The 72,089-nt window shown below is 44.2% G+C and overlaps 3 protein-coding genes across 3 annotated transcripts in view; all 3 read right to left on the bottom strand.

Moving 5' to 3' along the window:
• LOC139407935 (S-adenosylmethionine sensor upstream of mTORC1-like) overlaps positions 1-10,175 on the bottom strand; it is a 13,642-nt gene extending 3,467 nt beyond the window's left edge. The window contains exon 1 of the mRNA XM_071151818.1: positions 9,590-10,175. Within this exon, the coding sequence (XP_071007919.1) occupies positions 9,590-9,749 (160 nt within the window). The 5' untranslated portion in view covers positions 9,750-10,175. The remainder of the gene's footprint in view (positions 1-9,589) is intronic.
• A 1,728-nt stretch (positions 10,176-11,903) lies between these two features.
• On the bottom strand, positions 11,904-48,141 carry LOC139407926 (laminin subunit beta-1-like). Its single transcript, XM_071151813.1, has 33 exons — positions 47,968-48,141; positions 47,301-47,479; positions 44,061-44,202; positions 41,459-41,532; positions 40,568-40,756; positions 39,727-39,790; positions 39,322-39,530; positions 38,129-38,249; positions 37,751-37,939; positions 36,625-36,801; positions 36,391-36,503; positions 35,843-35,922; positions 34,987-35,122; positions 34,719-34,877; positions 34,491-34,618; positions 34,061-34,181; positions 33,688-33,889; positions 29,739-29,882; positions 29,400-29,631; positions 29,002-29,168; positions 27,660-27,884; positions 27,324-27,541; positions 27,143-27,239; positions 16,686-17,055; positions 16,384-16,568; positions 16,032-16,273; positions 15,576-15,779; positions 15,330-15,474; positions 14,900-15,107; positions 14,608-14,749; positions 14,245-14,421; positions 13,934-14,093; positions 11,904-13,339 (listed from the first exon to the last, which is right to left on the bottom strand). The coding sequence occupies exons 1-33, from the start codon at positions 47,996-47,998 to the stop codon at positions 13,200-13,202; spliced, it is 5,370 nt and encodes a 1,789-aa protein (XP_071007914.1). The 5' UTR covers positions 47,999-48,141; the 3' UTR covers positions 11,904-13,199.
• A 1,870-nt stretch (positions 48,142-50,011) lies between these two features.
• Positions 50,012-69,660, bottom strand: LOC139407948 (laminin, beta 4). The gene is made up of 35 exons (XM_071151823.1): positions 69,590-69,660; positions 67,434-67,485; positions 66,382-66,539; positions 64,705-64,840; positions 64,275-64,348; positions 63,963-64,151; positions 63,772-63,835; positions 63,424-63,638; positions 63,158-63,278; positions 62,822-63,010; positions 62,435-62,590; positions 62,220-62,332; positions 62,018-62,097; positions 61,299-61,455; positions 61,025-61,156; positions 60,756-60,941; positions 60,487-60,599; positions 60,241-60,361; positions 59,965-60,136; positions 59,628-59,771; positions 59,217-59,448; positions 58,883-59,040; positions 58,534-58,761; positions 58,200-58,417; positions 54,491-54,587; positions 53,975-54,344; positions 53,712-53,872; positions 53,366-53,568; positions 53,019-53,222; positions 52,779-52,923; positions 52,465-52,672; positions 52,232-52,367; positions 51,898-52,068; positions 51,626-51,779; positions 50,012-51,478 (listed from the first exon to the last, which is right to left on the bottom strand). The coding sequence occupies exons 2-35, from the start codon at positions 67,456-67,458 to the stop codon at positions 51,339-51,341; spliced, it is 5,370 nt and encodes a 1,789-aa protein (XP_071007924.1). The 5' UTR covers positions 67,459-67,485; positions 69,590-69,660; the 3' UTR covers positions 50,012-51,338.
• Positions 69,661-72,089: the final 2,429 nt, after the last annotated feature.

Below are 72,089 nucleotides of genomic sequence, written 5' to 3'. Positions count from 1 at the left end.
TCTCACAAAGACATGGCAGTTGGAACAAAAAATCTCACATTTGGACTCATCAGATGAAAGGACATATTTACACCAGTCTAATGTCCATTGCTCATGTTTCTTGGCTCAAGCAAGTCTCCTCTTCTCATTGGTGTCCTTTAGTAGTGGTTTCTTTGCAAAAATTCGACCATGAAGGCCTGATTAAACGCAGTTTCCTCTGAACAGTTGATGTGTTTGTTAGTTGAACTCTGAAGGATTTATTTGGGCTGTAATTGGAGGCTGGTAACTCTAATGAACTTATCCTCTGCAGCAGAGGTAACTCTGGGTCTTGTCTTTCCTGTGGCGGTCCTCATGAGAGCCAGTTTCATCATAGCGCTTGATGGTTTTTGCGATTGCACTTGAAAAAACTTTAAAAGTTATTTTCTGGATTGACTAACCTTAATGATGGATTGTCATTTCTCTTTGCTTATTTGTGCTGTTCTTGCCATAATATGGACTTGGTCTTTTACCAAATAGTCTGTATACCAACTGTAACTTCTCACAACACAACTGATTGGCTCAAACGCATTAAGAAGGAAAGAGATTCTCAAATTAACTTTTAACAAGGCGCACCTGTTAATTTAAACGCATTCCAGGTGACTACCTCATGAAGCTGGTTGAGAGAATGCCAAGTGTGCAAAGCTGTCATCAACGCAAAGGGTGGCTACTTTGAATAATCTTAAATATAAAATAGATTTTGATTTGTTAAACACATTTTTAGCTACTACATGTGTGTTATTTCATAGTTTTAATGTCTTCAATATTATTCTACAATGTAGAAAATTGAAAATAAAATAAAAACCCTGGAATGAGTAGGTGTCCAAACTTTTGACTGGTATTGCACATTGTGTAGACAATAAGCCAACATTAAGATGTACCTACTTGTAAAGTTTTTTTTATTTTTTACATTAATTCAAGAGGAATCACTATCATTCAGCCCCACACAGGCTAACACAACATTGCTTCAACATTTTCTAAAAACAGTTACTCATGTCATCCTTCCGGCATTATAGAGGTATAGCTGAAAACCAGACTTTCAACAGAAGTCTTCACATCTGTTCCTAATATATATTATATATATCTTCACCAATTCCCTTCACCAGGTCTTCACGGGCGTACAGCAGAATGTGTTTAGCTTGTGTGAGCAAACATCCTGATAAAAGGAAGAAATCCCATGACTACAAGAGGAAAGAAAGCGATATCAGATTGGCAGAAATAAAAACCACAAGACGACCGGTTGGAATAAACAGCAGTGCCCTAGTACAAAGCATGACTACTGTGGTACCCATGCCAAGCAGACCAGATCATGCTTTACTTATTAACTAATCATGGCGTCAGCTGACAGGACAACTGCCCAGTGTCTTGTCTTTCAAGAACAGTTGCTAGGCCAGTCAGTCCTTCTGCTGGTAGAGTGGAAAATACCGGTTGTATGCCGTTTTTAAACTTGTGTGATGAGTGCAACACAGTGGGAAATAGACCTAGGATATTCATAGATGTCGCTATTTTTCACCAGGCCGGTATCTAGCCAAACCGATGCTAAATAAACCAAATGAAAACATTGCGAGTGGCTATTAGACCTATATTCTGTCCAGGTTGACAACCACATTCCACTATTTGCAGCCGAGCTACACACAGAACGCAGAGCTCCATTACGGTTAGACTAAAACTGAAAATGTGGCCCTGGACATTCTTCCAGTAAGATTAGCCAATGTTACGATCCAAAATAGCTGAAGTTGACACGAGAGACTTGCCTCATAATAAACAATCTGTTAAGAATAGGATTACTGGCAGATTCCTCAATTGGTTGTCTCAACAACCCTACATCTGAATGCAAGACTAATTCCTGCAAAAGCCAATAAACTGAATTGAACCAGAAATGCATATCATGTTTTTACACAATCTTTAGGCCTATAAGCTACACTTATCTTTCCTCCCCAATTATATAGGCCTATGTGTAAAACAGCCGAAGTAATAGAACAACTACCCTGGTGTAGAATTTTTTTTTACAGAAAAGGGAAATCCAAGAAAATATATGTATATATTTAAAGATCTGCTGTCGGGATGCAATGGAAGAGGTATGCATGTACAGTACCAGTCAGAAGTTCGGACATACTTACTCATTATTTATTTTTTACTATTTTCTACATTGTAGGAAAGTGAAGATGTCAAAACTATGAAATAACACATATGGAATCATGAAGTAACCAAAAATGTGTGAAACAAATCAAAATATTTTATATTTGAAATTCTTCAAAGTAGCCACCCTGTGCCTTGATGACATCTTTGCACACTCTTGACGCTCTCTCAACCAGCTTCATGAGGTAGCCACCTGGAATGCATTTCAGTTCATTTGTAGAATTTCTTTCCTTCTTAATGCGTTTGTGCCAATCAGTTGGGTTGTGACATGGTTGGGGTAGTATACAGAAGATAGCCTTATTTGGTAAAATACCAAGTCCATATTATGGCAAGAGCAGCTAAAATAAGCAAAGAGAAACGACAGTCCATCATTACTTTAAGACATGAAGGTCAGTCAATCCGGAACCATCAAGCGCTATGATGAAACTGGCTCTCATGCGAACCGCCACAGGAAAGGAAGACCCAGAGATACCTCTGCTGCAGAGGATAAGTTCAGTTGAGTTACGGGCCTCAGAAATTAGAGCCCAAATAAGTTCAAGTAACAGATACATCAACAACTGTTCAGAGGACACCAAGTGAATCAGGCCTTCATGGTCAAATTGCAGCAAAGAAACCACTACTAAAAGGACACCAATAATAAGAAGAGACTTGCTTGGGCCAAGAAACACGAGGAATGGACATTAGACTGGGGGAAATCTGTCCTTTCATCTGATGAGTCCAAATGTGAGATTTTAGGTTCCAACCGCCGTGTCTTTGTGAGACGCCGAGTAGGTGTGTGGTTCTCACCGTGAAGCATGGAGGGGAAGGTGTAATGGTGCATTGCTGGTGACACTGTGATTGGTTTAGAATTCAAGGCACACTTAACCAGCATGACTACCACAGCATTCTGCAGCAATACGCCATCCCATCTTGTTTGCACTTAGTGGGACTATCATTTGTTTTTCAACAGGACAATGACCCAACACACCTCCAGGTTCTGTAAGGGCTATTTGACTAAGAAGGAGAGTGATGGAGTGCTGCATCGGATTACCTGGCCTCCACAATCACCCGACCTCAACCCAATTGAGATGGTTTGGGATTATTTAGTACGCAGAGTGAAGGAGAAGCAGCCAACAAGTGCTCAGCATGTGGGAACTTCTTCAAGACTTTGGAAAAACATTCCAGGTGAAGATGGTAGAGAGAATGCGAAGAGTGTGCAAAGCTGTCAAAAGCAAAGGGTGGCTAATTTGAAGAATCTAAAATATATTTTGATTTGTTTAACCCTTTTTTGGTTACTACATGATTGCATGTGTTATTTCATAGTTTTGATGTCGTCAATATTATTCTACAATGTAGAAAAGAAAAACCCTTGAATGAGAAGGTGTCCAAACTTTTGGACTGGTACTATATATATGCATGTATGTACGGCCTATAAATATATGTGTGTGTGGAGAGAAAACAGGTGCACATGTTTACTGGCTGAAAATTGTCAGAACTGCATGTGCTTTATTTCGGTCTTGCCCTAGCTGCGTCAGGGTCGATCATAAGTGAAATGTATGTATCCCTTCATGGGTAGTGTGATGTTTATGGCGGATATTCACTCGCAGTCATTTGCGGCTGTCAAAATATGTCTTCCATCTTCCTTTTTGCGAGAACATAACAAGGACTACATGAAATACAAAACATTAAAAATACATTCCTAATATTGAGTTGCACCCACCACACAGAGCATTAGAAAGTTTTTTTTTTTTTTTTTTAAGGTCACATTGGTCAAATTGTCAAGAAAGACTACTAAAGTGTGACTTTGTCCTTGTGTTTCTTTGCTAGTTATATTATTTTGTTCACATGCCAGGTTGTTTTTCAATGTTAGTTTAAAGCTACAATATGAAACTTTTTGGCCGATCGGACCAAATTCACAGAAATGTGTGTTAGAGATCTGTCACTCATGGAAAGTAAGTCTAAGAAGCAGTAGATTTCTAGGCTTCCCATTAAGTTCCGTTTTTGCTTCTTTTACCTTCAGTTTTGTACAACAGCTTCAAAAAGCTGAATAGACAAAATGTTTGATTATGGAAAAGATATTTCATGACAGTGTAGATGGTACAATGATGTTCTATACTATAATAGCTTGTTTTGACACAAACTGAAATTAGGCTATTAGAATTTTTGCAACCAGGAAATTAGAGTGATTTCTGCATAGTGCATCTTTAAGTTTTCTGCAACGGTCTGCTGCTCGGAAGACATTGCAGTGTGAGATTTCTTTCACCACAGACAAGCGAGTGCCCAAGTTACCATGGTAACGGCCAGTCCCTTAAAACGGCAGCTGAACATTTGTCTCACCTAATAATTGCAATTGAATCATGGTTCACTCCTAAAAAAAAATAAATATTAAATATAAATATAAATATAAATATAAAGTAAATATTTGTATGAACATAACAAGATTCAACAACTGAGACATGAACTGCCAAAGACATGTGACTAACAAATGGAATAATGTGTCCCTGAACAAGGGGGGGGGGGTCAAAATCATAAGTAACAGTCAGTATCTGGTGTGGCCCCTAGCTGCATTAAGTACTGCAGGGCATCTCCTCCTCGTTGACTGCACCAGATTTGCCAGTTCTTGCTGTGAGATGTTACCCCACCCTTCCAACAAGGCAAGTTCCTGGACATTTCTGGGGGGGGGGGGGGGGGGGGAAATTGGCCCTAGCCCTCACTCTCTGATCCAACAGGTCCCAGACGTGCTCAATGGGATTGAGATCCGGGCTCTTTGCTGGCCATGGCAGAACACTGACATTCCTGTCTTGCCGGAAATCACACACAGAACGAGCAGTATGGCTGGTGGCATTGTCATGCTGGAGGGTCATGTCAGGATGAGCCTGCAGGAAGGGTAACACGAGGGAAGAGGATGTTTTCCCTGTAACGCACACCGTTGAGATTGCGCTTGTTGTCATTGCAGGCAGTCCGATGATGCTGTGACACACCGCCCCAGACCATGACGGACCCTCCACCTCCAAAATCGATCCCGCTCCAGAGTACAGGCCTCGGTGTAACGCTCATCCCTTCGACGACAAACGTGAATCCGACAATCACCCCTGGGGTGAGACAAAACCACGACTCGTCAGTTCAGTGACGGTGGGTCTGGTCCAGTGACGGTGGGTTTGTGCCCATAGGCGATGTTGCCGGTGATGTCAGGTGAGGACCTGCCTTACAACAGGCCTACAAGCCCTCAGTCCAGCCTCTCTCAGCCTATTGTGGACAGTCTAAGCACTGATGGAAGGCGTTCCTGGTGTAACTCGGGCAGTTGTTGTTGCCATCCTGTACCTGTCCCGCAGGTGTGATGTTCGAATGTACCGATCCTGTGCAGGTGTTGTTACACGTGGTCTGCCACTGCAAGGTCGATCAGCTGTCCGTCCTGTCTTAGGCGTCCACAGGTGCATGTTGATTAATTGTTTATGGTTCATTGAACAAGCATGGGAAACAAGTGTTTAAACCCTTTTACAATGAAGATCTGTGAAGTTATTTGGACTTTTACGAATTATCTTTGAAAGACAGGGTCCTGAAAAGGGACGTTTCTTTTAATGCTGAGTTCACAATTATAAATAAGCAATATCACTCAGCCTTTTGTGGCAGGGTAGCCACTTTGTTGATTCTTGATGTTCAGTAGTAACACTGTTCTTATTATTCTATCTATTTTAACATAAATTGGTTAAAGATGCAGGTTACAGAAATGAAATTAAGCAATACACCCCATTACTTCTTACTAGTAATACATTTATTTTTTTATTTTACCCCTTTTTCTCCCCAATTTCGTGGTATCCAATTGTTGTAGTAGCTACTATCTTGTCTCATCGCTACAACTCCCGTACGGGCTTGGCAGAGACGAAGCCGCACTGCTTCTTAACACAGCGCACATCCAACCCGGAAGCCAGCCGCACCAATGCGCCGGAGGAAACACCGTGCACCTGGCCACCTTGGTTAGCGCACACTGCGCCCAGCCCGCCACAGGAGTCGCTGGTGCGCGATGAGACAAGGACACCCCTACCGATCAAGCCCAAGATAAAGCAAAGCAGTTCGACACATACAACAACACAGTGTTACACATGGAGTAAAACAAACATACAGTCAATAATACAGTAGAAAACTAAGTCTATATACAATGTGAGCAAGTGAGGTGAGATAAGGGAGGTAAAGGCAAAAGAATGTGCAAAGTAGAGATAGAAATAATGGGGTGCAAAGGAGCAAAATAAATAAATAAATACAGTAGGGAACGAGGTAGTTTGTTTGGGCTAAATTATAGATGGGCTATGTACAGGTGCAGTAATCTGTGAGCTGCTCTGACAGCTGGTGCTTAAAGCTAGTGAGGGAGATGTGTTTCCAGTTTCAGAGATTTTTGTAGTTCATTCCAGTCATAGGCAGCAGAGAACTGGAAGGAGAGGCGTATATAGTCTAGTAGCAGAGTGAACAGTCTATGACTTGTATGGCTGGAGTCTTTGGCAATTTTTCGGGTCTCCCTCTGATACCGCCTGACACAGAGGTCCTGAATGGCAGGGAGCTCAGCCCCAGTGACGTACTGGGCTGTCTGCACCACCTTCTGTAGCGCGTTGTGGTCAAGGACGGTGTATTTGTATACCAAGTGGTGATGCAGCCAGTCAAGATGCTTTAAATGGTGCAGCTGTACAGCTTTTTGAGGATCCGAGAGCCCATGCCAAATCCTTTCGGCCTCCTGAGGGGGAAGAAGTGCTGCCATGCCCTCTTCACGACTGGGTGTGTGTGGACCATGTTACGTTCTTAGGGATGTGGATGGCCAAGGAACTTGAAGCTCTCGACCCGCTCCACAATAGCCCCGGTGATGTGGATGGGGGCATGCGCTCCCCTCTTTCTCCCTATAGTCAGATCAGCTCCTTGATCTTTCTGACGTTGAGGGAGAGGTTGTTGTACAGGGACCACACTGCCAAATCTCTGACCTCCTCCCTGTTGGCTGACTCATTGCAGCAGTCGGTGATCAGGCCTACCACCGTCATGTCGTCAGCAAATTTAGTGATTGTGTTGGAGTTGTGCGTGGCCACGCAGTCGTGGGTCAACAGGGAGTACAGGAGGGGACTACTCACACACTCTTTAGGGGGCCCAGTGTTAAGGGTCAGTGTGGCAGAGGTGTTGTTGCCTACCCTTAGATTCAAGCACAAAGACCAGGGAGGTTTTCAATGACTCACAAAGGTCACCTATTGGTAGATGGGTTAAAAATTACATAGATATTGAATATCATGGAGCATGGTGAAGATATCTCCTGCATCGAAGTTAAGAAGAATGCCTGTATCCTTGTTGTGACTAGATGTACTGATACACCTTCTTTGCGAGACATTGGAAAACCTCCCTAGTCTTTGTGGTTGAATCTGTTTGGAACTCATTGCTCGACTGAGGGACCTTACAATTATCTGTATGTGTTGGGTACAGAGATTAGGTAGTCATACCATGAGGCCAATTGTGACGTTAACACAGTTAAAGTTACAAAGTTGAATGGCTGTGATAGGAGAAAACTGAGGATGGATCAACAACATTGTAGTTACTCCACAATACTAACCAAATTGACAGAGTGAAAAGAAGGAAGCCTGTTTATGCATCCTGTTTGCAACAAAGAACTAAAGTAATACTGAAAAAAAGCGGCAAAACAATCCACTTTTTGTCCTGAATTCAACACAATAAATATCACTATCCATATTTTCAAGCAAGCTGCATCTTGTTGTGGGTATGCTTAATTGTTAAATACTGGAAAGGAGTTGTTCAGGATTAAAAAAATAAACAAACAGAATGGAGCTAAGCATAGGCAGAGGAAAACCTGTTTCAATATGCCTTCCACCAGACACTGGGAGATAAATTCACCTTTCAGCAGGACAATAACAAAACACAAGGACAAATCTACACTGGAGTTGATTACGAAGACGACAGTGAATGTACCTGATCGACCAAGTTTCAGTTGACTTAAATCTACTTGAAAATCTATAGTAAGACCTGAAAATGGTTGTCTAGCAATGATCAACAACCAATTTGACAGAGCTTGAAGAATTTAGAAAATAATAATGTACAAATGTTGCACAATCCAGGTGTGGAAAGCTCTTAGAGCCTTACCCAGAGAAACTCACAGCTGTAATCGCTGCCAAAGGTGTTTCTACGCCTCCCGGGTGGCGCAGTGGTTAAGGGGGCTGTACTGCAGCGCCAGCTGTGCCATCAGAGTTCCTGGGTTCGCGCCCAGGTTCTGTCGTAACCGGCCGCGACCGGGAGGTCCGTGGGGCGACGCACAATTGGCCTAGCGTCGCCCGGGTTAGGGAGGGCTTGGTCGGTAGGGGTGTCCTTGTCTCATCGCGCACCAGCGACTCCTGTGGCGGGCTGGGCGCAGTGTGCGCTAACCAAGGTGGCCAGGTGCACGGTGTTTCCTCCGGCGCATTGGTGCGGCTGGCTGGCTGGCTTCCGGGTTGGATGTGCGGCTTGGTTGGGTTGTGTATCGGAGGACGCATGACTTTCAACCTTCGTCTCTCCCGAGCCCGTACGGGAGTTGTAGCGATGAGACAAGATAGTAGCTACTACAACAATTGGATACCACGAAATTTGGGAGAAAAAGGGGTAAAATTCAAAAAAAAAAGAACAAAAAAAAGGTGTTTCTACAAAGTATTGACTCAGGGGTGTGAATACTTACGTCAAATAGATATTTCAGTATTTCATATATGTGCTAAAATTTCTAAAAACATGTTTTCATTTTGTCATTATGGGGTAATGGAACAAAATATATTAATACATTTAAATTCAGGCTGTAACACAAACAAGTAACAAAATGTGGTATGAATACTTTCTGATGGCACAGTTTCCGGTGTGTGACAATAAAACATATTTTCATATTTTTCTCGTTCTTTTCAGTTTCAGAACAGGTGACACAAAAGCCATACAATCCCAGGTGAGTGCCCATGAGCCAGTATGTTACGATCGAACAACCTTCCCAAATGACTATGACTGTAGGTAAGAGGAGGCTATTATGAATTTTGTTGCCAAATTATACAATAATATCCAAACAAGCCTAGTTGACGTTAGTAAATGCACACTGTAGCTTGAAATATTCCCAGGCGGCCCTGATCTAACGTTACATTAGTCTAGTTTGGTCATAAATAAAGTGAAATGTAGCCACACCAAGCTAGCCACCTAGCTACTATTGTATGACAATGTTTTTCTATACAGTACAGTCGAGCCTGACATGTTGCCCGTCACTTGCAGTATGTGCGAGGCACCCCAAATAATAAATAATGCTAGCAAGCTAGCTAATGTTACTTAGCTACTTTAGCATTCTACTTGGGGCCTTATTTTCGCCAAATTTAATGGCCCGTTTGCTGAGACGGACCGGACCCGATTTTTTTTCTAGCGGGTTAAATTAACTGACGTTAGTTAGATAGAGCTAGCGACGCGTAACAACTACCTTCTCTGTATTTTCTTCGCAGTTTTCTATGGACATTCTTGACAACTCCGGACAGCTTTTCCTGCTCCTTCTTGCACCTCGTTTCTGTCGGAATAAGAACACAGACCGGCTCCAGTTCGGTTTCTGTATCTCCTGTCTCAGCATTGTTCACCGGGTCCATAGTCCTGCGCCGCTTCTCCTTCCTCACTAGAGCAAGGTTTTTATTTTTACAGACTAGCTACAATTCTTCACATTCTAGGTTAACTACCGGTGCCAGCCAGCACACCAGGACCACAAGCGAACAACGTGCGTGCTGATTGGTTCCCCTGGACACACATGCTGCAGTGCTGACAGCTATATGACCAATCACAGAGCTGAAAACAGAAACACCTTCTGCGTTCAGTTGCATGCGTTATTTTCTGTTTAAATCGAAATAATAGCTCAACTTAGAGGTGGCAGCTTTATAATGTAGCCTATTGCTATCTAAAATGTGTGTGCAAATGAGGATGTATGGGTACAGGTTGCTCTGGTTTTAAAATATGTCCACATTAGGTACTGTATGGAGGCCTTTCTCCTGTATGATGTTCCTGGCACAAGAATTAGTCAAATAAATTCCATCCTTTCTGCTTTAGGTTTGACGTTCCTAAATGAAGTCCCTTGGAGCCTCTCTGGCAGCCCCTGTAGAGGCCATGCCTTTAGATACAGGCATTGTAACACACGGGGTTAGTAGCGTAGTTTGTGGCTACATACTGCCACCTTATGGTAGGTAATATTAAGACAGATTCCTCAGACCTTTCAGAGTCTAACATCGGACGACATGTTAGAAAACATTTTAGAAAAATAAATAAAACATCTTTAAAAAAAAAAAGTAAAACGTTTGCTCAAACAGGGATCTCAATTCAGCAGCTCTGGATGTACCATGTGCGCATAGTATTAGCATAGGCCTGTGGCTCATAAGATCCCATTATCGATTAGAGTGAACTTGACATTCGATTTACAAGATCTTGCTCTAGTCAGTTTCAGAACAGATAGTAATGACCTCACACAAAAGGCATACAACCCAGACTCACCTGTCTGCCAGTGCCCATAATATAGGCTTGGGGAAAGTGGGGTAAATTGAGCAATTTCTTACATTCAGCATCACTCCGTCAAGGGAAATAAAGTATTCTTTCTAACAAAGATATCTACATACTGTATATTTCAGGATGTTGTGTATCCCCGGAATTTATCAGAATTCATGTAAACATTACAGTTTTGAAAACCTAGCTTGTCCTAAAAAACTGTTCTCTTGGTACAATTTACTCCGGGTATGGGGTAAGTTGAGCTGCCGGACAGGGTAAGGGACGCTGATCTACAAAATTCTATACTGAATCAAATATTGCCACTATTCACTGGACGTTGATTCAACCAGTTTTTGCCCAGTGGGTAACTTTTTAAAACAGTCTATCTTTATTTCCCAAACATATTTTAACACAATCATAATTGCTTTTTTGTCTTTTAACATTTTTAAGCATATTTTAACACAGGCTTAACACCTAACAAACACGTTGTACTGTTTGAAACACTTTTAATTCATTTGACTTGGTGAAAATCAGTTATTCTGCCCTAACTTGCTTACCACTTTTTCCATGTGGCTTCTTCCTTCACACACTCCATGAAATGATGACCTCTTTCTAAATTTTTGGTCAAATTATAAATGTTGTGTATGGTTTCCTAGAAACAAGGGTGGCGCTCAACTCACCCCTTGTGCTCAACTTACCCCACTCTCCACCCCACTCATGTGTGATTGAATAATCCATTTATGATTTAAGTAAAATGCTATCACCAATTCATGTATTCACCAATTCAAACCTCATAGACCTGATTTCTCCCAGGAATGACGGGATGGATGCATTTCCTTGAAAATATAGGCCTTCCATAGATTTAGGGCAGTCTAATAATAATAATGCATTGTATTTAAAGTGCCTTTCAAAAAGAAGCAAGACCAATATACAACAAAAGAAAAGAGATAAAAACAAAACTGTGAGTACTGTGAAAGCTAAATGTCTCTTGTGTTCCAGATCTAGGCATTGGATCTAATGCTTAGTGTACACAGGATGTCCACTCTGCATGTGGCTGCCTCCCAGGGTCACTCTGAGGTCCTCAGACTTCTAGTGGAGAACACAGGCGCCAGCTGCTCCCTCTCACACACACACAGCTCCGTCTTAGCCGAACAGGTACTCTACAGTTAAGTAGAGAGGCACATAAATAGCACATATGTCAAAAATAACTCAGTACTTGTCGAGACACCCAAAAATATAAAGCTTTTCAGTAGATTGAAGAGATATAACAAATATTTGATGGGATTTCAATGGGTCGTTTTTTAATTAAAAATCTATTTAGTTGTGGTCTAGATTTTGGTCTAGATAAAACTTTGAAAGTAACCAATTGGCTCATACAATGTTGCAATCAAATGTACGAGATAATCTAATACAAAAGTTTGGAGGAATAAAATCATTGCAGTCTCATGGTAAAAAGTTAGGTCAAACCTTTACAGTCACGCTTTCAGCCCTCTAAACTTTGGTTTACATGCTTAAGAACAATTATTAAGTTCAATTATGTTTAAACTGGAGGGGCATTTCTTTGGAAACATTTGGAACAATGCACATGTTCCTTTTTATTTGAAATTGTTAGGATGTTTTTCATATTCCAAACATCAGTAAGCACTGAGAAATGTGCCTAAAAGCTGTGATTCTAAACCATAACAATCTCACATATGCTAGTAGTACTACCACACAAGGCAGTTGTAACGTCTGTGGGTGGTTCATGTCTCTTTGTATAGGTAATGATGGCTGCTGTAACTTGGCTGGCAAACTCATTGGCAGGATTCAAATTTTAACTTATACTTTCTCCTTGCTTCCTACAAATAGAAACATGTTTCTACTTTTTCATCCCCTGCTTTTTCCGCACAAATGCCAGTTATTTTACTTTCACACAGTACAAAAGTAAACCAACATTTTCCATTTTAAATTATGAAACCAGGGAGTGTGACTGAGTGTCCAGTCTAAAGGGGCAAGTGTCAGTAATATATAGATTCTCCAGTACTTTTGTATACTTTATCCTGTAGTTCTGAAAGTAGTGCCCATGAGCCAAAGTTGGACACTGAAGATTGTGTACTACCTCACATATGTGCAGATATGTGCACCACGTCATTGCTTGCTCTCTCTGCTCTGTTGTGGGTGCAACACGTGCATCTTGCTAGCTGTCAATCTATGATTTAAATAAAATGTAAAAAACAAATAAAACAAAAGAGCTGTCAATCATATGGCGAGGGACTGAAGCTCATTGGTTGAACTCAAATGACTAGGGGGCTGGCCCAAGTGGGAGAACATTTTGGGAAAATGGTGCCGCACAGCTTTCAAACTAGGGATTTCGTGGCTAGTTTAGGTAAGACAGTAATTCTGCTCATAGATTATGCACTTATGAACTACACATTGACACATCCAGCCCAAAGCGGGAGGTTTAAAAAATACTAAGTAGTCGCTAAAGTTAAGGAGCATGTCTTTAAATGGCTTCTGGTTTCAAATTCCCATATCCTTGATTGCCATTAATTTTGGCTTGTGGGACCAAAACCCCGGACTGGAGGTTGTGTTTAAAACAGACAGGTGCTGTAGACAGTGACTTTGTGACTGATCTCCTGCAGAAGCTCTTTGATGGACTTCTCCAGATCCACCAACTGGTTGGCCTTGTCTTCCAAAGTCTTCTGGTTGTCCTCATACGACTTCTCTAAATCTAAGTGGGAACCAAAAAAGGAGAGTCATGCTACCGTCAATCAAGGAACAAGATGTGTAGTATCCCTCCACACACCGGTTTTATAATCAGAACATGTGGAATTTCACACAGTGAATAGGCACACCTGAGAAGAGAATGTTAGAGGGACTGCGTCATTTTATGTTCAATTCTGCATTGGAAAAAGTGAGTCAACAGGATATGGAGAGCTCATAGGTATTATAAAGCGATCATGTTTATATTGTATATCCACTAAGCAGGCACCATTGGCTCCCGAGTGGCGCAGTGGTCTAAAGCACTGCATCTCAGTGCTGGTTCGTTTCCAGGCTGTATCACAACCGGCCGCGATTGGGAGTCCCATAGGGAGAATTAAGAATAAATAAGAATGTAAATAAGAATTTGTTCTTAACCGACTAGCCTTGTTAAATAAAGGTTTAAAAGTGTAGTGTATGTGATAATGCCTCAACGTGTTGTGAGGACATGTCATGATTGGACCCCAAGGGTGTGTGTTTTAGGTTGTGATTGTACATACATTACATGCAAGGCCCTCTCCAAGCTGTTCTTGATGTGTGTGTGTATAGGAGTATGCATATGTACCTTTCAGCAGCTGCAGCTTGTCGCTGGCCTGTAGCAGCAGGTCTTTGGCTTCCTGCTGTAGAAGCTCCGCCCTCTTCTTGGCGTTGGCCACGCCCCCGGCCTTCTGTGTGATCAGGTCCTCCACGGTGCTGTACTTATCCTTCAGCTCCGAGTCCAGGTTCTGTACACACACACACACACACACACACACACACACACACACACACAGTCATATACAAGGTCGGCAATTTATTTTAAGACAGACGAGGCCTGAAAATGAACCACAAACTCTCACATTTGTCCCAATATAACACGGAGTGGATCACACACACCTTTTTGACCTGCTCAGCCACTTTGTTGATGCTCTCTGTGTCTTTTTCAGTTTGTTCAGAGCTGAGTGAGGTGTTCAGCGTCTTCTCTCTGAGCAGCGTGACGTCGCGCTCTAACCGCAGCAGCCTCTGGGTGGCGTTGTTCAGCTTGTACTCAGAGTCCACTGTCTCCGACTCCACCTGTTCCAAGATGTAAAGACGGGAACAGGGTTAATTTCTGCGTCTTTACCGTATTAGCTGTCAAGCAAGATACTTTCAAATATTTGAACTGCGCTTTATTTAGTTTCCCCAGTAGAATGGAACCAATGGATTAGTCCCAAAAGTTCAAACTCACTGTGTGCAGTAAAGTGGAGGATGTTGACTCACTGAGGTCAGGAGGTCATTGGTGCCTTTGATGTCAGTGGTGGCCTGTTTGATGGCCTTGGCCGCTGCGCTCTGGGCACGCTCAGCCTCCTCCAGAACCTGCTTCACCATCTCTGCTGTGTCCCTCACGTTTGTCGCCTCTTTACTGTGGGACACACACACACACACACAGAGGGGGGAAATAAGAAGCACACCAAGCATAACAGTGTGTATGTGTGGAGTACCTGGCTTTGCACACTTGCCTCATCTTCTGCGCTCTGTTCAAGGATGATCTAGAGGTGTATGTGTGTGTTACCTGACTCTGCGTGCCTGCTCCAGTAGGCTCTCGGCTCTCTGGATGTCGTCGGAGCTCTGGTTAAGGATGGTCTCCACGTGGGCTAGGTCTCCTACTCTTTCCCTGATCTCGTCTGTCAGGGTTTGGAGCTGGGCTGGTGTGGTGGGCATCTGCATGGCCAGCACCTCGTTGGCCACTGCCTCAATGCTCTCCAGGTCCGCTGCATCCTCTAGGGGGCGCCACAGGAGAATCAAGGGTTACGATGGAGGGACTAAGCTCATGAGACATTTATAAGTTACATTCTTCTAGAATCAAATGGGTGAAATTAAAGTAAAACATTTAATTGAAATGGCCATTGAACAGCTGCAGATTGTACCGTTAAATAACGGGGTAGTAAACAAATGTAGGAGTACAAGGGTTAAGTGGAAGTTGATTGGAGGAGTACACATACGTGTGAGGAAGTCTCTGATCTGTCGGATGAGGCTGCGCAGCTCCTCGTTGCTCTGGTCCACACGCTGCTTGGTACCGTTGGTCTTCAGCAGCACGTTCTGGGCACTCAGCTTAGCCTCATCCGCCTTCACCTTGGCCTCCGACACCTGATCACACACATGCAGGTTAGGAACCAGAGGAGACGTAGTGGGGGGTATTTCTCGTCTAAAGAGAGTTGGTTCATTTGAATTTAAAGACAGAGTCTCACCATTTTGGCGAGCTTGTCCACTTCCTCCATGGCCGTGAGGATCTCCTGGTCAAAGTCCTTGGCCTTCTGCCAGGCGTTATTGGCCAGGGTGACCAGACCGCCGCACCCTTCGCCACCGCACCTCCTGTTCCCCTCGAAGTCCACACAGCTCAACCCCCCGCACGGAGAGTCCACACACAACGCATCAGCTGGGCTGCCACACGTCTGCAGAGAGAGGACCAGTAGAGTGAGAATAGTTCAACTTGGATGCAAGATCGTGGTTATCTTTTAAGTAAACCTAACATTCTTCCTGACCCACATAAAGAAAGCTTTGATTTAATGTCTTCTTTTTGGTGGTTTTATCTCGCAAACTGGGATTAGATTGAGTCCCATCTGTGTCAAACTCAGTCACACCTCTGTTATGTCAACATCCGCAAGCCAGTGTCAGGCCTTAGATATGGCCTTGCTTGGACTTACCTTCACGTTGAGTTCTGATAGGTCCAGTGTCTCCAGTTGTCCTGCCAGGTCATCCAGTCTCTTGGCGTGTTCTTCCTGCCTCCTGTGGAACTCCTCCCTGGTGTCGTTCATCTTGTCCTCTGTGGCTTGCCGTAAAATGGCAGAGCTCTCCACAGGGTTGCCTGGGCCGCTAGTTGAGGCGTTGGCGCGAGCATCTGCAGCCAGAGACTGCTGGTAGTACTTGGTGACACTGTCTGTCGCTCCTGTCATTACAAAAACAATGTTGAATGTCACAAAGTTGACAAATGGAAGTATAATGGAGATTGACATTGTATATCTCTTCTATATCACAATCCTCAACATGTAGCCTTACCCCGAATGTCAGTGTTCTTGATGAGCTCCACTTGGTCCAGCAGATCCTTGACAGTGCGATCCAGCTTCTGGGTGTCCTCTTTGAGTGAGTCCAGTTTGGTGTTGGTGCTGTTGTCATCAGATGATACCTGGGCCAGTGCCTCCTCAGTGAGGTTCAGCTTGTTGCTCATCTTTTCCATTAGATCTCTTAAGAACATAAATATATCACAAAGAAAGAATACAGTACATAATTGGTTTTGATGAGGCTACAATTTTTTTTGCCATTCATGAATATTGTCATTGACCCATTTTGACCCCACTTACGTGGCCTGCTCCAGTAGCTGCTGTATCTCTGACAGTGGCTGTGTAGCCGGGTTCTGGGCCAGGATAGTTCTTATGGCCCCGGCGCTCTGCTCCATGTTATCTATGGTGTGTTTATAGGGTCCGGTGATGCCGCTGGCCTTGATGGTGTTCACCTTGTTGACCAGCCTGTGGGTCTGATTGGTCAGCTGACCCACGACCAGGTCCCAGTCGGCGAAGCACTGGTGGCAGCGTTCGCAGTAGGGGAAGGTGCCAGAGTAGCCACGGGTGCAGACGTCACAGCGGGGACCAGACACGCCCTCCACGCACACGCAGCGACCGTTGGCCTTGTGGCACTGCTGCTCGGCGATGCCTCGCGGGTCACAGTCACATGCTGCAAGGCAACAGGAAACCAGTTACTACAATTTTTAATGCATAACTCAACTCACAAAACATCACTTTTTCCACATTAGCATTTTGTTCCATCCTGATCCTGATCAGTCAGTCACCTGCCAAAGATCCTGAATGGGAGGGAGACATTTCAAACAGCTTGGTGACATCCCATAACAAGGGGACAACAGCCTACACAGCGGTCTTACAAAGCCAGGGAAGTGCTTCTTAGCAGCCCTCCTCTCTCTCGCTACCTCTTCGAAGGACGCATCTGCCTCGTCAGGTCAACTCATGAACACATTTAGACTACTGGGATCCTCTTAATCTAATTTTAAAGTGTGCCACTCGGGAAAGGAAGGGAGCTCCTGTCGCTTTATGGGATTTAACCTTTATGGGTTTATATTCACATGTTACTGCTATGTTGCTATGTATGTGTTAAGCATGGTTAACACCCTGTTGTAAGCACCTCTGAAATGTGGACTAGCTATTCTAACTCGTCTAATTATATTTGAGACTTTTTCCATTAGAATTCAAATTGTAATATCCCTGTTATTTAATGGTAGAAACTAATACGCCTTGCCATAGCATCCATTTTTAAATCTACTGGTAAGCCTATGTCTTTCTGGGTGAGTTAAGAGTAGCCAGGTGATGTTTTGATTTTTCCATTTTTGGAATTTCACCTAGTTTAGATGTAGTCTACTTAAGTTCTGGGGAGCCAAAGATCAATGAACTACAGCCAACTACATTACCCTGGTGACTTTAAGCTTACTACAAGCTTTACGCAGATGCAAGATTTGGAGTGTTGCAATGTCGTTTTTCGTCACAAAAAGGGGCGGCTCCTTGAAATTCGCTCCAGCTGTCGACGTGATTTTTTACTACCTGAAAATTGAGACACGCAGTTTCATTCCTTCCGCAGCCGTCGAGGCATTGTTGTCGCTTGGTTCCTTGATCTGGGCCAAGTTTCCCGATAGCGATGGAACTTACATGCTTACATGTCCTGTCCCCAAGTTAATATAGTTGGTTCAGAGTTCATTTTGATATTTCAGCCTGCATTTCCTGATCGCGTATGGTGTGGGTGAACAAAATCAACATGCAGACATGTGTGCGAGCGGTCTGGTTAGGCTTACAAGTGTTTTAACGATGCATCTTTCCTATAACGGCAGAAGATGAAACATTCGTTTCCCAAAACACCACGCAGAGAGAACGTTCGCTAAGTGCGTCGTTGAGGCATGTGTTGATACTGATAGGACTGCTCTCAAATCAGCGTTCTCCTTTCCAACCTTACCTTAACATTAGGAATTGCTGGCCTTCGAGGCAGAGTTGCAAAGAAAAAGCCATATCTCAGACTGGCCAATAAAAATAAAAGATTAAGATGGGCAAAAGAACACAGACACTGCACATAGGAAGATTGGAAAAATGTGTTATGGACAGACAAATGTAAGTTTGTGTTCGGATCACAAAGAAGAACATTTGTGAGATGCAGAAAAAAATGAAGATGCTGGAAGAGATATGGCTTTATCTTTGCAACTCTGCCTAGAAGGCCAGCATCCTGGAGTCACCTCTTCACTGTTGACGTTGAGACTGGTGCGGGTACTATTTAATGAACCTGCCAGTTGAGGACTTGTGAGGTGTCTGTTTCTCAAACTAGACACCCTCATGTACTTGTCCTCTTCCTCAGTTGTGCACCGGGGCCTCCCACTCCTCTTTCTATTCTGGTTAGAGACAGTTTGAGCTGTTCTGTGAAGGGAGTAGTACAAAGGGTTGTATGAGATCTTCAGTTACTTGGCAATTTCTTGCATGGAATAGCCTTCATTTCTCAGTACAATAATAGACCGATGAGTTTCAGAAGAAAATCATTTGTTTCTGGCCATTTTGAGCCTGTAATCGAACCCACAAATGCTGATGCTCCAGATACTCAACTAGTCTAAAGAAGGCCAGTTTTATTGCTTCTTTATTGCATCAATTAGCCTTTTAAAATGATACATTTCGATTAGCTAGCAACATGCCATTGGAACACAGGAGTGATGGTTGCTGATAATGGGCCTCTGTATTCCTATCTAGATATTCCATAAAAAATCAGCCGTTTCCAGCTGCAATAGTCATTTACAATATTAACAATGTCTACACTGTATTTCTGATCAATTTGATGTGATTTTAATGAACAAACAAAGAGATTTCTAAGTAACCCCAAACTTTTGAAATGTAGTGTATATTCACTGTCTTTGTCATTGGGTCAGTGCCACTTTTGTTAGTTTCTGGACAATAATTTCCTCCTCCAGGATGACACCTTTCCAACAAGTCAGTTCGTCAAATTTCTGCCCTGCTAAAGCTGCCCCGGTCAACTGTAAGTGCTATTATTAAGAAGTGGAAACGTCTAGAAGCAACAGCGGCTCAGCCGCGAAGTGATGGGCCACAGAACGGAACCGCCGAGTACTGAAGCGTGTAGCGCGTAGAAACCATCAGTCCTCGTTTGCAAAACTGCCTCTGGAAGCAACGTCAGCACAATAACTTTTTGTTGGGAGCTTCATAAAATGGGTTTCCATGGCAGCCACACACAAGCCTAAGATCACCATGCGCAATGCCAAGCGTTGGCTGTAGTGGTGTAAAGCTTGCCGCCATTGGACTCTGGAGCAGTGGAAACGCATTCTCTGGAGTGATAAATCACGCTTCACCATCAGGCAGTCGGACGGACAAATCTGGGTTTGGCAGATGCCAGTAGAACGCTACCTGCCCAAATGCATCGTGCCAACTCTAAAGGAGGGAAAATAATGGTCTAGGCCTGTTTTTCATGGTTCGGACTAGGCCCCTTAGTTCCAGTGAAGGGAAATCTTAACGCTATAGCATCCAATGACATTCTAGACGATTCTGTGCTTCCAACTTTGTGGCAACAGTTTGGGGAAGGCCCTTTCCTGTTTCAGCATGACAATGCCCCCGTGCACAAAGCGAGGTCCATACAAAAATGGTTGTGTCGAAATCGGTGTGGAAGAACTTGATTGCCCCGCACAGAGCCCTGACCTCAACCCCATCAAACACCTTTGGGATGAATTGGAACGCCCAACATCAGTGCTCAACCTCACTAATGCTCTTGTGGCTGAATGGAAGCAATGTTTCAAAATCTAGTGGAAAGCCTTCCCAGAAAAGCGGAGGCTGTTAAAACAGCAAAGGGGTGACCAACTCCATATGAATGCCAATAATTTTGGAATGAGATGTTCGACGAGCAGGTGTCCTCATACTTTGTCATGAAGTGTATGTATTTAGCTAGGCTAAAGCCTGCTGCCAGCTAGCTTCTACTAGCAAGGGAAGGCTACTCTTCCTTATTTTCACAAAATGAAAACACAACATTTTTTAAATAATCCCATCACCCTCTTGTGAATGGGATCATGCTACCAAAAGGTGTCCGCTACTCCAAAAATCCCATTCCACCCATGTGCACACACGTAGATCAACAGAGTGAAGCTTGTCGTAACCTTTAGGCGGGGCTGGCTGAGTGAATAGGGTGGGATAGAGAAAGGGTGGAAGAGGAATGGAGAAAGAGGGAGATGTTTGCCCACTTCAAAGCCTCAGTGTGGAGCATGTGGAGAACAAAAGGGCCACCCTACAGACTCTGCAAACAACCCTACATGGACAACCTGACATTCGGGGGTCTCTATTTACATTTTTTTATGGGTCTAATAACAAAGACGTAATTTAACGGTAAAAATGAATGACCTTTGAATGTGGCATGAACATGAACACAACCAGTCACGATGCTTTCCCCTGATGCTCAAACAAATCACATAAAGTAGGCTACCTGTGCATGTTTGTCCACTCCAACATAATCCAAACACTGCAATCCATGAACACTCATTTGATGAATGGAAATAAACATCTGTTTACAAAACACCCCAAAAAAGTGCCTAATGACATTCGGCGATTGCCATTGATTAGGCCTACGTTAATTGATGCGTCTTGCTGACAAAAATTTTACCTTTTTTGTAGCCTGAAAAGTCAGGACACCTGAAATGGGTCTGAAACTGTCCGGGGGGAAATGGGATTGTTATCCTAACACATACAGTCAATTTACTAGACTAGGCTACAATGTGTAGGCCTATTAGTATGAACTTCAAACAGGCCTCCCGGTAACCAGTGACGGTGGTAGAAAAATAGGTGGGTAAACTCTGATTGCCGTTCGTTGAATGCTTTGAGTCTTCACAGATTGTGACATAAAACACAACATTTATTTTGTGACATTAATTACATATATGACCGTTATTTGTAATTATTAAGCATTTGACAATTGAATTATGCGGCAGGTAGCCTAGTGGTTAGAGCATTGGGCTAGTAACCAAAGGTTGCTGGATCAAATCCCCGAGCTGACAAGGTAAAAATCAGTCGTTCTGCTCCTGAACAAGGCAGTTAACCTACTGTTTCCTGGTAGGCCGTCATTGTAAATAAGAATTTGTTCTTAACTGACTTGCCTAGTTAAATAAAGGGTAAATGTAAAAAAAATACAATAAAAATGTTTTACTTCTTCGCGATCTTGAAAAATGCACTGTAAGTATAACTATATGTAAAATGTCATTATGTTTTGCCGTGAAAACAGTTCTCATGGGTACATAAATCCAAAGTCATGTAGGCCTATGCCATTGCAAAATCAAATGCTTATAAGTGAGACTCAACTATAGGCCTACTGTCATTCATGTTGGATAGATTGGATGCACACTGGTGTCTAGCTATAGGCTACTTGTCTAGTGACACTGGCAACCGTCATCAGCTGATCCATGAAAGAAAACAAATATTGCTAGAAAAAAATACAGCTGAATAAATGGTCTACTTCTTTTTAGCCACGGACGGCACAGAGAGCACCAACACCCGAGCGAGCGCACATGAAAAACAAAGCAATGAGCGCTCGAAACAGCTGACTGACAACAGCAAGCAATGGAAAATCAGCAGATAAATCGAATGCATTGGAATAAAGGCATTAGTTATTTTTTTTATCAAAGACGTGTCTCAAATAAATGACGAAAATGAGCACGTGCAAAATTAAAATCTAAGCATTTAAAGGAGCTCAGCTGAGGCTGAACTTTAGCACTACTGAGTGGACAGCAACATGAGCAGGGAGACGGTTTGTGCAGACACATAGAACTAAATGGTTTAAACCGCGAGAGAGCAGTCAGGATGTTAGTTTGATTTGGAAGCTTTTATTTTCATATTTACCACTGTAAAACATATTTACCACTGTAAAACATATTTACCACTGTAAAACATATTTACCACTGCATTTAAAAAAAAAGTTTTGTTGCATTTAGCGTAACTAATGACTCATTCAGGGGAGACAAATGCTACTAATGTTACTAATGCCAAGTAGCTAATCGGCTGTACCTGCTCCAAAACTCCTGTAACGCCTATAGCTTGTTCTCCATCTTTTTAAACAGTGAGCCGACATGTTTTCAGCACTTTTGTTTCCATGACGGATCAAAACTTGTTTACTCGTGCTCTCTCGTCTCTGCAGCAGACACATAGTGAGCCATACGCAGTATCGAATCGCAATACATAGAATCGTGAGAATCGCAATATATATCGTATCGGCACCTAAGTATCGTGATAATATGGCGAGGTCCATGGCAATTCCCAACTTAGTTTTCTGAGAAAATCCTTCACCTCACTTTTCAATGAACAATTTCCAGAATATAGCCGGGTCTATGTTGAAATACCTAAACGTGCCTCTTTTCTTTCGTTTCTGCACCGCATGTTGTACGTTACAGCACAGATATGATGATTGTGAGCAGGCAAGGGAGGGCATTTCCAGCGTTTTTTTTGTGACATGGATCCCCCATATGGTTTCTATTCCTCTGCCTAGGCCTAGGGGTGGAGGGGGGCAGAGATGGTTGTAAACTACACCTTCAATGGTCTACAGTTGGTGCAGTCTTTCATCATGGGCCAACACACACACACACACACACACACACACACACACACACACACACACACACACACACACACACACACACACACACACACACACACACACACACACACACACACACACACACACACACACACACACACACACTGTTTGGGACAAGGCTTTGATGTACAAGGCGCAGTGGACATGGCTCCTACGGAAGTGTATGTAGGTTTTGCAGGAAGCAAACTGCCTTCAAATCACTGCAAAAGCCACACAAATGGCGGGATGGACAACTGTACAACGTCACACTCCACATTTATAACATACTAACGAACTGCACCATTTGAAGCTAGTTTTATGTCATGTTTAGCTGTTGGGCTGCTCCAGATTGGGGGGGAAATCAATATGAGGTGGTCTGACATTGATGTTGTTTACCAGGATCACTCATTTGCGCTCTGCCCAGCTGCTGGGGTTTCTGCGGAGAAAGTGTAGGTCAAAGGGGGGTGAGTGTAACTGGTGTGAAATGATTAGCTAGTTAGCGGTGTGCGCTAGTAGCGTTTCAATCGTTGACGTCACACGCTCTGAGACCTTGAAGTATTTGTTTCCCTTTCTCTGTAAGGGCCGCGGCTTTTGTGGAGAGATGGGTAACGGTGCTTCGTGGGGGGCAGTTGTTGATGTGTTAATAGGGTCCCTGTTCTATCCCAGGTTGGGGCAAGGAGAGGGACTGAACCAACACTGTTACACAGCCTGCCCGAGAAGTTCATTGTTTAAGTCCTATGTTAAAGCTATCAAAGTCATCTCTATACCTTTTGGTTCGATCACTTTTGGTTTGATAATCACTTTCTAATTTCATTTTTTTATTTATTTTTTTTTTATTTCACCTTTATTTAACCAGGTAGGCTAGTTGAGAACAAGTTCTCATTTGCAACTGCGACCTGGCCAAGATAAAGCATAGCAGTGTGAACAGACAACAGAGTTACACATGGAGTAAACAATTAACAAGTCAATAACACAGTAGAAAAAAAGAGAGTCTATATACATTGTGTGCAAAAGGCATGAGGAGGTAGGCGAATAATTACAATTTTGCAGATTAACACTGGAGTGATAAATGATCAGATGGTCATGTACAGGTAGAGATATTGGTGTGCAAAAGAGCAGAAAGTAAATAAATAAAAACAGTATGGGGATGAGGTAGGTAAAAATGGGTGGGCTATTTACCGATAGACTATGTACAGCTGCAGCGATCGGTTAGCTGCTCAGATAGCAGATGTTTGAAGTTGGTGAGGGAGATAAAAGTCTCCAACTTCAGCAATTTTTGCAATTCGTTCCAGTCACAGGCAGCAGAGAACTGGAACGAAAGGCGGCCAAATGAGGTGTTGGCTTTAGGGAGGATCAGTGAGATACACCTGCTGGAGCGCGTGCTACGGGTGGGTGTTGCCATCGTGACCAGTGAACTGAGATAAGGCGTAGCTTTACCTAGCATGGACTTGTAGATGACCTGGAGCCAGTGGGTCTGGCGACGAATATGTAGCGAGGGCCAGCCGACTAGAGCATACAGGTCGCAGTGGTGGGTGGTATAAGGTGCTTTAGTGACAAAACGGATGGCACTGTGATAAACTGCATCCAGTTTGCTGAGTAGAGTGTTGGAAGCAATTTTCTAGATGACATCGCCGAAGTCGAGGATCGGTAGGATAGTCAGTTTTACTAGGGTAAGTTTGGCGGCGTGAGTGAAGGAGGCTTTGTTGCGGAATAGAAAGCCGACTCTAGATTTGATTTTCGATTGGAGATGTTTGATATGAGTCTGGAAGGAGAGTTTACAGTCTAGCCAGACACCTAGGTACTTATAGATGTCCACATATTCAAGGTCGGAACCATCCAGGGTGGTGATGCTAGTCAGGCGTGCGGGTGCAGGCAGCGAACGGTTGAAAAGCATGCATTTGGTTTTACTAGCGTTTAGGAGCAGTTGGAGGCCACGGAAGGAGTGTTGTATGGCATTGAAGCTTGTTTGGAGGTTAAATAGAACAGTGTCCAAGGACGGGCCGGAAGTATATAGAATGGTGTCGTCTGCGTAGAGGTGGATCAGGGAATCGCCCGCAGCAAGAGCAACATCATTGATATATACAGAGAAAAGAGTCGGCCCGAGAATTGAACCCTGTGGCACCCCCATAGAGACTGCCAGAGGACCGGACAGCATGCCCTCCGATTTGACACACTGAACTCTGTCTGCAAAGTAGTTGGTGAACCAGGCAAGGCAGTCATCAGAAAAACCGAGGCTACTGAGTCTGCCGATAAGAATATGGTGATTGACAGAGTCAAAAGCCTTGGCAAGGTCGATGAAGACGGCTGCACAGTACTGTCTTTTATCGATGGCGGTTATGATATCGTTTAGTACCTTGAGCGTGGCTGAGGTGCACCCGTGACCGGCTCGGAAACCAGATTGCACAGCGGAGAAGGTACGGTGGGATTTCGAGATGGTCAGTGACCTGTTTGTTGACTTGGCTTTCGAAGACCTTAGATAGGCAGGGCAGGATGGATATAGGTCTGTAACAGTTTGGCTCCAGGGTGTCTCCCCCTTTGAAGAGGGGGATGACTGCGGCAGCTTTCCAAACCTTGGGGATCTCAGACGATATGAAAGAAAGGTTGAACAGGCTGGTAATAGGGGTTGCGACAATGGCGGCGGATAGTTTCAGAAATAGAGGGTCCAGATTGTCAAGCCCAGCTGATTTGTACGGGTCCAGGTTTTGCAGCTCTTTCAGAACATCTGCTATCTGGATTTGGGTAAAGGAGAACCTGGAGAGGCTTGGGCGAGTAGCTGCGGGGGGGGCGGAGCTGTTGGCCGAGGTTGGAGTAGCCAGGCGGAAGGCATGGCCAGCCGTTGAGAAATGCTTGTTGAAGTTTTCGATAATCATGGATTTATCGGTGGTGACCGTGTTACCTCAGTGCAGTGGGCAGCTGGGAGGAGGTGCTCTTGTTCTCCATGGACTTCACAGTGTCCCAGAACTTTTTGGAGTTGGAGCTACAGGATGCAAATTTCTGCCTGAAGAAGCTGGCCTTAGCTTTCCTGACTGACTGCGTGTATTGGTTCCTGACTTCCCTGAACAGTTGCATATCGCGGCGACTATTCGATGCTATTGCAGTCCGCCACAGGATGTTTTTGTGCTGGTCGAGGGCAGTCAGGTCTGGAGTGAACCAAGGGCTATATCTGTTCTTAGTTGAACGGAGCATGCGTATCTAAAATGGTGAGGAAGTTACTTTTAAAGAATGACCAGGCATCCTCAACTGACGGGATGAGGTCAATGTCCTTCCAGGATACCCGGGCCAGGTTGATTAGAAAGGCCTGCTTACAGAAGTGTTTTAGGGAGCGTTTGACAGTGATGAGGGGTGGTCGTTTGACTGCGGCTCCGTAGCGGATACAGGCAATGAGGCAGTGATCGCTGAGATCCTGGTTGAAGACAGCGGAGGTGTATTTGGAGGGCCAGTTGGTCAGGATGACGTCTATGAGGGTGCCCTTGTTTACAGATTTAGGGTTGTACCTGGTTGTCAACAATGTATACAAAAGTTTGAAGTAGATTCAACTACCACAGTGGACACTTCATACAGTGACTGCACATTTCGACTCAAGGGACTAGCCTACATCAGAAGCCAATTCATGTGTCCTTCAGTGGATAATTCAGCAGGCTGCTCTGCTCCATTGATTTCTACTCTGTGACAAAGATTCCTTTGTTTTCAGCAGCAGTCACTGTGTTGGACAGCCGTCCCTCCAACAGGACACGCCATCAGAACAAAGGTGCATTGTGGAGCACCGGCGGGATATTGGGAGGCTTAGACAGACCCCCCCCCCTGCCTGTTTGTCATAGAAACACAGCCGCCGGGTGAGAGAGCACATCTGGCCTTAATATTGGCTCCCACAGTAAGGAGAGGATGCAGTGAGTTTCTCCACCATAGCTGAAACTCCTACACATTCCCATGATACGAAGCTAGGGGAATGTGGCTGCTTGTGATACCGTAGTCATTAACACTAAAGGCCTCCTTTGCGTGTGTTGCAATTAAAAATTGTCGGGTTGGAGCTTTCTCACACACAAATGCACATAGACATGCACACGTGCGCACACATACACCTCAGTGTGTGTCAAGATGTAAATTTAGTCAGTGTGGTGTCAGCACGAATAACTGCAATGCTTCTGATTGAGATGTGCCAACTCACCGTTGCATTTCTCTTCAGGTTCTCCCCAGAACAGTTCTCTGCACTCCCGACACGTTTTACCCCCAAAGCCAGGCTTACAGGAGCATTGGCCACTCAGCTGTGGACAAAATACATGCATAAATACTAGAAATGTGACCTTTAGGACCCAACAGAAGATGGGCGTGGTCGTGTGAGAACCCACCTCATTGCAGGAAGTCCCAAATGAGTGGTTGGGGTCACAGTCGCAGGCGTCACAGCCCGTCTCGCTGGCCATGTTCCAGGTGTCGGGGGCACACTGGTCACAGTGCTGACCCAGCACATTCGGTAGACACTGGCACTGCCCGCTGCCCAGATCACAGTGGCAGTCACCCACCACCGGGCACGTGGCTGGATTGGTGCCCAGGTGGTTACAAACACACTCTGAGGGAGAGAAGAGATGTTGCTAGCAGGTTAGCAATTGGACAATGACAATGACTTCACCTCACATTGATACAACAAACACATAACAAAGAAATGCAAGTTAACTTTTTTTACTCACTTCTGCAGTTTTGCGTGAGGGCATCTCCATAGTAACCCAGCTTGCAGCCGTGGCAGCCCTGACCCTCGGTGTGATAGAGACATTTGAGACATTCACCCGTTCTGACATTACAGGACTCCTGATCCAGCATGTCAATGTTGTTGTTGCACTGGCAGGGTTGGCACTGCCCGCCGTTCTCATGGGGGTTTCCATAGTAACCTGGGGCACACTCCTCACATCTGGCACCTGTAGGGGAGAGGGAACAAGAGGTAAAGGGCGAAGGGGGGGAAAAGTGCTTAATAACCCCTTCACCGAAATGATTGTGTCATCACTCACCTCTACAACAACAATCTATTCACCTATCCACACTATCAGAAATAATGACTGCCTATATATTTACTTCCACAATAACATACTGTATGCCAGGGTTGTGTTCAATTCAGAATTTTGGAATTGACTCCCATTCAACTCATGAGCTGAAATTCTAATTGAATTGGCCCCACCCCACAGGATGTAGAATTTGAGTTAGCGTGACAGGAAGTATAATTGAATTCGGTGCAATTCAAAGAAATTACAGTCAGTCGTAGAACGTGTTTCATTTAATTTGACATGTCACACTTCCAGATACCAAAAAATATATAACTTTTCTCGGGAAATAATGTTCAAATACTCTTTTAACCTTTGTTTCATTTTGAAAGAAATGTATTTGTTAAAAATTGTTCAACTATTGTCTTTCTCTCACAACTACTTACCACATTGTATACACTGCAGTCCTAGCTAACTGTAGCTTGTGCTTTCAGTACTAGATTCACTCTCTGATCCTTTGATTGGGTGGGACAACAAGTCACAGTTCATGTTGCAAGAGCTCTGATAGGCTGGAGGACGTTACTGTGTAAGTCTATGGAAGGGGAGAGAACCATGAGCCTCCTAGGTTTGTACTGAATTCAATGTACCCAGAGGAGGACGGAAACTAGCTATCCTCCAGCTACACCATGGTGCTACCCTAAAGGGTGCTGTTGAGGCTACTGTAGACCTTCTTTGCATAATAGTGTGTTTTAAGTTATTTGGATATTATTTATCTATCTAAAAAGGATAACTTTTTACATGTTTTACAATTTAAATTGTTATGAAATTCATTGAGGAGGATGGTCCTCCCCTTCCTCCTCTGAGGAGCCTCCACTGACATCATGGAACGTTACCCCAAGCTTCAACATGAATGCATACAAATCATCTGCTTCCTAGGGAACAAGTCTGAACATAGGAAGCAGGGAACAAGTATAATAAGTAATCCTGCCATGCTTCGCTAGTTTACTACTGTAGGTGCGCTATAAATCTTGGCAGGTGGTTGTTATTGGCTGCCTACCTCTGTACCCGGGGCTGCAGACACAGAACACCTGGTAAGGGGCGTCCAGACCGCGGTAACATTCACCGGCAAACTGTCGCCCGCTTCCGGGCCCATCCGGACACATACAGAGCCGACAATGGTCCCCTGAACCCAGGACGGGGTCGCCGTAGTAACCCTCCAGACACCTGTAGGGAAAAGGCAAAAGGTGGTATCTATCACTCTATCATTCACATACATGTCTTTATTATAGACAACAACAAAACAAAGTTGTCAAGTGGCTTTATGCTACGGGGAGATTTAGGCAAATGGCTGACTTCTAAGGACCAAGTATAATGCCTACCCATCCAGCCATACACCAATGAGCCACCTTAACCATTGACGCCTGACTCCTCAACCCACATTGACCCCTGGCTGACCTCTCGCAGTTGTGTCCAGTGGTCTGTTCTCGGCAGCCCAGGCATTTTCCGGAGTAGGGGTCGCACTGCTCTGTGTGACCGTTGCAGGTGCAGAGGCGACAGTTGGGGAAGCCCCAGTGACCCGGCAGACAGCGGTCACACTGACGGCTGTATGCCCCGGGGATACACACACACTGGCCTGTGGCCTCGTGGCAGAACGCATCCTCCGATCCCTGTGGATTGCAATCACAGGCTGGGGGGGGAGAGAGGAGGAGGGCAAAGGGAGTGATAAGTACCAGATTCAGTGCCTGTAATGATGCGTCACTGACAGGGAAGCCTTGTCACTTCAGTCAAACGTACGTCTGCAGCCACTGGGTCCAAACAGGAAGGTGGCAGGGGCACACTTGTCACAGTTCCTGCCTACCACGTTGGGGCGACACTGGCACTGCCCACCGCTGGCGGCACACACCGTGCTGAGGGCGCCCTGCGGGTCACACTGGCATGCTGGAGAAACAGAGACCGGAGGAAACGTTAAAGACAAAGTGAGGGAATGGGCTTAAAAGTGAGTTGAACACACGATCTGGAATTATCTGTTCAAATGGGGGCAATAGTTGCTGCTGGATACACAAGTAAGGTATTTCACCCAAACAGTTTTGAATATGGTATAGGTACTGACTGTACATAAAACCCTGGTTAACCATTTGTCTCAATATATATTTGCCTCAGTATATATTGCCTTTGACATACTGACAAAGGTTTGTTTCATTAAGGGCGACTGAGGAATTTCCTCAACAACACCTCTTTATCTATCAGACTGACAGGCTCACAAAGGGACCATATCCTTCTCAACAGACGTGTGGAAAGAGAGAGAGGGGTACCAGACATTCCATAGAGGACAGTGAGTCCATGAGTGGATTAGGGAGACGAATGAACTGGTATTCACTAGGTCGTGTCAGGGGAGGGGGATTTTAGGCAGGCATGGGAATGTGTGTGTGTGTGTGCGCGCGCAAGCTTAAGTACGTGCAACCGTAGAGTGTGAGTTTTGTGTCCCTATATGAACTAAACATCCCCGAAGGTTCGTCCTGGATAGATGGTAATGATATGCTCTGAGCCAGACTCTGCCAAAGCCTGGACTCCTTCAACACTATCCTCTGAAGTCTCTATGCTGTCCTCATAAATCAAAACACGCCTGGGACTTCTGAAACACATCTAAACCACTGTGGCTTAAAGCTCGAATTTAAACAATAACAAAGCAGTCACCCTGTCTGTGTTTGGTAAAAAGCAGAGAGATGGGCCTGGTGAAATGTAACCACTTTAAAAAATATATTAACAGTGCTATGGATGCAAAGACTGACCGTCCATGATATAAAACGTATAGTCGTAACCATGTTTTGAGGCTATAACCCACTGGGCACAGATGTCATTTCAATGTCTAGCTTTGATTTACCTTTGGTTGAGTTTGTCAACTAATGTGAATTCAGTGTGAAATCAACAAACATCATTGGATTAAAGTTAAAAGTTTGTTGAGAAAAAGACAAAATGTCCTTGCATTGATGACGTTTCGCAAATCCAATCAGTTTTCCGTATTGATTCAACATCATCACATTGGATTTTTTTGTTGAAATGATGTGGAAACAATGTTGATTCAACCAGTTCTTTCCCCCAGTGGGACATTGTTTCTTTTACAAGCACATTACAAATATTGGAGTAAAACAAGCTTCTATTTTGGCTTCTGATGGGGTACGACAGTTGAACTAAGCTCATGAGGCATTTAGAAGTTCTATCCTTCCAGAATCAATGGGTATATATATCATTAATGTACGTCCAAACATGGCTGTAGCAACTAAGGATTCCAACTTTAGTAAGGGGACACCACAGCAACGTGAGGACCTTCAGATCTAAGGGAGGTGAACTGATCTGTGGGCTAGATTATTGCACACAGACCTTGAAGACTGGTTTAGACGTTCTGATCTTTATCATCTACTAAGACTGGGGTAAGACTTAAACGGGACCTACGAAACCACATTGGCTTTGTGAAGACATGCAGCAATGTGCAGAAACTACATCTGTGCAGGAGACCTCAAACAACCTCCACGTGGGACCTCAAACAACCTCCACGTGGGACCTCAAACAACCTCCACGTGGGACCCCAAACAACCTCCACGTGGGACCTCAAACAACCTCCACGTGAGACCTCAAACAACCTCCACGTGGGACCTCAAACAACATCCACATGGCAATTGAGACAAGATAATGTGACTTCCACAGCTGGGAGGATTTTAAATAATATTGGCAGCATTCCTAGAGACAACGAATACAAAGCCAATCAAATAATATCACACTTATTTCAATCCTAACAATTACTTTTCTTCCCCTAGACATCTAACTACAGTATTATGTTGCAAAGTAGGTACCGTCATATACAGTATAGCTTTGTTATAAACGTCTTTACTTTTTGCCGACCATGAGTGAGAAGAGTTCCCCTCGAAGATAGAGAATTGGGTTCTATTTTATATTTGATATTATGCCATACTCTTCTACTCTAAATCAGACCACCTGTGTGAAAACGTTGATACGATAGCAGGAACCCTGCATATGCTATAGCCTGTCAGTTCTCACTCTGTCTGACAGGGAAGGAGATTCACTGCTGCGGCGGGCTGAGAATGTTCCTCTACGGGCATTTCAGGATCCGAGAGGGTCTATAATCAAGCTACAGGTCCATACATGAGGAGATTATAGAGAGATAGAGACGCAGTGTAACTGTTGATGAGTGGCATGGGCCGGAAACCGGAGATGACTGCACTATGCCAGAGACACCGGAGGGGATAGAGTACAGAAGGACAGAGGATTGACAGGAAATTAAAGAAAGGGATAGGAAAAGAAAGGAATGGAAACTGCTGCTGTATTAGCGGAGAGACCGAGGCTTTTAGTGTAGACAGTCTATGGGGAGATTGACTGATGATGATTGCCAGACAGAGGTGGCAGGTCAACGTTGGAATTCAATTCAGGCGTTCCAAAACAATGTCCACCACATGCAAACTTTAGGACAAAAACTAGAGTTGAATATTTTCCAGGTATTTTACAAATGTTCCATCCTGAGAATAAATCACTTTTCTACCGGTTAACCTACTAATTCCCGACAAAACCGGAAGTGTCTTTTTTTAAAGCATATTAAGAATATACAGTGCCTTTGGAGAGTATTCAGACCCCTTGACCTTTTCCACAAAAAAGCAGAAATATCACATTTACATAAGTATTCAGACCCTTTACTCAGTAATTTGTTGAGGCACCATTGGCAGCGATTACAGCATCGAGTCTTCTTGGGTATGACGCTACAAGCTTGTATTTGGGGAGTTTCTCGCAGCTATTTTCAGGTCTCTCCAGAGATGTTCAATTGGGTTCAAGTCCGGGCTCTGGCTGGGCCACTCAAGGACATTCAGAGACTCCAATCAAGTTGTAGAAACATCTCAAGGATAATCAATGGAAACAGGACGAACCTGAGCTCAATTTCAAGTCTCATAGCAAAGGGTCTGAATAGTTATGTAAATAAGGTATCTGTTTTTTTATTTTTAATACATTTGCAAAAATGTCTAAAAACCTGGTTTTGCTTTGACATTATTGGGTATTGTGTGTAGATTGATGAGGAAAATATGTTTTATTTAATCCATTTTAGATTAAGGCTGTAATGTAAGAAAATGTGGAAAAAGTCAAGGGGTCTGAATACTTTCTGAATGCACCACATCTACCTATATCAATCTTGAACAGGATTATATATTTTGGTTGCAATTTGAATGGAATTGAGAGACTGTGCGAGAGTGCTTGCGCATGCACTGATTTAAAGCAACCATTTTTGAGTGATAGGCTGTTTTAAATCTCTGCAGCAGCAATTAAAAACAATTTTTACAAATAACATTACAATTACAATAAAAAAATAAATAAGGTGACCCCCAAAATCCAGATGGAGATGTGTAAATTGGCAAGCATTCAGTCTTTATATTACAGCAAATGTAGGGCCTACCTGGCACAAGAAACAAAGTTACCATGATGAGATGAATAGGTCTACGAGCCTAGTGATCCGCGCTCCATACTGAGATGGGCTGTGTTTCCCCACACTGAGTAGACACATTTATTATAATTGGTTTCTCGCAGTTATTTATCCCGTTGAAAAAGGGAGTGGTTTTGGGTGGTAAATCTCGGTAAACGGGTTCACGTCATTCAACCCTAACAAAGACCTTTAGTTAAGAAACAAATACATGAGCATACCAGTATGTTGAAGAATACTTCAGTGTTGGGAGTGCGGTCCCCATACCTTTAGCTCCCCGGTGCAGCAGAGCAGATACGCTGAAGATGAAGTTGCGGCAGATGTCTGTGGACGGGGTCTTCACTACGCTCTGGCTGTTCTCCAGACAGCGGTAACGCTGGAACGTGTCCCAGGCACTGTTGGTGGCCACGTCACCTCCCACAGAACCAGTGAAGATCTCCAGGTTCTTACAGTGGGGCATTAGCACAATCTACAGACGAGGAAGAGAGATACAGAAGATGGAATGAGATTTAGCATGGAGTCAGTAAAGGCTCAATCCTAATACGAAATCCGAGTAGCTGACATTTCAGCGTAAATCTACAATTGACATTGATGGGTATTTTAAGGAAAAGTTGTGTGTGTGTGTGGGGGGGGGACTAACCGAGTCGATAAGTGTATATGGGGACTGTACGTCACTGAGTGCAGAGTAGAGGGGCAGGCTCAGACGAACAGTGTAGTTCATCCCTGCCTCGAAACACACTGGTCTGGGGAGCACCATGTATCTGAGGAGACAAGAAAAAGACGGATTTCAGAAAATAACACACACTTTTTCAAACACTCCTATGACACACACACTAAATATGTGTTCCCAGTGTGCTCCAGGGGAACCTCCAAGGTGCATACACAGAGTATACCTAGTACACAGACAGAGGCCATCACTCACTCTCACAAGCATTTTCGCTACACTCGCAATACCATCTGCTAACCATGTGTATGAGACCAATACCATTTGATTTGATTTGACCAGTCACCCACCAGTCCCCCCTCCCACCAACACATACACACAGACAGAGGAGGAGGTGTGTGTTTACCGTGATCCGGGATGAAGGGATATCATCTGGTTGTCGTCATCGGGCATGGTGTTGGCACAGCGACTGTCTGCTGAAATCAAACTGGGCCGCATCACTGTCATCAAAACCTCCTCCCACTGGTCTGGTAACTACGCCAACACAACAGGTACATAGACATAAACAGGTAAACAAGGGTAGGGACATGACCCCATGAAGGGGGAGGGATATGTGATATGTGCTGAGGCTGACCTGAGGCTCGTAGCGGATGAGGACGTCGTACTCCATGGAGTGGGGGATGTTGTCAATGGAGAACTCCAGGTAAGCCCCCTCAGGAACGTTGACAAAACCTATCCCTGTCCAGGTGGGGCTACGGTCCTGCGGGCGAGGTCTCTGCACTACTGTCAAACCCTGGAGGAAGAAGAGAGGGAGGGAAAAATAGAGGGTGAGAAAGACAAAAGGTGAGTAGGCGTAGTGGACATGAATCGACCATGATCACGTGATGAGGTAGGTAACTCACAGGTCCAAACTTGGCGTCCTCGGCCTCGTAGGTGTAGTGGTCCAGGGCAATGAAATAGAAGCCTGACTCCACCTGGTCACAGCGCCGGCCAAACATGTGTTCTCTACACGCACACTGGCCAGTCTCCTGAGAACAGCTGGAGTCAGAGAGAGAGAGGACCGAGTTTAAAAGTTTCAACATCAAGGTATTTTAAGACTTTTGTGGCTGTATCAAAAGCAGTGGTGGAAAAAGTATACAATTGTCATACTTGAGTAAAAGTAAAAGATACCTTAATAGAAAATGACTCAAGTAAAAGTGAAAGTCACCCAGTAAAATACTACTTGAGTAAAAGTCTAAAAGTATTTGGTTTTCAATACACTTAAGTATCAAAAGTACATTTAATTGTTCAAATATACTTAAGTATCAAAAGTAAGCAAATCAGACGGCACTATTTTCTATAGTTTTTTTTTACGGATAGTCAGGGGCACATTCCAACGCTCAGTCCACCAGATCAGAAGCAGTAGGGATGACAAGGGATGTTCTCTTGATAAGTGTGTGTGTAGTGGACCATTTTCCTGTCCTGCTAAGCATTCAAAATGTAACTAGTACTTTTGTGTGTCAGGGAAAATGTATGGAGTAAAAAGTACACTATTTTCATTGGAAATGTAGTGAAGTAAAAGTTTTCCAAAATATAAATAGTAAAGTAAAGCACAGATAACCCCAAAAACAACTTAAGTAGTACTCTAAAGTATTTTTTACATAAGTACTTTACACCACTGATCAAAAGAAATAAGAAAGTATGAAGAATTTGTAAAGTAAATTGGGTAACAGACAGGCATTTAGATAAGAGAATTAGAGATGTGAACTTTGAACTCACTCGTTATTGAGGGCTCCACCCAGGTCACAGTCACATGGTCTGCAGCCATCCATATCATTGCTGAGCCCCCAGTGCTGAGGCTGTAGGATACACACACACACACACACACACACACACACACACACACACACACACACACACACACACACACACACACACACACACACACACACACACACACACACACACACACACACACACACACACACACACTGTTAAAAACACTCCTTTAATGACACGTTGTTAACGACCTCCCACTATGTTTCACTGCAAAAGCTGTTTCCAAGCTGTGGACGGATGTACCAGTCTCTTTACAAGATTTACAGCCCTGGTGACGACTAAACCAAGCCACCAAAAAACACTTACAGAACGCATGTAGCAGATGTGTAACTAGCTGGCTAGTGAAGCGTTAGTGGAAATTGGTAATCGTAAGTCAACTGACTCTCACATAGTGTCCGGGCTAACTTTCTGGTCTCTCAGTTTGCACAGTTGAATTTGAGTACAAAGTGTCGTGTACAAAGTAAGTAAATCATAATAGGGTTCCTTACCATACATTGGTCACAGTCTCTCCCTGTGACCAGGCTTTTGCAGAAACAATCTCCTGAGTCTGTATGACACGGACTCCCTCCAGGAACTGTCCCCAGGGTATTACAGGTGCAGGCTGGGAAAAACAACAAAGAGTAGTTATTCTAATAAAATGCTGAAATACACAGCTTGAAAAAGCCTATGCAAGGACTTGGAAAAGACCCGAGACGTGTGCGTGAATGTGTGTGTGTCTTTACCCAGGCAGCCCAGAGGGTGGTCACCCAGGCCATAGTGGGCCTGCTGGCACTGGTCACAGCGCTCTCCCTCCACATTGGGTTTGCAGCGACACTGGCCAGTGATCAGTCCAGACGACACATCAGTCATCCTGTCACAGATCCCGCCATTCAGGGAGCCCACCGGATCACAGTTACATGCTACGGAGAGATGGGAATCATCAGGAACATTTGAGTTAGGAACTATGATGTAAAATGGGGTATTGTGCATGGAACTAGTAGAGTAGAAACGCTGCAGTGGTGACAAGCTAACGGGATGAAAAAAGAAATGGTCAAGGTCAATATCAATGTGAGGTATTTGATATTTTCCTCTTGATGAAGGAAATATACTGTAACTTCTGAAGGTTATTTGAACATCTGCATCAATGATTTGTGTGCTTAACTGTAGCTATCTACGTGCTAACAAAATGACCAAACTTAAAACAAAAGGGTTGGGAAAAAAAGTCTTACAAAGGAATATTGGAAGTTCTCTCACACACCACACATACACCAGGACTCCAAACACTGAAGACAAATGTGAAAAACCCTAACAAGCCCATTATTCACACATCAACGCAGACTGCGATGAGGTTCTCCCTAGATGCTAGGCTGAGGCCAGTTATGCATCTCCAGCGGCCTACCCAGAGAGCCATGAAAGGGGGGGAGGTGACACATGAGAAGGGTCTCTTCTACACCATACAGTGGTTTGGGATTAAAAGACCACACTGCTTTGGCTGACATAGCCTCAAAGCCCAGGTGTTCTCGCTCATATCCAGGTCACAGAGGCAGGATCAAAGATCCAGATCGCAGAGCCAGATCGCAGATCCAGATCCAGGCGGGAGGAAGGGAAAATGTGAAACATCTATATTTTCTAAAGAGAGACAGACAGAGTCACGGACGAGATGAGGGGGAGTGGGTGGAGCAAAGTGGCGGAGAAGCGTACAAGGATGGAGGCAGAGGTGAAGAAACAGAGGTTCAAGAGGTGGAGGAGTAACGGGGGAGAATGTAACAAGGATGGCTGGAGGTAGAGAGGTGAAGGCTGGGTTTGGATGGTGGGGTGTGGAGGGGAGGGGAGCCGTAGAGGGGGGTTGGAGTTGGAGGCTCGACCTACGTTCACAGATGCTGGGGTCGCGGATGTCCCTCTCTGGGTGCTGGTAGTAGAAAGGCTTGCACTGTTCACAGTTGTGACCCATGGTGTTGTGCTGGCACTCGTCACACACACCGCCGCTCACATTACCCGTAGAGACGTAAACTGCCATGTCGAAGTGACACGAGCCTGAGTGCTGGTTACAGTTACACTCTGCAGAGAGAGACGAAGGCAAGCAGACAACGTTGATTCACAGTGTTCATAGAAAAGCTAGTTGGACGGTTGTTAACTGACTGAGCAGACACTGCAGCCTGTCATCATAAGCGATCAATTATAAGGGGACCACAAGCTATAATATTTCCCTCTAGTAAAAAAAAGACATGTTAGGGTAAAGTGGCATACTTTTACAGGCATTGGTGTTGCGTCCCTTGGCTGGTCTCCAGGGCAGCTCGTGGTAGAAGTCCTGACACTTCTCACAGTTTAGCCCCATGGTGTTGTGGTTGCACATACAGTGGCCATGCACCTTAGGAATATCATTCAGAAATGGAGGCGAGCAACTGAATTAGACATTTACTAAGCACTTAAAAGCAGTCAATATGCCATTACTTCATATCCTATCCATGTGCATAAACTACGAACACAAACGATCTATTGACATCGACCTTAAAATGATTTCACAGGCCATATTCAGGGTTTAATAGTATAGTTCAGGGACCTATCAACTACTGTGCAGAGACCCAGGCCTCTGGTGGAACAGTGGTATTTGAATCAGCTTCCCTTGGCCATTATGGTCCATTACAGCTGAGATATCAGTGCAAAAGCAAGGGGAAACTACAGACAAAAGGAACAGTTGCTTGAGATATTGCTTTTCCTCCAGCTCTATCCGCGTATTCCCCTTCCAGATGGCAGCAGGACATGTTTACAGTGTTGGCTAGCTCTCATCTGGTCTGCAGACAAAGGACAATACGTTGACAGACAGACTGACTTGGATCCAGTTAAAATGAGCAAACTAACAATTAAATAATAAAACCTTCAAGATAATAGCAGATACGTGCCAAGTTTGGTGTCGCTATAACAGCCACTATGCCACTCTTATGGCGGGGTTACGTAGCTTTTATGTTAGGCCTCCTCAGGCAAGGTGTTACTGTATCTAGTTTTGTTTTTAAGACATTTTAATGTGAGGGAATCCATTTGAAAAACACTGCAAAATGACTGAGAGGAAGAGGAGAGTAAATAGGGTTCATTTCCTCTTTCCTGGTGTATAATAAAAGTGACCAAAAGGCAGAGTAGCCTTTCCGCAGACAGACAGACAGACAGGCCGTAGCAGAGACTAAACAGGAACTGCATTGTTTGCCTTTTTCTCTCCAGAGCATACACACACAGACAAACACGTACACACGCAAGACACATGCTGTCCGCAAACACACAAACAGTCTCCCAAGCGCACGCAGATGTCGACCCACACGCTCTCACCAACACAAACACAATTGTTCTTAAACGGCAACACACACACACACACGCACACAAAGTGCACAAATGTCCACACATAAGGAGACCTGATGAAAACTACAACAACCTTATCAGGGAGAACTCACCATGCCCTCCACTCCATCCCCAGCCCCAGCCCCGGCGACGGGGGCGCACTCGGAGGCGTGTCCGTAGCAGAAGCAGTTACCCCGGACCACCATGTCGTAGACGGCGTAGTAGTACTTCTCCTTGATCTCCATGCGGGAGTCCAGCAGGTTGTCTCCCAGGGTGTGCAGCTTGGTGAACTTCACCCTCAGGTTGGTGATCTTCAACATGTCTGAATCGTTCGGAGACATGTGTTAGCCGTTAGCTTGTAGATTGTTAGCCCTGAGGTCATTATGCGTAATAATTGTGTTTTGCAGTTCTAGTTGGCTAACAGGCAACACATAGCTGGTATTTTCCCCCCAGAAAATGGGAAGGATCAAAAGAACAGATATAAACCATTAAGTACACGTGTCGTCACTGGAACTTACTTTGGATTCTGGGGCTGTAGGGATCTTCAATACGGAAAGCTGGATCCAAAACTCGGAAGATGACCTACAGAGACAGTCACTGCGATTACACTCGACTTTCATTGTGTTGTGTATGTGATTGGTTATTACTTAGCTACAACAAATGACTTGACATACACTGAGTGTACAAAACATTAAGAACACCTTCCTATTAGTGAGTTGCACCCCACCCTCCTCAGAACAGCCTCAATGCACCGGGGCATGGGCTTCACAAGGTGTCGAAAGTGTTCCACAGGGATGCTGGCCCATGTTGACTCCAATGCTTCCCGCAGTTGTGTCAAGTTGATTGGATGTCCTTTGGTTGGTGGACCATTCTTGATACACGCGGGAAAATGTTGAGCGTGAACAATCCAGAAGCGTTGCAGTTCTTGACACAAACCGGTGCGCCTGGCACCTACTACCATAACCCCTTTCAAAGGCACTTTTATAATTCTTCTTTAACCTGTCTCTTCCCCTTCATCCACACTGATTGAAGTGGATCTAACATGTAACGTCAATAACATTTACATTTGAGTGATTCAGCAGATGCTCTTATCCAGGGCAACAGGAGCAATTAGGGTTAAGTGCCTTGCTCAAGGCCACAGACAGATTTTTCACCTAGTCGGCTCAGGGACTCGAACCAGCGACGTTTCAGTTACTGGCCCCTTAACCGCTAGGCTACCTGCCACTTTCACCTGGAGTCACCGGGTCAGTCTATGTCAATGAAAGAGCAGGTGTTCTTAATGTTTTGTAAACTCAGTGTATAAACCTATCATTGATAGAATTTAGATTCTCTCAAAACTCAGTAATTCGGAACACACACCTCTCCCTCTGTCGACGGCTCTATGTCGGAGTAATGCGAATCGCAGATGATGTCATCCACTTTCTGCATGGGCCCCGGGGATATGGCAGGGTATGCCGCCGCGCAGTCGTATGCAAAGTAGCGGTACACCTGCCAGTTCTTCCCAAAGTCAGCCGAGCGCTCGATCACCATAGCAGCAGGCCGGAAGGTCTGTCGTGGAGAAGAAACCATACTTGTGCACTTTGATGATATACCCTCACACTGAGGTTACGACCAGCAATTTGACCTGGAGTACATCTGGAAAATGGCAAACTTTTTCTAAACTAACATAATTCGCTGTAATCAAAGATGACGCGCCATGAGAGAATACAGGTGTGAACTATCTAATAAAATGATATACTACAATACCATAATTACAATGAAAGTTGAGTCATACTATGTGGACATGTTGATGTTGAAAGATCTGTGAACAACAGGGGACATATTCTGGCATTTTACTTGACATCCTTCTTATGAGAAGCTGCTAGCCATTGGGAATGTCTGTTACAGTACATTCATCCATAACTGGAACTTTTGTATTTGTCACACAGGCTTGATGACACAGTTGAGTTCAATATTGGCTGTATTTCAAAAGTGCTTTCACACAGCATAAATAGGCTGCAATTGTGAGTAATGTTATACAGGCTAGATCTGTGTGGAGCGAACAATCCCGGACGGGAAGGAGGTCTGTTCCACATTCCTCGGGCTCACACACAGCTGGGGGATATGTGTGTGTGTGTGGGGGGAGGGGGGAGACCTCCCAGACCAAGTCTTGTGCTAATCTCCTGAGTAGACAGGCCAGCCAGCATCCCCTTACACATTACCCATGCTCCCCCACAGCGAGCCCTCTGACCCAGCATCTCCATTGGTTACCTTGAAGGTCATGATGAGGTGGGTGAAATGAAACTCCGCCTCCAAGTTCAGCTGGATGGTCACTTTCTCAAGACCTGCGAAGAAAAAGAGGAAGAGGGGGGAAAAGAGACAGAGAGGAAAAGGAGAGAGGGACATTTAAAAAAAAGAGGTGGCCAAAAATGGAAAAGGGGAGGGAGATAGAGATAGAGGGGCCAGGAAAGAGAAAGGGTCAAAAGGCAAGTGAAGGATAGAATTACAAAAAGTTATGAAGTCAGAGAGGGTGAAACGGATGGAGAGAGAAAAAATTAGTTTACAGGGTTCCACTTGAGCCAAGCATAACACAATCTGGAATGCTTAACACTACACGACACTTATCCACTCTTCCCAGTGCTTCCTCTGGAACGGAACACTTGCATTAACTCTTCGACTCTCTCCCTTCCATAGTCTAATCATGGTTGGTTCCATTCTATGATATCAATCTCACGGCTGCCCTTCTGATTCCTGACATCCATCTTCTTTGCCACAAAATGACGCGGTGGGTTTTAAGCATAACCACGGGGCAGTTAAACAGCAAATAACAACATAGCTGTTCCAAATGTCCACATTTCTTTGGTAAAACTAAAGTCAAGCGGCTATGTTTAATGAGTAGCAACAAGAGCAACAACAAGCCACCACGTATTCCAACGGACTATAAGTCATGTTTGCCATACAACAACATAAGGCAACTAAAGAAGTAATAATACGCTTTCTAGCAACGATTGTTGAGTGTCAGTTTTACAGAGGGTTTGGGGGAAACCTTTTCTGTGCTTATGTACGTAAGAGGTTGTGTTTTGGTCTGGGTCATACACTGCCAGTATCGGAGCGGATCTAGTACGGTAATGTCTGGATTATGAATGAAAATCCCCTGCCTCTTTTCCAACCCCCATCGGTGGAGTTGGCCGCTATATTCCTCCACCATAACCTCCCCAAAGTCCTATCAGATGACTTTCTGAATCCAATATCCTTGCAGCCCTATTTTGGGAGTTAACTCTTTCAAGACAAGGTGTACTTGGGATATCAAAATTATTATTATTTTTTTTTAAAGGTACAATGCAGCCGTTTTTATTTCAATATCAAATCATTTCTGGGTCACAATTACCTTCCTGTGATTGTTTTCAATGAAAATGTTCAAAAAGTAACAAAAAGCTTCTTTCTTTCTTTTTTAGCAAAAAGCAATTTCTCAAGCAAGAATTTTGTAAGAACTGTATGGGAGTCGTCTGAGTGAGGGACCTAATTGGAGGAGCCTAATGGGAGGGATGTGTAACCGACTCTCTTTGTTATTTGTTATTGGTCTATTAACTGATATCGCCTGGTATTATCCGAATTCTCTAAATGTCACTCTATTATTTCAACCTCATAGCCTTGGAAATATATGTCAAATATAGGGAAATGACCTTTTTGAACGCACTTCCCTTTTAAAGTTGTGGATGATTTCAATGCTCGTGGCCTCTGAGTAATCATTAAAGGCCAAGTGCTCAGAGTAGAGGCAGGCGAGCCGAGAACGGAGAGGAGCAATAACGCAAGGAAATCAAGACAGCAGCGGCAGCAGTAGATATACCTCATCCGAAGGGCTTTGACTTCTCAAACACGGCAGAAAGCTAACACTATATGATGCCCCGTCCCCTTATTAGTTCAGCCACGTACTTAGATAACTAGCATGTGAAACTTAGGGGTCGCGTTAATGCAGAATTACTTGCTTTTCAAGCAGAAAAAAATATAAAACACATGAGAAATATCTTTCTATGTTCCTTCTTTGATAAACATTTGAAATATGTTAGCCATGCATTGTTTTTGCAAAAAAAATACCTTGCTTTTTCATTGTTAGCTCATTTAATGAGTGTGGCTGCCAGCCAAATAGCATTGCAGTTCTGTTGTCATCTGATGAAAATGAAGCTATTTTCTGCCTAATGTGTTGCACTAATGTATTTTCTGTGAAGGAAAACTATACTTGCATGCCCCTGATCACTCTATTGAAGCAAAAAAAAACATGGTTGACCTTCAATATAAAACACGACCCCTGTCAGCTGGACTCACCTGCTCCTGCCTTCTCCCATTGTGCAATTTACAAACAAACACGTGACTCGTTCAACTGTTCTGGGGAAATACGGTGAGCTTCATTATGTCAAATAATGTGACAGGTGAACTGATCAACGCGATCGGCATGATCTCCTAACGTACTGCACAAGTTGACAGCAGGTATTTATTTAAATAGGTAGCCACAAATATTGAAATGTATTGAAAAACTGCAGCAAAAAAATAGTTTAAACTGTAATCTATATACGGTATACCGCCCAAGCCTAGTAAGAAGTGAGAACTTCCTTACGAGCATCCATTACACGGTGTACACAGTGTGTCATCCCAACGGCTACCTAGCTAATCATTCCCAATGGGTTCATCCTGTTATTCCAAAGTTTATGACAGGTCAGCCATTACTGCTTTCTCTTTGAAGCCTTCCCTCACATTGATTAAAGCTAAGGGATTGGAGGGTGAAAATATGCCAAGAGGCGGGAGTGAGAGAGTCACCATTAATTGAACTCCTCTGCCTACTAGCCCCCCCCCCCCCCCCCCCACCACGAGAACTCACCATTCTCTGACTGCCACCAGGTTTTCAAGCGGTTGGGGGCGAATGTGGTCACGACGTTCTCCACCCGGTGGCCGGTGGTGGTGTTCACCACGCTTTTGACGTAGACGTCGGTGGAGTCACACAAAAAGCATTTCTTCTCATCCTGAAGAGACCGTGGGGGTTGGGAGAAAGAGAGATGAGACTGCCAGTGATGCCAAGCAGATTTCTCCCATTCGGGGACAGATAAGGAACAAAGCCCATTCATACAGAAGTGAATGAAAATGAGTTATTTTATCAAGAGTAGATACGGATGCTGAAATGAGTGATTGCGCCAAATAGGCCCTTAACAACTTTAAAAATAGGAGCCTATCTTGCCCTGGCCTCATCAGCGAATGCTTATCTGAGGCTGCTGACAATGTACGCTTCATTTGGCCACCAGATGTTCAGAAGACACACAGTGTGTGTGTGTGTGTGTGTGTGTGTGTGTGTGTGCGCTTGCGAATGTGTACACACACTTTTAAGGGTACAAATTCAGCACCATCTAGATATCCTTCCAGCGTCTTTTTACCACTTCACTTGAGAAGAAACAACTTTACAATATTCTAAAGCATCTATACATCCAGACCATGAAACATTGAGCCCACAGGCACACACTAGAATTTAAATTCCACTACATATAGATGTGTTTGATAAGACATGGAACCTCCACCTTCTCTAGGATTCTGTTGGATCACAATCTGGTTTCTCTCTGCTTCAGTGGTCACACACATTATAAAAAATTGTATTGGATTAGATTTCAATCTTAAAATGTTAGCATGCTCAGGACCTACCATACTTTAAACAGATGCACGTCATGAAAGTATTCTCAAGTAGTACATTGGATATAGGAGGATATAATACAGACCGATGCGGATTTAGAACTACAAAGCTTATAAAATAGGATGATTTCTCAAACAATGTATGGTCTGTCTTTTTATGTAAGGGAGAACAAAAGCACAGCCACTTTCAAGTCGTTGAAGACGTTCCAAAACTCTTTTGTTGGTCGGAACCTCAATAATGCTGCTAGAGTGATTGTGTGACTGAGGCAGGAAGTGGTCTAGACAACTCAGAGGGTTGTGCGACTCCCAAACATCTCTCCCACTCCTACGCTCACATTGAGAAAGCAGGAGTTTAAAGAAAACATATCTGAAAGGAAGTATTGAAAATAAAAGCACAAGGATTATTTTGAATATACACCATTGATATATTCCACCCCCAACAGACAAGGGATTGACTGTAAACCTTAAGGTGATTATTATAACATCTGAATGCCAAATTGACCACGGCAAGAGCGTTTCCATTTTTAGAATGAATTTATTATCCATATCTCTTAATAAGTAAATAGATTTCCTGTCGCTATCGAAGTCATTCCAAAGGGTAGGTCTTCTTTGGGATCGGTGTCCCTTCCGAGGGAAGGTTAAGATAACGTAGGCTAATGCGATTAGCATGAGGTTGTAGGTAACAAGAACATTTCCCAGGACATAGACATATCTGATATATATATAGCTTAAATTCTTGTTAATACAACTGCACTGTCCAATTTACAGTAGCTATTACAGTGAAATAATACCATGATATTGTTTGAGGAAAGTGCACAGTTTGAACATGAAAAGTTATTAATAAACAAATTATGCACATTTGGGCAGTCTTGATTAAACAGATTGAACAGAAATGCAATGGCTCATTGGATCAGTCTAAACGTTGCACATACACTAAATTGCACCTAAACTGTAATAATAGATTATGGCCTTTCTCTTGTATTTCAAATAAGATGGTACAAAAAAATACAAACGAACGGCTAACGAACGGTTTGTTTTTCTTTGTATTATCTTTTACCAGATCAAGAATATGCATATCCTTGCTTCAGGGACTGAGTTACAGGCAGTTAGATTTCGGTATGTAATTTTAGGCGAAAATGTAAAAAAAACTGGCGGATCCTTTAACAAAGTAAATTAAATGTAACCATGCTTTATAATACTTTATAAGTGACATATCATCTATTTAGGCCTATATAGCATTTGCAAAGTCATCAACAGCTATTGTTTCAATTCAAAAATAGACAATACATATAGGCCTATTTCAATTGAACCTTTATTTAAGCAGGCAAGTCCGTTAAGAACAAATTCTTATTTACAATGATGGCCTACCGGGGAACGGAGAGTTAACTGCCTTGTTCAGGGGCAGAAGGACAGATTTTTACCTCGTCAGCTCAGGGATAAGATCCAGCAACCTTTCAGTTACTAGCCCAACGCTCTAACCACTAGGCTGCCTCCCCTGGTTTTCAAGCTTTGGTTGATTTAAAATGTAATCTTCAAGTTAATAATTAATATGTTGGATTCATGTCTCCATCGCAACCAAAAATGTAAGTTAAATAATATGACTAAATCAAATCCAACTTCATTTAAAAGTGCATTTAAGGTTTGATTTGGTCCTATTCATTTAACATATCAATAATACATTTGTAAACAAACTGGAAATCGAATTGTGTTTGGTTGTCAATGCAACCAAATATCAACATTTGAAGAACATGTAGGCTTTCTTCTGCTTGAGTAGTTCTATCTGAGCCACTGTGCCAGTTTGGCTTTAATACCAGTATGTCTACAAATTAATAACTGATATGTTGGATTCATGTATTCATCTCAACCAAAAATATAAGTTATTAAATATAAGGCAGAGGCTCAGATTTAACTATTCAAGCATTAGATTCCTCTCCTTTAATTGTTGATATTTGGTTGCGTTTTCAACCACATGCAATTCAATATTACTTTTGTAATACAGTAAATAGCCTAAAGTTAAGGCTCTTACAAACTATTGTAACAGTATTTATTCAACCTGAAAATAAGAAACAATGCTGCTTATGAGTATACCCACTTCTCCAGGCACCACTACACCACTGCTTATCTCCCTCCCTACTACAGGCATGAATGAGAGACTCCAACTGCTGCCCGAGTGGACACCACAAATCAGAGAGCTTGCTTATGATGAATATGGTAGCTACTAGCCAGGCTAACTTTACATAACGCGCTGGTGCCACTGTAACAATAACGGAGCCTTTTGATAACAGCACCACCGTGAGTCTTACTGTATTAGGTTTTAACTGTTGCCAACTTGTCATAACAATATGAGTATGATTAAAAGCCCAGAGTTACTTACTTTTATAGGCCTATAATAACATATTGGACCTAGTTCAAATGCGTTCTTTATTGTGCCAGACACATTTACCTGTAAATGACTGACGATACAGAACGGCTCGGGCCGGTGGAGGCCACATGTGGAGTTGGTGGAGAGCTGGTGTGCTCTGCCAATGAGAAGGTCTCCGGTAGCCGGGTAGCAGCTCCCCTCCGTGCATACATCGCTGAACTCTGGAAAGCCTACCTGGGCAAGGACGCACGTCCCTGCGGCTATGCAAAGAGGAGGCAGATTTGAACAATTGAATTTATTCAGGCAGGGTTGTTTGAGTGTTGTTTTATTATCAAATATCTCTCATGAAAGTATAGGAATAGGCTACATTAGCCCACCCTCTTAATTAAAGTGCTCAGAATGGTGTCCCTATGCTAGGCCTACATAATAAAACAGTTTTTGTCGTTGAAAACACAAGCCTATGAACCTTTGATTTAGCCTATATTAATGTCACATGCGCTATTAAATGTCTCGTGCGGAGTTGAAAACAAGAACAAGATGGTTCACAGTAAAACAAAAAAGCCAAACCACTCCACAATAACGTTTAATCAAATTATGACGCGTTTACTATTCAAACATTATAAGAACTACTGTCCTTATAGGAATAAGCAGTATTTTATGAATTACTTGCAACGTTATTATGCTCTTTCAGTTCACTCAATGTTGGCCATGCGTTCTTAAGAAAACATTTGAAAATAATTTAACTTACATAGCATGGTCGCAATTTGAAATATAAACATTTTTGTTGATATTTCCACCTCTCCTGTTGCGGGTCCTCTCAGTGGGGCTGTGTGTGGTTCCTTATAGTATAGTTTTGCGCCTCACCTTTTTTCTTGTCGCCACTGAACAAACCGTGTTTTTTTCTTCCCCTCTCCTCAAGCATGCGCACAGTAACTAGCTCTCCCCCTATTCAATAATTCCAGTTCAGTCAATAAAGTAAAAACCACCAAGCTCCAAGTGCTCATCAACGTGTAAGATATGTTTAACTACGAATTACATAGGAGTTAAATCATTAGGCCTAGCTGCGGGTTATCTCGAATGTGGCGGATTATTTGGAGCAGAAAGGATAATCATGACAGCATCTCACTCTGCACACATTGAGAGAGCTTTCAAAACACACACACACGGTACTCTCTTAGATATGAACCCCCATCTATACCTACTCATCTAGAACAAAGGACGTTTCTCCACCAAGGCAGGAAGCTACCCTATGTCCCTAGGCACAGGTAAACCAGGGGGTACATCTAGGTACTGAAGCCATGCTACTAATTTACTGTACTGGAGGGAAATAAGGCAAAGAGAGCATTGAACAGTGAGTTTCCCCTCCACCAAGCGGAACTCAAAAGTATGTACCACCACCACCACCACCACATGTACCACCACCACCATCACATGTACCACCACCACAACCACATGTACCACCACCACAACCACATGTACCACCACCGCCACATGTACCACCACCACCACATGTACCACCGCCACCACCACAACATGTACCACCACCACAACCACATGTACCACCACCACAACCACATGTACCACCACCACCACCATGTGTACCACCACCCCTGCATGTACCACAACATGTACCACCACACCCACATGTACCACCACCACCACCGCAACCACATGTACCACCATCACCACATATACCATCACCACATGTACCACCACCACATGTGCCACCGTCACATGTACCACCACCACCACATGTACCACCACCGCATGTACCACCACCACCACATGTACCACCACCGCCACATGTACCACCACCCCCACATGTCCCACCCTGTTATTGGAGCTGTCCATTGAATCTCAAATTGTAACGTTTTCCCTTGTAACTTTCCTGTACTGTTGTTGGTAATGACAGGCTAGCACCAAAGACTGAACTATCACCTACGGTGAATAACCTACCACCATAATTATATAACACGGTATGTTGCTGCAAAAGCTCAGAAGGCTGGAGAAGAAACAGGCCAGATGTCCTCATTCAATTACCTGTGAGAAGACAGAGGGGGACTGTGGGAACAGATTCAATAAGATTTTTGAGTCAAAGAAACTAGACCGTGTTCACATCCACTAGGCACATTAAAGAAAGAAAGAACTGATTGACCGCATCACATGGCTTTGAAAACATACTTGTGGTATTCATGAACCATTCCTTGTTTTACTGCTGAAAATAACAAAGACGTATGATACCTGAAGGGACATGCGACTAGTCTTGCAACACAGAAAAGGGGTCTCATTTGCAAAAAATAAATGTAGGCCTTTGTTAAATGACACTAATACAGTCAACGCAATCTCTCATTCTGAAATAATTCCTAATAATCCATGGTAAGAAATACCACTGACGGGCTAAACATAGCACAATCTGTCCATTCAAGAACAAACGCAACTAAAAAACATTAAAAGGTTTAAAAGGTTATCAAATAACCACCGCCCTCTTCTGTAATTAGTTGCATCACACGAACCAGTGGCGACCTTCAATCAGGCAGCGCAATCAGTGGCCTGTGAATTCCTCCCGTCTAAAAACACAACCAGGGGGGAGGGAGGGGATTCGGACCCCAGTCTGTGACACGTTCCCGGCGGTGAGTGGACTGACTGTGTCCTGGGAAGAATGGGATGGAACTCACCACTCACTAGGATTTGAGCAAACAAGAGCCCTAGCGATTGTTCATACGCATTCCGTCCATGTCCACTCGTTTACTTTGATGAAAAGCCATATCATTTCTACCTGTGAGGTACCCGGTTTTATTTCATACCCACATTCTGCAACTTCATTTGACTTTTGAGAGAAACGTATAATTCAATGCTACTATGTAAATACTGTAGCCTGGCTCGAGATCTGTTTATGCTTTCTTAGCCAACTCCTCTCTGTCGTGTCGTTAGTCTGACAGTCAGAAGAGTTGGCTAAAGCATATACAGATCTAGAATCTGGCAATAAAGGCTGCTAACTCAGGTCAATTGTATAGAGCACAGAGTCTTACTGAAGCAAAACAAGCATGGCAGTTAGCCATTAACAGCTGGATGGAAATGACATTAGTAGTAAGTGGTGTGTTCTCCTCACCACAAAGCATGGTCAATGAGCTTGAAAGAGGTAGAGAGAGAGAGAAGGAGAGGTAGAGAGAGAAATAGGTAGAGGGAGTAAAAGAGAGGTGGAGAGAGAGAAAGAGAGGCAGAGAGAGTAAAACCGAGAGGGGGGGTCTTATAGTGGATGTGGGGGCTTAATGCAACTGACATTTGGGATTTTACACGTCAATTACAAAATTGACAATGTACATTTAATGCCCACCTGTGCAAAAGGCAAAGAGAGAGTGAACATTCCGGGCCAGAGTAGTGACAAATGGACGCATTCCAAACCCAGCTGGGACCCATTCCAAACCTGAGAGTGTGTTAAATCTCATCACATCCTAAGCCAGGCTGGGGGCAACATTGTTTCAGGCCAATAACAAGCTCAACAAAGACCTGTCAAATCTTACAAAGAGGTCTACTTCCACCAAAGACCAGGGTACAAACTGGAAAATGATTGGAAAGAATGTAGATGCAGAGTAGAGGTAGAATGTAGAGGTAGAATAACCTGAAAAAGGTCAGCAAGAAAACTTTCCCCCTTTTTTCACATTAGACCATGTAAGCAGATAAGTAGGTCAGGTTGGTAAAATAATAATGTGTATTACAAGATAAAGTAAAGAACGAGCACACAAGAGCCTTCTCTCTCAACTGTCAGTTTCAGGATCACCAAACGCCTCCCTGTGGAGCGTTAGGAGAACTACACTCTCAAATTCAGCCGCAAAACTCAAGAGCTTTTTATTTTATTTTATTGAACCTTTATTTAACTAGGCAAGTCAGTTAAGAACAAGTTCTTATTTACAATGACGGCCTATCCCGGGCAAACCCGGACGACGCTGGGCCAATTGTGCGCCGCCCTGTGGGACTCCCAATCATGGCCGGATGTGATGCAGCCTGGATTCGAACCAGGTACTGTAATGACACCTCTTGCACTGAGATGCAGGGCCTTTTGTGGCGCAGCGGTCCAGATGTCTGTGACCCTGAATCATCTCTTGATCCACCTTGGGGGTGTTAGGAGGTACAGTTAATGTAACCATCCACACGCGCAGTAATCTCCTTTTGGAGGGCTTCTACCATCTCCAGCAACATGGCAACCTCCTTGGCCTTGTCCTCTTTGTTTCTGATGAAGTCTTGGATCTTTTTCTCCAAGTCTGAAGCAACAAAGAGAAAACGAAGACCATGATTAGTCAATTCTTTGAAACAGGTGTGTTACTGCTGGTGTGGAACAAAAGCCTGCACACCTCGTGGCTCTACGAGATAGGAGTAGGTTAGCTCTGTTTTAAAGTCCTGAGACTTACCGTCAATTTGTTGAATTTTATCTTGGATGTCTTTTGCAACTTTCTCTGCCTCCACAGTAATGTTCTTCAGGCGTTCGTTGGCCGCTTCATTATTGGTCTGGTTTGTGTTTCCCGTCTTTAGCCTATCAAACAGCGCAGTCACCTTGTCAAGCCCCTGGCAAATAAGTCAGAGAAAAACAAAAACCCATACCTATTTAGCATTATACTCACACTATCACAATATCGTACCAAAGTGGTCAGTGAGTAGTGGTTATCAAGTGGAGACAACATACCTTCTCTGCGTCAGTAGTGGCACCTATGGCTGCATCTGCATCAGCTTTGGCCTGCTCCGCCTGCTCTCTGTTCATCTCGGTCTTGCTCTTCAGAACCTCAATCTCCTCCAGCATCTCTGGAGTTCTAGTAGAGTTCAAGTTAGTCTCTATGTTGTTCAGTTTCTTCTCAATCTGGGGCCATGACAAATAGATCAAGTTATGAGAAAGAGTCTGATGGATGTTTAGACTAATACAAATACGCACCAGCAGGAATGGGTAGAGGGACAGAGACAGAGAGAGAGAGAGAGAGAGAGAGAGAGAGAGAGAGAGTCGGAAGGTGTTAAGAGAGAATGACCTCTTTAATCATCTTGTTCGCCACGCCATTGCTTTCCTTAGCCTTCTCCAGGTCTTGCTCAACCTTGTCCTGTGTATTCTCAGTGTCCGTGATGGTTTTCTTGAGATCCGTAACATCAATAGCCCTGGTTCTGTCCCTAATGAATTGACAACCGTGGTACAAATATGGTAATTTAGCCTGCAGGTTTGTACAATGTGACAGTTACGCATATAAAAAACATGGTACTGGCTAACCTGATAGCCTGAGCTTTCTCCAGCAGGTCCTGGGCTGTCTTGGCTTGGTCCTTCAGTTTTTTCAGATCCTCCTTGAACTCAATGAAGTTGGTCAGCACGCCCCGGATGTTCTGGATCATGGAGCGGATGTCGTCCGGAGAGCCCGGCAGCTGGATGGCCAGAACAACCTTGACCAAATTCTCTATGTCCTCTGGCGCCACCATCTCATCTGTTAGCAGAGAAGTCGGCCACACAAGTCAAGTCAACAAATCACATTTTTAAGGGATCTTTACATGGACAGTTCAAGCTTATATCCAGCCAACAATCACACTGACCTGTGAGGTAGTCTTTGACCCTATTGATGAGGTCCTTGGTGTCATTCTTCTCCCTCTTATACTTCTCCTTGCTGTCAGTGATCTTCTTCTGTAGCTCCTCTGCCTGCTCATGAGTGCCTTGGGTCACCTGTTTGGCCTCATTGATCTGAACAGGAGAGATTGAGACTTGTGTCATATACTATTCTGTATTAAATATATATTTTTCCATTTTAAAGCAGAAATAAGTATTTGGGAACATGCCTTGATCTTGGAGTCCTTTAGTTTTTGGAGCAGGTCGATAAGGTCATTCTCTACTTGCTCAGCTGTTTTTGTGGCATTGTGGCTCACAGGGAAGCTGCCCTTGCACGTAGGACCCCCACATTCTCTCTGTCCCAGGAAGTCTCGACACAGCGCACCCCCACACTCTGATTTGGAGCATTCCTCATCGCCTGGGCCTCCACAGATCTAGGAGGAGCCAAAGAGTGTAACATGGTTTATATCCTGACTACCAAAATGGTGCTGGCAACAATTGAAACAGACTGCCATTCACGCTAACGCATCACTCTATTGATGCATGCAGTGCAAGCACTACAATAAGGGACACTCACGTTTTTGTTGAGTTTGGCCACACTCAGAGCCTTGACCTTCTTCTCCAGCCCCTCCATGTCTCCCAAGATGCTGCAGCTGGACAGATGGTCTTTGATTTCCTGCCGTGTGTCCATGGAGTTCTCCAGGGCCCTCTCGGCCTCCTTCACCTTCTTCTCATCAGCCATGAAGTCTGCATGCTGCTTCCGGATCTTCTCCAGGGCCTCTGGATCAGCATCAAAATAAACGTCCACACAAATCAGAAACCCTTTACATTTGATCACATTACATTATATAGAGTTGCTCTCTACACACAGTGAAGTTACAGTGAATTCCATTTTATTTTGTAAACAATATGGCCCTATGTACCCTGCATTTCTTTTAGATCTAGTTTTGGAGCCTCGCCGATTTTGTTCCTTAAGTTATCCAACAGCATCTTGAACTCGTGGTGGATGTTGTCGATCTCAGTGTTCAGAAGAGATGATGAGTCCACGATGATGGCGTTGGGGTCTATGGAGTCTTTGAGCTTCCTGTGAGGAAGAAAAATGTGTACAGCTCCAAGATGACTGCTAAACGTACAGTGTAAATAATTTCACCTCATGGCTCAATATTCAGAAATGCTGTTTACATACGAGATTATGACACACAGCTTCTCCACGTCTTTCACCCGAGGTAGGGATCTCCCTGTCAGGTTCCCCAGATAGTCCAGCTTGGAGTGCATCTCCAGCATTCGTTGCAACTGACGACTGTGTCCAGGCTCCAGCTGTTCGCGGTGGGGAGGGATGAAGGTGCGCATCCTCTGGGCGGCACGGTGGACGTCGGTGACGTTGTCCGCCCACAGGACGGCACAGGGGTGGCACGGGAGGCAGGCGGGGAAGACTTGGTCATACCCAGGGGCACACTCATCACAGAAGATGCCCATCACACCAACGCGGCACAGACACTCACCCGTCAATGGGTTGCAGGCGGGGCGGTCGGTACCCTCCATGTTACAATCGCAGGCTACGCAGACGTGATAAGGAGGGAAGGGACAAGTGTCAATCATTATTATTTTACGCTGAAACACTATTGTCTCTCTTTGAGGTGCTAGAATCTAAAAGACCCAATACTTAGCCATTTATCAATAATCACTTTCGGCCACAACTTACAAACACACTGCAGGTCAGGGTTCCCAAAGTGATTTTCCCCACACTCATCACACTGTCTTCCTCCAAACTCAGTACGACACTGGCAATGACCAGTCACCTAAAGAGTCAAGTATGAAGACTTATATAGTTCGGACAAATACATATCTCATTGTACCATGCTTTGACATATAATAGTATAGAACACTGTCAGGTCCATAATTATTGGCAACCCTGATAAAGATTAGCAAAGAAGACTGTATAAAATCAATAACACAAAATTCTGAGCTATATTGTATGCTACATTTTATTATTATTATTTTATTGTACACTAATACAATTGCTCAGAGAAAGGGATTTTGTTTAAAGGGGAGGTACAGTCAAAAACGTGATTTCTCTGTGTTTTATAGACTCTGAGCATACAAAAAAATAGGAACAATCGTAGTATCTAGTTGCACTTTTGTCCTCAGAACAGCCTTAATTTGTTGGGGTATGGACTCTGCAAGGTGTCAAAATATTCCACAGGGATGCTGGCTCATGATGACTCCAATGCTTCCCACAGTTGTGTCAAGTTGCCTGGATGTTCTTTGGGTGGTGGACCATTCTTGTTACACGTGGGAAACTTGAACATGAAAAACCCAGTGGCGTTGCAGTTCTTGGCACAAACCGGTGCGCCTGGCATCTACTACCATACCTCGTTCAAAGGCACTTAAATCTTTTGTCTTGCCCATTCACCCACATAAACAATCTATGTCTCAATTGTCTCAAGGCTTAAAAATCCTTCTTTATCCTGTCTCCTCCTTTTCATCTAAAATGATTAAAGTGGATTTAACAAGTGGCATCAATAAGGGATCATAGCTTTCACCTGGGTGTTCCTAATGTTTTGTACACTCAGTGTATATTTAAGCAATAAGGCACGAGGTGGTGTGGTATATGGCCAATATACCACGGCTAAGGGATGTTCTTCGGCACGACGCAAAGCTGAGTGCCTGGATACAGCCCTTAGAAGTGATATATTGGCCATATACCACAAACCCCAGAGGAGGAGCCTAACGGGAAGGATGTGTTTACCTGAAAACTAGCTGTTTTTGGCAGAGAGGAGGGGAAAATCTCTGTTGTTGGTCTATTAACTTATAACAACACCTGGTGAAGAAAAAAAAACACCCAGCCAAACAAACTGAAATTTCAGGCAGTCTTTTCAAACAGCACATACACTAAAAGCGCATTATCATCATTTTCACAATATTATTCCAACCTCAGCGTGGAAATATACACTGAGTGTAAACAACAGGAACAATGAATGTTCAACAGGAACTGACCAGTTGAATCCAGGTATGATCCCATTATTGATGCCACTTGTTAAATCCACTTCAAATCAGTGCAGATGAAAGGGCGGAGACAGGTTAAAGAAGGCTTTTTAAGCCTTGAGACAATTCAGGAATGGATTGTGTGTGTGTGCCATTTAGGCCAGACAAAAGATTTAAATGTCTTTGAACGGGTTTATGGTAGTAGGTATAAACAGTCGCTCAACAGTTTCCCGTGTGTTTCAAGAATGGTCCACCATCCAAAGGACATCCAGCCAACTTGACACAACCTTGTAGAGTTCTTGACCCAATGACCTGAGGCTGTTCTGAGGGCAAAAGGTGGTGCAACTCAATATTAGGAAGGTGTTTGTAATGTTTTGTACACTGTATATAAAACACAGGAAAATCGTATTTTTGACCTCCCCTTTAAACAAAATCTTTCTTCGAGCAATTGTATTAGTATACTATAAAATATTATTTTCCCAAAAAATGTGGAGCATACAATATAGCTCAGTATCTGCACTATTATTTTATGCAGTCTTTTTTGCTGATCTTTAACTTCTTATGGCTGCAGGGGCACTATTAAGTAGCTTGGATGAGAGGTGCCCAGAGTAAACGGCCTGCTCCTCAGTCTCAGTCGCTAATATATGCATATTATTATTAGTATTGGATAGAGAATACTCTGAAGTTTCTAAAACTGTTTGAATGATGTCTGTGAGTATAACAGAACTCATATGACAGGCAAAAACCTGAGATGAAATCCAAACAGGAGGTGAGAAATCTGAGGTTGGTATTCCTTATTGAAATCACATTAGGATATGAATGAAGATTCACTTCCTAGGGCTTCCACTAGATGTCAGCTGTCTATAGAAACGAGGCTTCTACTGTGTTGTGGGACTGAATAAGAGGGGAATGAGTCAGCTTACTGGCAGACAGCCATTTCCTGGTCACACGCATAGCACATGATATCTTCCTGCGCTCCGTTCCTCCTCAAGACACAAAGCAATTCTCTGGTTGGAACTTTATTGAAGATATATGATAAAAACATCCTAATGATTGATTCTGTACTTAGTTTGAAATGTTTCTTCGACCTGTAATATAACTTTTTGAAGTTTTTGTCCGAAGAAATGGTCGACCAGCACCAGCGTTTGGATAGGTGTACCAAACGCGCTAACAAAAGTAGCTAATTGGACATAAATAACTGACATTATCGAACAAATCAAGCATTTATTGTGGACCTGGGATTCCTGGGAGTGCATTATGATGAAGATCATCAAAGGTAAGGGACTATTTATCATGTAATTTCTGGTTTATGTTGACTCCAAAATGGCGGCTAATTGTATTATATTTCTGAGCGTCGTCTCAGATTATTGCATGGTTTGCTTTTTCCGTAAAGTAAAAAAAAAATCTGACACAGCGGTTGTATTAAGGAGAGGTATATCTATAATTCCATGTGTATAACTTGTATTATCATCTACATTTATGATGAGTATTTCTGTTGAATCGATGTGGCTATGCAAAATCACTGGATGTTTTTGGAACTAGTGAACGTAACGCGCCAATGTAAACTCAGATTTTTGGATATAAATATGAACTTTATCAAACAAAACATACATGTATTGTGTAACATGAAGTCCTATGAGTGTCATCTGATGAAGATCATCAAAGGTTAGTGATAAAATTAATCTCTATTTGTGCTTTTTGTGATTCCTCTCTTTGGCTGGAAAAATGGCTGTGTTTATTCTGTGGCTTGGTGGTGACCTAACATAATCGTTTGTGGTGCTTTCGCTGAAAAGCATATTTGAAATCGGACACTGATGGGATTAACAACAAGATTACCTTTAAAATGGTATAAGATACATACATGTCTGTTTGAGGAATTTTAATTATGAGATTTCTGCTGTTTTGAATTTGGCGCCCTGCACTTTCACTGGCTGTTGTCATATCATCCCGTTAACGGGATTGCAGCCCAAAGAGGTTTTGAACAAGGTTGCCAATCATTTTGGACCTGACTGTATACAGTTGAAGTCGGAAGTTTACATACACCTTAGCCAAATACATTTAAACTCAGTTTTTCACAATTCCTGACATTTAATCAGAGTAAAAATTCCCTGTCTTAGGGCAGTTAGGATCACCACTTTATTTTAAGAATGTGAAATTTCAGAATAATATGTCAGAAGTTTACATACACTCAATTAGTATTTGGTAGCATTTAATTTTCCAAGCTGTTTAAAGGCACAGTCAACTTAGTGTATGTAAACTTCTGACCCACTGGAATTGTGAAATTATAAGTGAAATAATCTGTCTGTAAACAATTGTTGGAAAAATTACTTGTGTCATGCACTTAAACTTCCCGACTTCAACCGCATCTTTATTTATCCATTATCCAAGTATGTAAAATGAAGTGCTAGGGAGTATAGAGGCCATGCCTTGTCACAGTGGTTATTGAAGGAGTTAGCAGGGTCACATTTACACGGTTGGCACCCGGACTCTCCCTGAATGTTCCAGAAGCCGGTGGCACACTCGTCACACAGCGTGCCCACCGCGCCCGCCCGACACGGGCACTGACCCGTCAGCGGGTCACAGAAACACGGGCTGCCCAGAGGGCACTGGGTCACATCCGTTCCCTGCCGGTCACAGGAGCACTCTGGGGAACACGCAAACAAAAATAAAGACAGTAAAACACACATAAATAGCCACATATCATATCCAAACAGTCATGGGATTTGATGACGATTTTGATACTGTGTGTCCCTGCTATACCTTTGCAGTCCTGGGCCAGTGCGTCTCCATAGTAGCCAGGCTTACAGCTCTGACAGCGGGGTCCCTGGGTGTTGTGGAGGCAACGCAAACATTCGCCCGTCACACTGTCACACGCGTCACTGTCAGCAGGGTCGATGTTGTTGTTACATAGACACTCGTCGCAGCCTCCGCCGCCCGGCGCGGTCAGGCCGCCGTAGAAACCAGCGGAGCAGGCATCGCAGCGGAGACCTGAATGGAATGTGGGCGGGGAGGGAAACGTGGTTCAAAGGTCAGTATTGAGCAGTCAAACTAGCCAGTAGCTTTCATCAAATGTTGAAAAGAGTGCACATGCAGAAACACACAAACACACCTGTGTGTCCAGCCAGGCAGTCACAAGTCAGGCTACCAGACTCTGGGTCCTTGTTGCAGGTGCTGGCAAAGAACCGTCCACTGGACTGAGTGTCAGGACACAGACAAGGCTTACAGGGCTCCCTGGAGACTGGGTCACCAAAGTAACCCTCCACACAGCTGGAGCAACCAAACACACAACATTCATTGTTCAGTCTGATTGACACTGTGTGCACTGCATGTGACTGTAGAAAGAATGATAATCAAAGGAGTCGGCACACGTAGATATGGAACCAGGCTATAGATATGGGTTGATTCTAATAGGGAAATGAATAAACAAATGAAAGAGCCGTCACCTCTCACAATTGTATCCGGTGGAGTGCTCCCTGCAGTCCAGGCAGGCTCCAGTGTCCTGGTCACACAGTTCAGCCAGGCCGTTGCACTTACAGGGCCGACACAGTGGGAAGCCGTAGTACCCAGACAGGCAACGATCACAGCGTCGCCCGCCCACCTCCATACGACACGGACACTGACCTCTGACCTGGTCACACAGCTCCGCCACTGCACCGCGAGGGTCACACTCACAGGCTGGAGGAGGGGAGGTGGGATGGAGAGAGAGAGACTATCTTCTCTTGTTCAGGAAAAGGTTTGGTCACAATCAAAACACAACAAAGACCTCACAGCACCTTTTCAAACACACACATGTATATATTATGGTATGTAACCATAGAATGTAACCATAGGAAGCCTTTGTCATGGTGACATACGTGCACAGCCGTTGGGTCCGAAGCCGAAGTTCAGGGGGGCGCAGGAGTCACAGCAGCGGCCAACCACGTTGGCCTTGCACTCACAGAGCCCTCCGTATTTACTGCAGTAGGGGCCATGAGAACCCTGGATGTTACACCTGCAAACTGGAGACACAGGTAATGGCATTACCCATACAAACTTTGGCTTTTTTCAAAGTCTCTTACCTTCGCTCAGGGCTCAGAGCTCAGAGCTAGCTGAAAACAAGTGCTGATTTCTGTTGCCAGAATGAGTATATACCCACAGTGTACACTGTGATAGCGTGGAGATGTTGTTTAGTGTAGGCCAGGCTTTACTCACGCATGGCACCGTTGTGTATGCGAGCCGACAGGCTTCCAATGAGGCCATAACACACATCAGGCAGGGTCTCCTGCTCAGCAGCCAACTCAAAACAGCGGAATCTTCTGAACGAGTCCAGCTCACTCTGCGAACAGAAGTCCTGCACAGACTCCATCTTAGGGATCAGACCCATCTAGAAACAGGAAGTTCATGGGTTTAACCGGGGTACCTCAGAAGACTACATCTCCCATGACAAATGATATTATGATAGAAATTATAAGGTGATGGTATTCTCACTGAGTCGACGAGGGTATGTGAGCTGGACTGAGGGTTAGAGTTGGGCTGCTTCCTAAAAGTGATGTCCACATAATATCTTCTTCCCGCGTTCAGACACACAGGCGTATCCAAAATGGCAACCCTGGGGACAAACACACAATCATAATGTTATCAGACTTAGGGGTAAATACTGCACAATTCACCTCGGGTGTGACCTCAGGTTGATATTGGTGATATACTATGTTAATGAGTGCAGTTGTCTTTTACCTGGCAGCCCCAGGTATGGTGAGGGTTTTCTCCCCTTTCGGGCTAGTGGGACAACCTCCGTCACCAGCCAATAATGGAACAATGCTCACAGAGGCCATCCAGTCATCTGGCGACTTCAGAGAACAAAGTAAGCACAGTGTCCAACTTTGAGGGCACAATAAATACAAGCTCAAACTCACACAGAAATGATTTCACACGAACACACATCAACACTTACAGCGTGTTTCCATTGTTTCAGATTTGTTTTTAGTTGCTATCGTTGCCCTCACCTCTGGTTCATAGCGGATGACTAGATGGTAGTCGAGGGACGCCGGGAGGTTGTCCACAGTGAACCTAAGCCCAGCACCATCCAGGACCCGCACGAATCCTGGGCCGGTCCAAGTGATTGGTACATCTGGTGTCCTCTCCCGGGGCACAATCTGGAGGGCTGAGCCTGGGTCCAGGGGAATGGACCTCTGATGGAAAGAAACCCAGTGTTAGTTACTAATTAGTACTACGCCAGTACTGTGTAAGTAAGGTATTGAGCCATTGCTAGTACCTGTCCCTGTCTTCTCCTCCTGGCTTGTCTTTTGCTTCTCCTGGTCAGGACCAAGCGGCCATTTTGATATTTGATGTCATAGCCCTGCTGTCTGTAGTATTCCTCACACACAGGCAGGTCTGTGGGTTTCAACTGGGGGAGGAACACACACAGACATCAACTTAGTGTTTTTGAATTGCTGCCAAAATCCAATATCAAAAGTTTGACACTGAAGCTTTCCATCCACAGCCATTTGCCACAATGCTGGAGGTCAAATGTCATACTCAGGCCTCACCAGAGGGGAGGAGCTTTTTCCCTCCAGTGGGGCAGCGTTCTCTGCCTCGTACAGGTAGTAGTCTAGAGCAGCCAGGAAATGTCCCGGGGCAGGATCACCACAGCTCCGGCCCACCATGTTTGGCAGGCACTGACACTGGCCGTCCAATGAAGAGCACCTGTGGACATAACAGACAGGGAGATACAGCCAATCAGGTTGGACAAGGGAGCAAGACAGAACATGCTTAGCCTGGGGTGTATTCTGTTTCAGAGGTGAAACGTTCAGAATGTTTACATAGAAATGTATTGAGTAGGACAGATGGGATTGATGAGGAGTGTTTCACCTCACTGAAAAAAAAACCAGGTGTTACGTCAGTTAAGTGAAGTAAAGGTCTAGTGTGGCCTAGGTATTCTAGTGGTCTAGGCAGCTGCTTCCAGTGCACATGTACTGCTGCAGCATGGGTTCAAATCTGCACCACTGCTATTTCAGCACACTCTTCTCCATCTTTCAGCTCTGTCCAAGACTTAAAAATATATACACTACCGTAAAGAACAAGCACATTTCTAAGTGACCCCAAACTTTTGAACGGTAGTGTATATATACAGTATATATGAAGTAACTGTCTAGATTTCTATGAAATATGACCTATAATGAATTAAAATATGAGTGAAATTGTGAGATTTTCAGTGGACAGCCACTTTAAGAAGTCATTATGTACTGTACAATGATGTTTTACACACGTGCTGCTGTAGGCTCCTCCATGGTCACAGTCACAAGGTGAGCAGGTGTGTACAGTGTTCCCCAGACCCCAGTAACCTGGCTAGAGAGAGAGAGCGAGACAGCAAGAGCGAGATTTATGGTGAGAGCTAAATCAAAATAAATGTGGCAGAAAGAAGCAACTCCATCGCTACAACACTGGTTGTCATGGACACATGGTCCTACCAGACATTGGTCACACAGGGGTCCCATGGCGAAGCGTTGACATACACACTGGCCTGTCACCTGGTCACATGGGTAGGGGGTCAGGACACTACCCAGGAAGTTACACCTGCACCCTAAACACAGAGGACCAATCAGAGAGAGGGGATGAACCACAGGGAGGCCACCATAGATATAGAATGAGTCAAGCAGATCTGGCTCTTGGTAAAGATTCTTACTCTGGCAGCCAGTGGGGTCCTCCTGGCTGAACCCGTAGAAGCCAAATTTACAGCGATCACACCTGTCCCCCGCCACGTTCTCCTTACACACGCAGCGGCCCGACACGGGGTCACACAGGCCGTTATCCAGGGACCCCGTCAGGTCACAGTCACATGCTGTAGCAGAGGGAGCCAATGAGATCCACCGTTAGAACAAGATGGAGAGAGATTGAATGACGTCATCGATGCACAGCTTCATATAGGATGACATCAATGCAAGCGTCTATTGACTGCACTTCATGGGAGTAGTACAAGACTTACAGGGACAACTTCATATAAATCATTGGCAGATTATTTGCCTAGACCAAGAGCCCAATCTAGATCTAAACCTGCTAGAAGCTGACTTACAGATACAGCCCCGAGGGTCTTCCATGGAGAGCTGGGGGTCCTGATAGAGATAGGGTCGGCAGCGTTCACACTGGGGACCCATGCGGTCATGTCGGCAGCCGTCACACACCCCCCCGCTGACCCCCCCACTGGCCTGGTACTGGTCTATGTCGAAGTGACACGTCTCCGAATGACCGTGACAGTTACACCCTAAGTGAAGAAACAAACACCAATGTAATACTTATACAATGTAAAACAATTATTCTATTTTCCACATAAGCATCTCGGGTTTGAATTCCAGTCAATTCATGCATAAACACCAGTCAAATAGTAAATAGCCCATTAAAAGTGCATTACTTCTGCAGACATGTGGGTCAGATTGGCCGGCCGGCCTCCAGGGTACATCGTTGTAAAAGTCCTGGCATCTCTCACAGTTTGTGCCCACAGTGTTGTGTTGGCATACACAGCGCCCGTGAATCTAAGAGAGCAAGATCAGAGATATACGGCGGTAAACAATACTCGAAGAAACCAACGAAAAAAGAAGAAAAAAACCCGTTCAGGATTCAATGTGGCCATTATGGATACAGTACAACTGCTACATTCCCTTTCTGCGCCATTCTCACCACGCCAGGCTCATTTAAGACGTCACCCCGGGTGCCATCCACGGGCATACACATGCTGGCATGGCCATTACAGAAGCAGCTGCCGCGCACCACCATTTCGTACAGGGCATAGTAGTACTTCTCCTGAGGGTTCCTCTTCTTCCGCCCCAGTAGGGTGTCACCCAGGGTGAACAGATGGGTGAAGTTGACCCGCAGGTTGGTCAAGGTGATCTGCTCTGAAGGGGAGAACATTTCAAATGGGTGAACGTGTGTGTGTTTTTTAAATATATATTTTTAAATATACGTATAATTCTACATTGTTCCACCGATGGTAATAATGCAATGAAAAGTATGGGAGCTGTGTCTAACCTTGAATATGGGGAGCATATGGGTTCTCTATGTCAAAGCTTGGATCTAGAGCCTTCAACACCACCTGCAATGGAATCACAGATATGTGCCATAAGTTTGGTTATTGCGTTTTACATGTGTGTGTAAGCCACTCTAGATAAGTGTCTGCTAAATGACCAAAATGTGAACGCGTGTGTGTTTGTGTATCTCACCTCTCCGTCAGTAGATGGCTCTGAGGCGGAGTATCTGCTGTCACAGACGACGTCATCGGTGCTGTCAGCCGGCCCCTGTGAGACCCCAGGGAAGTGGGAGGCACAGTCCTCGGCAAAGTAACGGAACACCTTCCAACTGTTCCCGTAGTCTTTGGACCTCTCCACCAGCATGGCGGCAGGACGGAAACTCTTCAAGGTCAACAAAAGGAAATATTAGCACACCGCAGGAAGTGGCAGTGCAGACAGAGTGAAAATAGTTAAGAACACTGTGTTATGGCCTGTGAGAGGTCTTAGACAAGGGGTGTTAGATACCTTGAAAGTGAGGACAAGATGGCTGAACTGGAACAGAGTCTCCAGATCCAGCCGGATACTGACTTGATGAACCCCTACAGTTATGGATGGATAGTGGTATCAGTGAATGTTGTAAGAATACATTTACTGGTGTCAAGGACAAGGTCTTTTGTATCAGTTGTAGTCCAAAAGTCCCTAAAAAGGGATTTCCCATAGCTGTCATCGTATAGTAAGCTCTAGCCGAGCCATTCTTAAGGTGTTGGAGCATTCTTGCTCACCTCTTGATATGATCCGACTTGGTTTAAATACATGCGTCAAATACTTTCAAGTGATGTAGTTCGCCCTGTCGGTACTCAGGCTAAAGCTCACCTCAAATACTTTCACGTAAGTAACATTGTGTTTTTGACCCAGGCCTGGCTATCATACAAACAACATCTGGAGCGAGACCCACCGTTCTCAGACTGCCACCACTTCATCTTGCGCTCAGGGCCAAAGGTGGTGATGACGTTCTCAATCTGGTGGCTGTTTTGGTTGTTGTAGAGGTTGTAGGGCTGCCTGGAGTCACATTTGAAACACTTCTGCTCATCCTGAGAGAGACAAAAAGGGACATTTTCCATTTTGTTACTCAAAATAAAAGAGTGGTTTTACACATCTAATTGGTTTGTCATGGCAACAACTCCAATAACTGAGTGAGCGATTAAGTTGCAGTTTTTGTTCTACAATTAGTTCTTAACTGCCCCCCCCCCCCCCCCCCCAAAAAAAGGAGGCAGTATTTTACGAACAAAAGTAACTTATAAAGCCATAAGACCACAAATCATACTAAAGTGTATAGAACTTCCTAGCGATGGTAGGCGTGTGAGGACAAGGATTCACAAACACTGGAATAATCCCATTAAATCAACTCAGTCTTGACAAGGTATGAACCAGAGGGCACCTTAAGACTCTACTGTTGTTCACAACTGTCAATCGGTAGTTAGAGAACAACATTTGTCATGCATCTGTTCTGACTAACTAATAAGAAATTGAATCAAATAAAAGAACCAAAATGAACTAGAAAATGACATGCAAAAGAGGAACACACCCCACATACCTATCACCCTGTCAAGGGAGAACAGGGGGAAGAGCTGCGAGAGAGAAAAGGATAAGTAGAAGGAGAGACAGAAAGTGAGGGAGAAAGGCAGATAGTGAAAAAGACAGAAAATGGAAGGGGAAGCAAGAGGATTATACACGCAATCATCATAGCGAGAGCAGAAAAATTAGTCCCAGAGCATGTTCAGGGAAAAGACAAGTAATGACCTATAAATGTAGCAGATCAAGACACGTCTGCAGTATGAGGCATTTTAAGGGCGAGCCACAGAGCTGTCAATCAAACGGAGAGAGTTCTAAAACAACACTTTATATACTATTCTAACCTTCAACGTCTGGCTTAAAGCCTGTTGAAATTCTGTAGATAATACTGACCAGGTTTGGGTAGGTTACTTTCTAAATGTAATCAGTTACAGTTACTAGTTACCACGGTTTTTTCTAAATCTGATAGTTACTTTTGGATTATTTTTTCCCTTAAGAGGCATTAGAAGACAAAAAGGATCCATCAAACGCATTTGGTGTGTCATCATAGCGGTCGCTGACTTGTGGTCAGACTCACTCAGGTGAAATAAACTTACACTTGCAAACTTTTTCAATGCTGAGCTAAATTTCATAGAGAAAACTAAGGCGTCAATGTATTTATTTTTTCTCGCAAACATCCTTTTTGAATTTATAAAAGTAATCAAATAAGTAATCATCTAGTTTTGTAAAGTATCTGTAATCTGATTACCGTATTTTTTGCTGGTAAATTCACTGATGAACGTTACAGTTTTTTGTAATCAGGTTACATGTAATCAGTTACTCCTCAACCCTGGTACTGGCAAGCCTGATGCCTTTTTGAGTGGGATCCCAGCTATAGTACCTGCACGCGTTTGCCAATCTGTCTGTCTGTGTTTGTGGAACATCTCTGTTAGGACATTACTACTGTGTACAGAGAGACAGGTAAACATATGCAGACAACACTGCCTTCAACACCACGTCTCTAGTTTGTATTTAGGAACGGCGCACCACAGAGCCCCCCTATCAAGGTTTAAGTCCTGACCTCCAGGTATCCGAGGATGCAGTAGTTCTGGGGCCCGTTCCGTCCACAGGTGGAGGAGGCGGAGAGCTGGGCAGCGCGGCCCACCATCAGGTCCCCCAGCTGGGGGTGGCAAGAGTTGACATCACAGTCTTCCTGGAGGAGGGCCCCGGGTACCAGCACTGGAACAGAGAAACTGAACTGTCAGAGGCATCAAGAAAGTAAAAATGTTTGAATCCTTTTCTTTTGCTTTAACCTGTTTCGTGTTTGTTTATAGATGATAGATTAACACTAAATGTAAGACAGGATTCCGAATGAAAAAGTATGATGTCAAGGCTGCACTAAACTAGATTATGGAAGATAATATTATGAGCATTGTGCTATTTGTTTTGGAAGGGTTTAAACCCAATGCTCACAAATTAACAGCATAGTGAACCAGACAAACGGATAGACGATTTGACTATAATTACAGTATGTGTAAGCTGTCCATATGTAAACATTACAGGTCATTATTAAAGACTTGTGTGCTGTTGATTATATCCAGACACTGTAATCATACACAAGCCAGATGTTGTTCTTCTTTTCATTTTCTAAGTAAACATTTTAAGTCAATTACAAATTGTTTTAAAGACATGCAGTCTTTGATGGGGCCTTTACGAAAATAAATATTTTATTAAACAGAAATAAAAACGAATAAAAAAAACTAAAATAATACAACTTCATAAGACGACATTTCTACTTGACGATAGTGAAGTTGTCCATACATGACTGAAATGATATCCACCATTTTGAATATTAGGGAAAATATGCAAATAAAAATGTCTCCCGCTAGAGAAAGCAAGTGCCAGCAAGTGGAAATATTCTCCATCGGTGTGCAGCAAGTGATCACACGCTTGTGGAAAAGAGGACTCATGGACTATAATGGCAAAGAGATTCTTCCTGCCAAAAACAAGACCATTTAATCCTGCCCCTGTTGAAACAAATAGCTCTGAGGATCTGTTTTTTCCCTTTTCTGCTACATGTGATTTGCCTGTCATCAATTCAAATAGTGCCAAAGGAAGGTGCATGCGACTTACACACGAGCAGGAACAGAGAAACCATCCTGCAGGTCGTTGGCTGCCAGACCTACTGAGTGGTAGAAAACAACCCAGAGTGTGAAAACACAATATGTTTCCTAGATATTACTGCACTGTTGGAGCTAGAAACATAAGCATTTCCAATAAACGTTGATTTGACTTTGAAGACAGAGTCACCATGTTCAGTTCACTTGGACCCAGATTAAGCCTATTCCCTGACAAAGAAGCAACACTCAATAGAGATGCTCTAATGGAGGTGCTTTTTAGTCCAAGAATGAACAAGGGTCCAGTGGACCAGGCCAAAGTGGTTATCACTGTCAAGGAGAAGGGAGGGAGAGGGTCTGTCAAAATGTAATTAGTCAGGTTTTGGTCATAGGTCAGACATTGAACAACACATGAACTGCTGAAATGAACAGAGTTTTTTTTTTTTTAAACAGAGACTTAGAGTGGAGAGTTGATGTTCTGGACCTTTCTACCAGTACAAGTAGGTGAGGGTATTCACGTTATCAGAGATAAATCAAGGTTTCACCAACATGCTGATAAATAGGTCCAGACATGCAGGGCAGGCCATTATTTTGGCTATCATGGCTATGCCCATATAGGATGACAACGCCCCCATCCACAGGACACGAGTGGTCACTGAATGGTTTGATGAGCACGAACATTATGTAAACCACATGCAATGGCCATTTCTGTCGCCAGATCTCAACTCAATTGAACACCTACAGTATGAGAGACACCAAATGATGGAATTACTCGTGGAAGAATGGTGTCTCATTCCTCCAATAGAGTTCCCAGACACTTGTATCTATGCCAAGGTGCATTGAAGCTGTTCTGGCTCGTGGTGGTCCAACGCCCTATTAAGACACTTTATGTTGGTGTTTCCTCTATTTTGGCAGTTACCTGCAAGATAATCCTGCAGCAATAGGATTTGAACGTTTAGTCCAAAAGGTTACTTGATCAGTGGTTAGGCTATTAGCTGGACAAAAGTAGGCTACATGCAAAGTGCAATGCTGTTTAACACATGAAACTGTGTGTTAGTGTGGGTTTTCAGTGAATTTATGTAAATCATCTGCCTTTTGCTGCAGCGCAGGAAAATTCTCAACACCAGAAGAGTGATCAAATTAATAATCCTAAACCACCACATGTTTAGGCAATGTATTGTAAACACAACGTGGCTGCAACAGTCAAGTTTACACATACCACAGAAGCCATTTGCTTCATCAGGAAATATTCCGATCATTCTGGTGATGTGATATTAGCTCGGCTGCAAATACCGTTGGTGGTGTGACTGATTTGACCGTCTCCCTAATTGTATGGGCTACTTTTCTCACATCGTGGGTCGTATAGCCAATTCACAATGGGAGACTTTGAATGCATGGCAGCAAAATAATACGCCCAAGGGACTACATTGGAATGTACAATGCCGTATATCACTGTTCCCTGCAAAAGTGAACCCTCAAGGGAGGAATGAACCTCAATGGGAATGTATGGGCCTCAAGAGATAGTATGCGGATTTACTCTTAGGCTATGCTTCGACTTGCATCGTGGAACCAATCCATACAGTAACTCAAATCTCAGGTGAAAAACAGTCGCTAGAATTTAACGTGAAGCCAGCTAACCAACATAATGTAGCTGACATTGCCTGAATGCACATCAAGCAGTCATTTAACATCACATATTAAAGATTGTTGGCAATAATGTAGGTTTTAATGGACAGTATACTGTAGAACAAAGTATGTACATATTTCCTTGGCATTATGTTATCGCTAATTGCATGAAAACAGAATATGGTTTTCCATATGATCTTCTCCAACTGCGTGAATCGAATGAATGTCCCACAAAAGCCCTCAAAGAGGCAGTGAAACAAGACGTCTTATCTCAAATACATCACACCAAATGGCTGCCAACAACTCGGGGGAAAATAGTATGAAACCTAGATTTGAGATCTATGGGATACCTATATTTGATAAGTGATCTACTGCACCAGATTTGCCTCAAGCCAATTTCCCAATAGAGTATCTGATAAAAAAGAGGGATGATTCAAGAACCAAACGCATGTCCCATTCAAAGCTTATTACAGATCAGTATCATGAGATCGGTGCAACGTTACAGTAGCTTTCTCATATCATAACGCAGACAGTAGTAGTACTTACAGTATGAGCAGTCTTCCCTGTACGCTTCCAGAATCAGCGCTTACCTGCTCCAGACCCTGACTGTGATTAGAGCGGTAATGACATGGAGTCTCAGCATGTAAGAGCACACCTGAGCACCATACAGAGAGAAAGAGAGGGGGGGGGGAGAGAGAGAGCAGGCCAAACGAAGCCCCCGGGGGTGCAAGTGAAGGAGAAGAAGGATTAGGTTTCATTCAAAGCTGACACATCCCTCTCTGAGTTATAGCTGAGGTACAGTACAGCAAGGGGGAGGGATTTACCTGGACAAAGACAGGGAACACAGAGTGCACACAGAGTTTTACTGAGGTATGCTCACCTTCCCTGGATGTAGGACAGCATGAGTTACTGAGGTATGCTCACGTTCCCTGGATGTAGTACAGTATGAGTTACTGAGGTATGCTCACGTTCCCTGGATGTAGTACAGTATGAGTTACTGAGGTATGCTCACGTTCCCTGGATGTAGTACAGTATGAGTTACTGAGGTATGCTCACCTTCCCTGGATGTAGTACAGTATGAGTTACTGAGGTATGCTCACCTTCCCTGGATGTAGTACAGTATGAGTTACTGAGGTATGCTCACCTTCCCTGGCTGTAGTACTAGTACATTCTAGTTTCTTTACTTTTATGTTGGTGTGGTTCCCAATCAGAGGCAGCTGTCTATCGTTGTCTCTGATTGGGGATCATATATAAGTTGTCCTTTTTCGTTTGGGTTTTGTGGGTAGTTATTTTCTGTTTAGTGTCTACACTTGACAGGACTGTTTCGGTTTTCACTCTTTGTTATTTTGTTTGAGTGTTTTGAGTAATACATTTATCATGAACACTTACCATGCTGCGCTTTGGTCCATGCCTTCTGACGAGAGACGTGACAGAACTACCCACCACAAAAAGACCAAGCAGCGAGGTCAGGAGGAATGGACGTGGGAGGACATTTTGAATGGGAAAGGATCCTGGACGTGGGAGGAGATCCTGGCTGGGAGGGATCGCCTCCCATGGGAGCAGACGGAGGCAGCAATTTTACAAGGGGTCACGGCTAGCACGGAAGCCCGAGAGGCAGCTCCCCCCCCAAATTTTTTTTGGGGCAGCACACGGGGAGATTGGCGGAGACAGGGTTTAGACCTGAGCCAACTCCCTGTGCTTACCGTGGGGAGCGTGTGACTGGTCGGGCACCGTGTTATGCGGTGATGCGCACCATGTCTCCAGTGCGCAGTCACAGCCCGGTGCGCTATATTCCAGCTCCTCGCATTGGCCGGGCTAGAGTAACCATCCAGCCAGGACGGGTTGTGCCAGCTCTATGCTTGAGACCTCCAGTGCGCCTCCATGGCCCAGTGTATCCGGTGCCTGCTCCACGCACCAGGCTTCCAGTGCATCTCCCCAGTCCGGTGAGACCTGTTCCGGTTCCACGTACCAGGCCTCCAGTGTGTCTCCCCAGCCTGGTAAGCCCTGTGGCAGCTCCACGCACCAGGCTTCCAGTACGTCTCCTCAGTCCGGTGAGACCTGTCCCGGCTCCACGTAAGAAGCCTCAGTGATGATCCATGGTCCGAAGCCTCCAGTGATGATCCATGGCCCGGAGCCTCCAGTGATGATCCATGGCACGAAGCCTCCAAAAAATCATATTTGGAAGCTTTCGAAATAACATGCCTGGTACAATATTCAAATCATAAAAGGAAAAAGGAATACTGCCACCTGCTGGACAACATCAAAATGTTTTTTTCTTGGTCCATGGCCCGGAGCCTCCAGTGATGATCCATGGCACGAAGCCTCCAGTGATAATCCATGGCCCGGAGCCTCCAGTGATGATCCATGGCACGAAGCCTCCAGTGATAATCCATGGCCCGGAGCCTCCAGTGATGATCCATGGCACGAAGCCTCCAGTGATGATCCATGGCACGAAGCCTCCAGTGATAATCCATGGCCCGGAGCCTCCAGTGATGATCCATGGCACGAAGCCTCCAATGATAATCCATGGCCCGGAGCCTCCAATGATAATCCATGGCACGAAGCCTCCAAAAATCATATTTGGAAGCTTTCGAAATAACATGCCTGGTACAATATTCAAATCATAAAAGGAAAAAGGAATACTGCCACCTGCTGGACAACGTCAAAATGTTTTTTTCTTGTTTTTGTCTTGATCCATGGCCCGGAGCCTCCAGTGATGATCCATGGCACTAAGCCTCCAGTGATGATCCATGTCAAGAAGCCTCTAGTGATGATCCATGGCCCGGAGCCTTTAAGGATGATCCATGGCACTATGCCTCCAGTGATGATCCATGTCAAGAAGCCTCCAGTGATGATCCATGGCACTAAGCCTACAGTGATGATCCATGTCAAGAAGTCTCCAGTGATGATCCATGGCACGAATCCTCCAGTGATAATCCATGTCCGGGAGCCTCCAGTGATAATCCATGGCCCGGAGCCTCCAGTGACGATCCATGGCACGGAGCCTGTAGTGACGATCCATGGCAAGGAGGCTACGGTGCAGGCC

This window comes from Oncorhynchus clarkii, chromosome 1 (assembly GCF_045791955.1).
Source record: "Oncorhynchus clarkii lewisi isolate Uvic-CL-2024 chromosome 1, UVic_Ocla_1.0, whole genome shotgun sequence".
In the NCBI taxonomy this organism is placed as follows: domain Eukaryota; kingdom Metazoa; phylum Chordata; class Actinopteri; order Salmoniformes; family Salmonidae; genus Oncorhynchus; species Oncorhynchus clarkii.
The sequence above is the reverse complement of the archived record's forward strand: the minus strand, read 5'-3'. Positions and strand labels throughout refer to the sequence as shown.

Coding starts and splice junctions, on each gene's coding strand:
- LOC139407926 (XM_071151813.1), bottom strand. CDS start 47,998: ATGTTTATATTTCAAATTGCGACCATGCTAT. Junction 36,802..37,750: donor CGACCCCAGCATCTGTGAAC/GTAGGTCGAGCC, acceptor ATCTCTCCGTAG/CATGTAACTGTGATCCGGTG. Junction 27,885..29,001: donor CTGCAGCCCCGGGTACAGAG/GTAGGCAGCCAA, acceptor TCTCCCCTACAG/GTGCCAGATGTGAGGAGTGT.
- LOC139407948 (XM_071151823.1), bottom strand. CDS start 67,458: ATGGTTTCTCTGTTCCTGCTCGTGT. Junction 59,772..59,964: donor CATACACAACGGTGCCATGC/GTGAGTAAAGCC, acceptor CTGTGTCTCCAG/TTTGCAGGTGTAACATCCAG. Junction 52,368..52,464: donor GAGAAAGCTCAGGCTATCAG/GTTAGCCAGTAC, acceptor TCAATTCATTAG/GGACAGAACCAGGGCTATTG.